This window comes from Melanerpes formicivorus, unplaced genomic scaffold, assembly GCF_026170545.1.
Source record: "Melanerpes formicivorus ecotype bairdi unplaced genomic scaffold, bMelFor1.0.p_v2 SCAF_3, whole genome shotgun sequence".
Classification (NCBI taxonomy): domain Eukaryota; kingdom Metazoa; phylum Chordata; class Aves; order Piciformes; family Picidae; genus Melanerpes; species Melanerpes formicivorus.
The window spans coordinates 7,312,995-7,375,773 of record NW_027142355.1 but is presented as its reverse complement, the minus strand read 5'-3'; the positions used below and the strand labels follow the sequence as shown (position 1 = coordinate 7,375,773).

Here is a 62,779-nt window from a genome sequence, read left to right as displayed (position 1 = left end):
CATGAAACAGTTGAAGCAGCAGCTTGAAACGACTGGGAGGAACAGACACCTTCTCAGTATCTCTACAGTAAATAGACCAGGACCAGCTCGTGCAAGACAAAGACCTGCTTAGAATACAAACAAACAAGAAAACTAATCCAAAACGTTTTACGTGTTCTTTGTGTGAATACAATTAAAATTCTTGTCCTGTTCTTGGTCTGGTAATGCTTTGATTTGTCTGACTTCACCCCTGAGCAATGTTGCTGAGATTAGATAATTCAGGCTTGATGTCAATTTGTGATTTAGCTTGGAAGGGGCAGTCTGGCCAAGTTCCATTGCTGATGGTGCCTTTTTGGTAGGGGCCATGAACTGAGACCTCTTTGTGCCTGACTACCAAATGTGGAAGAGCAGCCCTGTCCTCCTTTCTTCCGATACTTATGTTTCAGGTAGAGAAAGAAGGTATCTTCCTGCCCAGCGGAGGTGTGTTCCAGCACTGCTCTCTGCTGGCTGGTGATCTATTTGACTTCCCAGTTGAGTGAGAACAGAAAGAAAACTTCTGACATTTGGCAGCTAAAGTGAAGCTCACGTCAAGTGTTAAAGATACATGGTTGCTTTCAAAATCCACTGTCCCAGCAGATTATTTTAATTTTATTTTGGTTTGGTTTAGTTTAGTTTTTATTTCTGAAGCCACTTTTATGCCATGTTTAGCATTCCGTTGAAATGCGATATGGGCAAGGTGAAGGACAGCACCTTCTACTCAGTACTGACCCAGTCTAGCAGATAAATTACTTGTAATGGCAAATACATATATTTATAATACAGTAAGAATTAGTTCTGCTTTTGATCCCTCACCTACTTTTCCCTTATCAGGTTGTGGCAAAATGATGCTTTCTTACTGCTTGGCTTTTATGAAGGCAAAAACCAGATAATTTTGAATCAGTAGATGAAAGTACTAGCCCAAGACAATGTCACTTCTGTGCAAAAGCTGAGAACAATACTGAATGACTTCTGTAAGATACTTAAATTGACAATATTGGTCAATACTGGTTTTCCTGTGTTTTCCCTCCCTAAAAGTATTTAGGTGTGCTTTTCTACAGCTGGATGAAGTAGCAGCGTAAGCCAAATACAAGACCACCTTTCCCCATCAGTTCACACATATAGCAGATGAAGTGATAAACTTTTTGAGAAGACTAGGAAATCAGCACTGTTGTAACATGGGACACTTTGTTTAATAAAACCATTAGAAGTGTCTATGAAGGGAGTGAGATGAGAAACTTGGATCCATCTGCAGCTGACAGATCTTGCAGCAGCATGACAAAATGCATGGGCCTCTGCATGCTTCTGAGCTCACCTGGACACATGGGGATGTGCTTTCCCAAAGACAATCTGTAGTAAGGAGGCTAAAAGGATACTATGTTCGTATCTTATCCCAGGAAATATGTGCTTCACAGGACAAATCAAATGAAGAATGCTGTCAGATGTTTCTGCTTTTGGTATATGTTTATTGTAAAGTTTATAGAACAAAAAAGGGACCTTCAGACACCTTGAATGAAAGATAATAAACGCATTAAAGATGACAACATTCAACTTTTCTAATGACCATCCTGTAAAGGAAAGTTTGGCAAAATTGTTATCAGGAAGAAACATTTGTTTTGATATTTTGGTGTTTTTGTTTTTTTTAATAGCCAGCTTTCAAAGTGCTGGAAGGTTGCCATCAGATGCAAAGCATATGAGGTAGATGGGATGCATACAGAAGTCTTTCTAGTCCATCCAAGGACTAAGAGCTCAATTTATGCTCCATCTTGGACATTGAGGCTCTGGTGCTGGAGCAGGAGCTCTGCAAAAGAGCAGTGAGAAAGCTCACCATGCTTTTCTGAGAAATTCTGCATGTATGGATTCTGGTGAGTTTGATGGCAACGCTGCTCACAACAAACTGCTGATTAGCAATGGTAAACAGGCACAGTTTAATTTGTCAGGAGGTGCATCTATGTGAGCAGGGAAAGGGACTGGAACCTTGATCCCTGCTCCGGGCACTGGCAATATGCACTTATCTGAGAGAAAATCAAGAATCTTCCCACCTTTTTGTCTGTTTATAAGATGTCTTTCACATGGTCATTTTTATGCACTGATTCACATATTAATAACTTGGTTCTGTGAGACATTCTTTAAATGCCAATAAACATAAAATTTTGATGAATTGTCAAAAGCTGATTCCTAGAATGTTTGGTTGTTTTGGGTTTTTTTGTTTGTTTGTGTTTTTTAACCAGCTTTCTATATCCCCACCTTCAAAAACTACTCTGTTCTTTTCTAGTTAGATATATTCCATGGAGGAAGTAAGTCCATTTCATTTACTACAAGAAGTAAAGCTTAAATAAAAAAAAATAAATCCATTTTCCTCTGAAAATATTCTCATGCTATTGTGTCCCCACCCTTCCCTAGTGGAGCTGCTGCCAACATTTTTCAGCTTTTCTGGTTTTGTCTCTCTGACCCCTGAGCAGGGTTCTTCAGTTCAGTTTCAGTGACACCCGAGGGGCCTCGTCATGCTGCAAGGGCACTCAACCATCAGCAGAAAAAAAATAAATATGTACCACCTGAATGCTTTGTTTGTTTGTTTGAAATAAAATTTAAAGCTGGCTACGTCATTTGTTCAAGTGATTGAGTGAGACTATTTACTGCCCCATTATCCCTGCTGCTGGAGAAGGGTGGAGGAAGCAAGGCTGGGTGTATAGAATAGCAAACAGCTCTCCTAACTCTTCTCCTCAGATCCTGCCTCAAGGTCCTCTTTCACACTCATTCCTACAATAAACTGTAGGAGTTTCATTTTTAAACTATCACAGATTGTCACACTCTGAGACACTATTTTGCACAGAGGAAAAAATACTTGTGTTGAAGAGCTTCCCCAATTCAGTGCAAAAACAATATGAAAAGACACTTAATGGTATCACTGATTGATAGCTTTACTGATTTGTCACTGCATAGTTGTGCACATCACGCATTTAAATCAGCAAAATCTCATTGGTACTTTCACTTCATCTTTCCTGTCCTCTTATGGTGGGGCAGACAGTGCCCTAGATGTACCTTGGGTTGCATTGTGATTTTGGCACCAGCCATTGTATTTTTATTTAATTACAAAATGCAGTGGGCTGGGACAACCTGGTGCTTTCTAACTTTGATCAATGAGACCTGAGTTGAAGCAGTCTGGCATCTTCCTGTCCTGGGTACAAGTACAATGAGCTGGAGTATTAGGCACTCCCTAATCACACCTGCAACTCCTGATTGCCTGGGAAAAGTACTGAAAATCCTCCAGCCTAGATGATAGCCCACTTCGAACACTGCCAAGATTGCCTGTCAAGAACAATGACCACAGTGAAGAAAGGTACTGATTGAAGTCAATCATCTTCTGACCTTATAAACACTGATCCTAAACAAGGCCCCTTGGAGTTCCCTGGGATTGCAGATGGTTGTGTCTTGCCATCTCCTCCCTGAGCCAGGACACCTCTCAGTGCAGACTCTGACTATCCACTGGTAAAGATGATGAAGGATGAAGGGAAGGACTATGTGAAAATACCGATGAAAGGGGAAACTTGTAAGCTGATGAAGGGAGATGTAAGTAATTCATTACAGCTGGATTTTGGAAAGCCCTAAAGATCACCGTCTACCAAAATTTACTATAATCTGCAGAAAACTAAAGCATCATAGGTTAACATTTTATCTGTATATATCTCTCTGGGTGATTTGCTTATTTTGTTGAATCCTTATCTAAATCGCTCTAGCAATTATAACCAACTCTTGACTCATTCACCATTGCTATATAACCGTACAGCCTAATCATATGAATTTTCATAACAGTGTTAATGAATTTTAAAATGCTGCTAGCTGTTAGATAGGATCCACAATGCTATGTTTAATCACTATCACTGAAATTCCTGTACCCAAAGTCTCTTATGTGTAAACTGCTGACCAAGTCTAGTGCTAAGTTTGGACCTAGCTGCACCTAGACTCCTCTCTAAAAGTAAGTTTAGAGAGCAAGGGGGTCCTTTCTGAATCTCATTACAGCCCAACCCCAGATGGATTTTCCTTTGTATATTTCTCCCAGGCAGGAAGTAATAGACCAAACCTCAACATGAAACCTCACTAAGTTGCACTTTAAAAAGTTCGTATTAAAATCACTTTTGCTGGTATCTTTGATGATGATTCTTTAAGTGACTTAAAACAGTCACCTGTGACAACTCCTTAACATTCCATTCATTGATTTTCCGAGTAAGCCTAATAAGACAGTGGGACAGGAGTACAGTGTGTTATTTTTGCACAGAGTGTAATGTAACTAAGGTTTATTCTTGATTTGAGCCTTCGGGCTCTATTTTAAAATGAATATGAAATGGGAATATATTCTCTTAGTGCTAATCTCCAGGATATTATTTTATAAGGAGCAAAGTATGGCTCAGTAGAGACTGTCATTTATGGCAGATTTAAAGTATATTTGTCCCAGGGCTGCCACTATGATTCAGTTTTCTGTTGCACTCATTATTATTTGTGATCAAATGGGAACCTAAAATGACTAGCTAAAACCTCTGTGCTGTGGCACACATCTTAATTTGTGGTAATAATTGAAGCTGAGGGACTATGTGAGTGCAAAATGAAGCATTTGTATGCATGCAAGATTGAAGCCTAATTGAACAGTTTCACTTGTTATGTAGATAATTCATGTCTAATGGATTAAGTGTCAGATTGGTTGGAAAGATCAGTGTTTGCATAGGAAATGACAATATAGTGAGAATGTTGACCCTTTTAGGCATATGAGTTCAATATTTTATCTTATAGCAGGGCAAAGGTCAGTGGCAGCTACAGTAATGCAGTTTTCTGAGTCTCTTGGTACTAGTCCCTTAGAAACCCTTATGCTTTTTGCCTAGACTCATAAATTAATGACATCTGCTACTCTCACTTGTGGGAGCATGCTGATTTCCTAAAGACCAGCTTTACAGCATTGCAGTACATCCATAAACACTATTAGTGAAATTCACAAGTAAGAAAAACAAGCAGTTTCTTTTAAAGCAAACAGAGATGTTGCTACTAATTCCTTCCTAAGGAGACTGATCTTGCCAAAGCTGAATTCCTTCCTGCTGCTACCAAAGGACATTACTGACCCAGTTTACTGTACAATTCTCCTATAGCAAGAGCTAAATGGTTACCATGGCTCATGTGTCAGGGATTCTTGGGCCAAGTCAGCAAATCAATGATTTTGCAGATGTGGCAAAGGATACTTAAGTATTTGTGCCTGCAGTTGAATATGGCACTTTTTGAACAGTGTAATCTTTGACCAGGTCCTGAGAGCTGGGAAGGTAGTGGTCCGTTTTCTTGTGATCCAGGACCACATGTGACGGGAAGAAAGGAAGTGGATTTTGTATTGACTGTTCCCCACCTCTGTTAAAGGTTCTCTTGATGCCAGCATTTTGTTCTTGAGAGGGTTGTCCCCGTCCTGTTCCTAGGGTGAGCTCGCCAAGTCAGATTCTGCAGGGTACTGACCCTACTTCCCTTTTGCTTTCATCTTTTGCGCCACATCTAAAACATGCCAAGAGCACTAACGACAATTCTGCAACAAAGCTGTTTAATCAATGCCTCTTAGCCTAGTGGTGCACAATATATTTTTTCATACATCAGTGCTGATTACCTACTTTCCTATTATTTTCCCCTCTGTAAATTCCCAAAGTAACCCTGCTGTTTCATAACTGTGTAACAACTTTTTGTGTCCTGGGAGGATGGAATTCTGTGCTTTTCCTCTAAACCATCCTTATTTTTTCTTTCCATTGGTACATTGTAAATTAGGGATTTCTTTTGTCTTTATTTATGCTTTGTCTGTGGCATATCAATTTCCGGCTACTGACCTTCAGTGCAGATGAAGTAGAGAGCTTAAAAAATACTCAGATTTTAGATGAAGTGTAGTGTGTACTTACGCATGACAAAAAACTGAGATGTATGCATCTTCTTTTGAAAGGCCTTTTGCTTCCAGTGATGATAAAATGACTAGACTTGGGGCTCTACTTAGCACCAATTATCATGAGATAATAAATAGTAGAAGCTATTTCAATTCAGTAGGGAGAGGGACAAAAAATGAGACCAGGTAAATTCAGATTAGAAGTAAATTTGTAACAATGACAGTAATTAACCAGAGAAAGCCACAGAGAATTGTGTTCTCCCCCAGTGGCAGCCTGATCTGCCTCCTCCCTTAGCATTGCCCAGCTGTGCTCCTTGAAGCATCTCTTCTGTGCTTTGCAAGTGGTCAGGGATGATGACCATCCTAATTTAATGTTGGCTAAAACCTACAATGGTCTCCTCAAACACACATGCAATGCACAGAGGACCTACAAAATACATCCTCTATGCACTGTATCTACTGTAAAAAACAGGAGTAAGAGTAGTGCCAGGAGATAAACCCCCAGTTTTAGCAGGCTCCACTCTGAGTTTTGCAAATAAAACTGGGTCATGTACACAATGCTTTCATTAAATACAATTTTATCAAATACATTTTAATGAAATAAAATCCTTACTTTCTTGTTGACTTACTCTATAACAAGCAATCTGCCTTACAGGTTCACCAAGCCAAACAAAGCCCTCACTCCTAGGTGTTTACTTCCATTTTCCTGTTTGTGTTGGTTGATAAATGTTTTTCTCCATCTGTGTTCACACGATAAGCATTGTTAGTGCTAAGCCTTCCACCTTTCTGTCCCAGTGGGGTACAGACTTTCCAATTATCCAGCCCTGCTGTTATAAACTGATAAATTTATGGCATTGTAATCCCACATGGGATTACCACAAGGGAGTCCCTTACCTGCTCTAGAAAAATACTTTAATTAGTCGCTTTTGTGGTCTAAGAAATTGCCTTCATTTTGCAAATCAAGGAAAAAGATGTTTCTCTCCCTACTGTTTTTCTTGACATTAAAGAGATGATTTATAGGTTTTGATGGTATTTCATTAAAAATGAGCTCTTGTTACCCATTACTGTCAGCTTTGATTAGCTTAGATATGGCTATGACCGTATTCTTCCTACATAATTTATCTCCTAAAAACCCCCCCAACCTCTTTGAATGTAAAAAGTATCCAGAAGAAGATTCAGAGTTGCCAGAAGAACAAATTTTGGAAGCAATGTAAAACTTTCTTTCTACCTCAAGTAGCAACACTGTGGCAAGAGCAGACTGTCTGGTCTTTGCCTACTGCAGTTTTACACATCCTTTGAAACATTTGGTGATGGCCACTCTCATAGACAGGAAACCAGATTAAACAAATGATGGGACAAATCCCACACTAAATTAATTATTGTTAGATACAGGAGGTTCTTGTGAAATTTCTTTACTTAATACATCCTCTTGCAGCTGGAAGAGAGCTGCAGAACAGGCTAGCAAGCTCACTATTGGATTTGAGAGAAAATAAAGCACTGAGCTACCTTCTTTTTTGTTAGCTGGTAGACAAACAAAGGGAAAAAAAAACCCCATTACCAAGTGATTATTTTTATTTTGCAGTCAGATAAATAATTTATGAATCTACAGACTTCCACCTATTTCAGTCATCCTGAAGTACAGTTGTTGTGTGACCATTACAGGCCTCACCCAGCTTCGTAGGAATTCATAGTCATGAGGGCCAGACAACACTTCAGAGGACTTGCATGAAATCCATGCAGGTGTTTACCTTCAGATTAATATTCCTTGCAGGAAGCTGAACACAAATGGCTGTATTCCACTGGTCAACATTATCAACAGCAGTTCACCACAAATCAGGCTCACATTTTCTAAATGGCATGCTTATTTCTATTTCTCAGAGAAGACAAGCAATAACTGTATCAAGAATTTCTGAAAAAAGAAACAAAGTTCTTGGACTTGATTTTTTTTTTTCTAAAATCTGTTTATTAAGAAAAAGCTTTTTGCATACAAAAGATAGAGGGAAGTAAACAAATGTAGTAGAATTCATTACCTCATGTAATGGCTGTACAACTAAACATAATGACAAAAGTTTCAGAAAACCTAAATATTATAAAAAGCCACCTCCAAAATGAGACTCTGACAGAGCTAGAATGAGACACAAACATGACCAACATTAAATAACCATGAATCACAAGTATGTAGAAAGATACAGCAGTATATCACAAGAGGCCTCATGCCAAAGGATATTCCTCTTTCACTAGTATGCCTTTAACAGAGAAATCAGAAAAATGTTAATTCTTTAAGAAATTTCAGCATCTGGTGTATCCTGCAATTTATTACTCATTTTCCCAACTTTTCAAAGCTGGAAAGCTTTTACAATTTTGCTTAAAAAGAAACTCTGATGGGATGGATATTTTGTTTTTCACAAACTCTTAAATCTTGTTGCTTTGTCAATCTAATAATTGCCATTGGAAGACACATTTTCCCAAGGATTATGTGAAGGAAAATAAGGCAACGAAGAATATTGCATTCAAAGCAGTGAACTGAACTGAATACTCTTGCACAGCCACCTGTGGCAGCCTTTGCTAAAGTTTGCAGAAGACTAAGTGACCTGCCACAGTGCCTTCTGGACACCTTCCTGTAACCTGGGACAAATTCACCACACTCCACCAATGTCATGGTTAGGAGTACCATCAATGGCATGGTTAGGATTACTATTGGGAAATAAAATAATCTCACAAATGGGTGTTGGGCAGGTTATGAAAACACACATGGGGAAAATAATGAGAACAGACACTTTAATGGCAACAGAAGACAAAGATTTATTTTTAGAGACTTTCAACTGCTGTTGACTGCTTGAGAGACATCCAGTAAATTTGTAAGATCACCACAGATATGACTACATACGCATATTCTGTCTATCTCACTACCAAGCCCTCTCTTCATAAAGGCACTAACTATAAACAATATGAAAACAAACAGATAAAATGCCAGGAACAAAAAAAGTTGATTCTTTGTATGGACTTCTATGTTTATGTTTGCATACATTCATGCTTTAAGTGTACGATTTGGAAATTAAAAGTCACCTTTATTTTGGCAATACAACTGATAAAATGAAACATGCAGAATACAGCTTGATAGAACTCAGTGCATAATTTTGTCAGAATGAAGCAGTTCTTTATCATCCTTTTGAGTTGGGAATACATTCATATTACAAGGCAAAATAAAAGCCCATCCAAAACAGACAACATCGGTCTTTCGTATAATGCATCTGCTTTTCTCCTCTTCTCCAATGTCTTTGGATAGTCAATTCTATGTCTGACCACAGGTTAATTGTATGGTTATATTTTAACAGTCTTCACAGTACAGCAAGGCAAGGCAGAGCTGCCTGTATTCACTGTTCTATCTCCAGGCTATCCATTTTTAAGTCAGGGGGTTTAAAGCTAATCACTTCTTCATAGGTAAGTTCTGTAGAGAGAGTGGAAGGGAGAAAGAAGAATTAGGTGATACTCTCTCAAAAGAAAAACATTCCAGACAAAGCAGTTCTATGGAAGCACGTGACTTGCAGTTTGTATTTCCAGCCTGCTTAGAGTCCAGATCCAAAACCAGACTGCATTCCCAAGGAATCCTTTCATTAACTTCAGACTACAAATTAGATTCACAAGTACTGTTATGGTACAACATATCTGTCCCCTTTGGTTAATTACTAAAATACACAGGCCTTGAAATGGAAACATTAATTATGCTGTCAGATGACCTGCCAAAGTGACGTAATGAAAGACAAACTATAATGGAAAATGGAATCTCTGAAAGCATTCAAACAGGTTTTAATATGTACACTTTGAACTGCAGAGAATGTTCTTTATCATCTCTCAGTCAATTGCCTTCAATATAAATCACTAGCAATTCTCTGGTAATGTCTTGGGATCTAGGCTTTGGAGGTTTTTTATGTTTTATTTTTACCAGCTTAAGGTCCTCTGGAAAAAAAAAAATCTCTTAGATTTAACAGTTCTATCTTCATAAAGGGTTTAGCCAGAAACACGGATTCCTTGCGATTTTACCCAGCTTTAGGAATAGCTTTTCAGGCCGAAAGTCATATCCTGTTTTGTGCCTTGGACAGCAGTGGAATAGTAGCAGCAACCTCCTATGTATTTTCTCAAGATACATATCATACTTGGAGGACCAAATCCTGTTTACACATAAATATGTGGCTAACAGTGCATTACTTCAGGTTCTGTTTTCCAAACAGTGATTTTTAAACCGTATAAAATTTGTGCCTATCAGCTTGTTTAGTAAACAGATCTGAGACAGCTGCAACACCTGCAAATGGACCCAGCACTCCTCTAAAAAGCATGTAAAAATCTTGGGGATTAATCTTGCTCAATCTCCGGCAGTGCTGTGCTGTAGCACGGTGTATGGGTGTACAGTGACCGGCACGCCAGCTTCAGTGAAGGTCTCTTCTGTAAGGAATTTTGTATGCAGAATTCCTGGGGTGGAAGGAGTCATTAGGCGACTCATTCAGTGACTCACTTGTGGCTGTTAAGTAGCATCTGGCCACAGGCAGCCAGGCAGGATCTGGAGTGGTCCTGACTGAACTCACAGGAAGCCAGCATCAAATCAAGACACCTGAATTTATATTAGAATTAATTCCTGCTGGCTTTACACAGTATGTTTATGAAACATCTTACCTGGTTCTTGTGACACTTACTCAGCAGATAGTAGAGGTATTATGCTGAGATATGTGCAACTGGAACAACAGCTAGGGAGAGGTAAGTGCATAGCACTCGACTAAATACCATGCTCTGGGCTACTAAAATATTGAAGTATTTTCTTACTGATAAAACATGTCAGAAGGAAATCTATGAGCTTGGGTTGCAAGCTCATAGTGTGCAGTGGAGGCCAAGGAAACAAATCCATAATGTGCAGTACAAAATGTCCAAAATCTCATTTTACCTTGGTGCTTAGTCCCTGTTGGGATCAAGCACCACTGATTTTTAATTTCAGCAGAAAGAGAGGGGAAATATGCTACTGAAGCCTTGAGAAATTGGGTCAGTATTTCATCAACAATGCAAGTATATTATACAAATGCTCACCTATTATGCCATCTTACTTAAACGTGGCACATACCATATTTGAAAAGACAAAGGTTTTTTTCCCCAAGTTCCATTTCATCCAGGAAGGAGAGCTGCACATCCTATGCCAGTTTCAATATTTTTGTCTCAGGCCCTTTGCCCCACAACTGGATAAGAAAGGAACTTGACTGTAGTTCCAGCAAGGGTAGTTGATGTAGAAAAATATGATAGTGTCCTTCCTAGAGAATTCACCTCCATGTTCTCATTTCAGCTCAGAAAGTGTTAAGCTAAGATTGTTCCTGAAATAATTTCAACCAAGTTTCATCATAAACAGAAATCAGCTTCCTGACTTGGAAACTGTTAAACCTTCCTGGTAAAGACTCAGCTGAAAAACAGCACAAAACAAATCACTCACTGCTAAGTACAGCAGTGAACTGAACGTGCCTCTTAGTAAACAAGATGTATGGGTGGTGCTGTAAGCTGCCAGGTTTTGCAAAGGAGAACATGTGTAAGGACTAAGCAATACCAGTCAATCATCCTTGTCTGTACAAATGCAGCAGGTTTCTAGAAAACTCTTTTCAGAGTTCTGGGAGGTTACTTTATGGTAGAGAGACCCATGACCTCACTCCTCTCTTTCTTTATTATGCATTTGCTGTTGTAAGTCTCCTTGTCTTCCCTGCAATGGGTAGGCTAAAACATGGCACAAGAGGAAGGGCATAATTTAGAAACAGGAAGTCAGTATTTTTCATCATAGGCCTGCCCACTATGGTAATGAAGTTTTGTAAAATCTTTTTGGAGTAAAACTTACAGAATATATAAATAGAAACAGAAGAACATTTATTTTATAGAATACACATTTAATCTTAAGCCACAGAAAAGACTTACTCGATAAACAAGAATGGTTAGTTTTAGAAAACATTACTCTCAATTTAAAATATCTAGTAAGGAACTGTTAGCATAATATGTCCTCATTAGGCAATGATGAAACTGGTCTGTATTTTTCAGTGCATCTGCAAACAATGCTTAGCTACATCACTTCCGTGACACTGTAGCTTAATGTAATCACAATGCAAGCATGGAATTAACTAACAACAATGAAAAAGGTTATTGCAGTATTTCTCAAGGATGAATGTTGGGGTGTCACTCCCAAGTAAAATCATCAACTCTTCAAACAAGATCAATAGCATGGTTTATCTATTAATTCCAACTACCTGGCCATCTAATAAATGATTAACAAAATACATATCTACATGGAAAATATTAATTTCCCATTCTGAGCAGAGCTAGATCAGAATCTCAAATACTGCCATTTGCTGTAGGACAGTTACTTTAGCTGAGGATCTGACCTAGAAAACTAAAAGCAATAATGAATGTGGTTATCTGGTAGCTAGCATCAGCTTTTACTTAGGAGTAAACCTGCTATAGGGAATTTGGTTAGGAGATGACAGAGTAGGGGAAGGGAGCATAATCCAGAGAGGAAACACAACCCTTTGCACCTCTCCACTCCCACAAACACATACATGGACTTATCTTGCTTCCCTGAGCCTTAAAAATTCAAATTGCTCTGGTTAGAAACAGAGGAAAACTGTTATTTAAGTAAGGTTTTGCTCTGCTTCATACATTAACCACTGTGCGCAGTTCTGTTACCTTTCCATTCATCTATGGTTCGCTCCTTATTCTCTATTGACTCATCGTAGAGCTCAGCCTCAGGTTCATCATCTGGATCGTGATACTGTACAAAGTATGGATGTGCAAGTGCTTCTGAGGCAGTAATTCTTTTATCACTGTCTAATATAAGCATCTTCTCAAGTAGATCTACAGCTAAGGGAAAAAGAGGAACACAGCTCAAAGCCAGAAGAGACCATCTACTAATAAAAGAGAAGGCAGCTGTTTACACACAGGCTATTCTCACTCACCTTAAACACAGCTAACGTTATTGACAAACCCACAAAAGTTAGGCGGTATAAGTTTTGAGGATGTTATACTGTGAATATGCTTTTTCAGAGCTGAAGGAAGGTTCTGTTTTGCTTGTGGTATGCACAAGGTTTCATTACAGTTTATTGGATATCTGATTCACCTCTTGAGACAACCAGAGTCTTCATTCTGAAAAGATCTCTGTGCTTAATATCCCGTGTTGTGCATCAGGTGCTTACATTGGTCCTGATCAGTGCAAACTTCAGTAATTTAAAATGGTGAATGTGAGATCACACTTTTAATTAGCTGTGCCAATGAAATCATTAGATGATAGCCACAAAGCATAAAGGAGCAAGCATAAACAAGATGCTTGAAGTTGACAGCTGCAGAGCATTAGAAGAGAGATCTGCAAGATGAGATTTTATTTTACATGGAAAGTTTATCCTAACTGTTTAAAATAAGATATAAAACCAATTTTTAGTGCTTTCATATAAGCATTATCATTAACTTGCCTTTATGATATTAATATGTAGCATGATCTCATTTACCTCCTGCAAAGAAATCCCATTTTTTATAAAGAAAGCATTCACTTCTACTTGTATTTGTAAAAGTAAAGTTGTATTTTAACACAGAGAAAGAATTCAAAACATTTTAACTCATAATATTTCCCTATATACAATGTTTCAACGTGTACCCAGTGGAACTGACCAGGCACTCTAGGAAGACGTCATACCACATAAAATGGTTCACAGAAAAACATCTCTTACACAGGCAGAACCAATTGGTTAGGTGTAAAAACAATTGTGCAGGACCAGATCAAAGGTCTTTTTAGACTGGTATCTTGTGTCCCACAATGGCTAATCCATTCCTAGGAGATATTACTCAAAAGGGTTATTCAAACCACTATACTTCCTGGTATATCCTTCTGCTCACCAGCAATTCACAGCTCATGGCCTCCGTGAACCAGAAATGATGCCTTTAATCTAGATTCCATGACATTAATTTATTCCTGCTATATGTAGCTGGCTTTTTGCTTTTCATGCACATTTTCCTTTAGGAGGTTCCAGTAATCTTCACCAGAAACAAAAGACACTTGAAAGCAAAACAGCCTCAGGATGAAAGGTTAAGCATGTTATCTTCAGTGGTCTGATCATTATCATGTGGGCTCATATAGCAAAGGAAGGGTTGAGTTCCTATGTTAGTGAAAGATTTAATCTATACCAGTCTGACTTTCTTACCTAATGGATTGGCACCACGAAATACTGCTTTCAAATCCTGTTGAGGCATATGTGGAAGAGATTCAATGTATTTTCTCGCCTAGGAATAAATCAATATACATACCACATGCACAGAGGTTAAATTTTGCCCAAGAGTAACCATATCAATAACCGCATCAACTCTAAATAAACAGACTTCTATTTTGTTGGTTTGTTTCTTATACATGGGAATACTTGTTTACATAAAATAATCATGTATGACTTTGTTTTAGACAGTCACTCCTGTATATTGCACAATAAGCAAAGGAGTTTTACTCTATTTTACTCTAAGGATTATGCATCAACATTTACGTTTTCACCTACACTTACTGGTTCATTGCTGTATATCCCCAAGGAACACATGCATGTAATGTTCAACCTGAAACTGCAACCTAAATCATCTTTAAGTTATCCTCAGATAAGTGGTGCAATCTGAACTGTGCCCTTCCTTCCTCACTCTCCTCTCTCAGATAGTAGCTTCACTACCCAGAGAACAAGTCCTGATACTCCCAGGGTGATGATCTTCAGATGTTTAACATAATTTATAGATTGCCTTGTCACTGTGGCTGTGAAAGGCTCATCCAAACTCAGCTAGGAAATGCCTACCCATGTATCAGACCCACAAATTGCCATGACATTTGAAATGTCCTGGCAGTTAGATGAAGTCCCTGGTAATGGAAGAAGGGAAACATTACACCCATTTTTGAAGGTTTTAAAAGGGTAGGAGGATCCTAGGAACTACCAACTTGCCAGCCTCACCTCTGTGCCTGGGAATATTATAGAATAGATCCTCTTAGAAGCTATGCTAAGGTACATGGAAGACAGACTGAAAGAGTTGGGGCTGTTCAGTCTGGAGAAAAGAAGGCTCTGAGGTGACCTTCCAGTATCTGAAGGTGGCCTACAAGAAGGCTGGGGAGGGACTTCTTAGGATATCAGGTAGTGATAGGACTAGGGGGAATGGCATGAAGCTGGAGGTGGGGAGATTCAGACTGGATGTGAGGAAGAAGTTCTTCACCATGAGAGTGGTGAAGACCTGGAATGGGTTGTCCAGGGAGGTGGTTGAGGCCCAGTCCCTGGAGGTGTTTAAGAGCAGGCTGGATGAGGCTCTGGCCAGCCTGATCTAGTGTGGGGTGTCCCTGCCCATGGCAGGGGGGTTGCAACTAGATGATCCTTGTGGTCCCTTCCAACCCTGACTGATTCTATGACTCAAGACAGTCAACGTGGCTTTACTAAGGGCAAGTCCTGCCTGACCAACCTAGTGGCTTTCTATAATAGAGTGACTGTATCAGTGGACAAGGGAACTTGCTCTCAACTTCACAAGGCCTTTGACATGGTCCCCCGCAACATCTTTCTCTCTAAATTGGAAAGATATGGATTTGATGGGCGCACTGTTTGGTGGATTAGGAACTGTCTGGATGGTCACATCCAGAGCCAGTGGCTCAATGTCCAGATGGAGACAGGTGACAAGTGGTGTCCCTCAGGTGTCTGTACTGGGCCCACTGCTGTTCAATATCTTCATCAATGACATAGTGGGATTGAGTGCATCCTTGGCAAGTTTGCAAATGACACCAAGCTAAGTGGTGCAGTCTATACGCCAGAGGAATTGGAATGTCATGCAGATGGATCTGGACAAGCTGGAGAAGTGAGCCCAGGTGAACCTCACGTGATTCAACACGGCCAATTGCAAGGTCCTGCACCTGGGTCAGAACAATCATCATTATCAATATAGAGTGGAAGTTAATGTGATAGAGAGCAGCCCTGTGGAAAAGGACTTTGGGATACTGGTGGATGAAAAGCTGGACATGAGCCAGCAATGTGCATTTGCATTCCAGAAGGCAAGTTGCACCCTGGGCTGCATCAAAAGAAGTGTGGCCAGCAGATTGAGAGGTGATTCTGCCTCTCTACTCTGGGGCCCTCAACACAAGAAGGACATGGACCTGATAGAGAGGGTCCTGAGGAGGGCCACAAAAATGACAAGAGGGCTGGAGCCCCTCTCCTGTGAAGACAGGCTGAGAGAGCTGGTGCTGTTGAGCCTGGAGAAGGCTCTGGGGAAATCTTATAGCAGCCTTCCAGTACCTGAAGGGGGCCTACAAACAAGCTGGAGAGGGACTGTAGTGGGGCATGTAGCGGTATGACAAGGTGCAATGGTTTTAAATTAGGGAAAGGTAGATGTAGATTGGACATAGGGCAGAAATTCTTTACTGTGCATCATGGAACACTGTAACAGGTTGCCAGGCAGGTGGTGGAGGCCCCATCCCTGGAGACATTCAAGGTCAGGCAATGTGATCCAGTGGGGATGTCCCTGCTTACCGCAGGGGGTTGGACTAGATGACCTCTAGAGGTCCCTTCTAATCAAGTGCATTCTATGCACTTTTAAAACACGTTTGTGTTACAGGGATGTCTCCATGCACTCTTGGCAATCAATCCTGTTAGGAGACTATCTGCAGGAGGCTGACTAAGGAGCTTTGGTCTACTGAAAAGAGCAAAGGAAATAAAGTTCTTCATACCAATCAGCTCCATGGTTTCAAGTGCAGTATCATATTGAAAACTGGGGAACTATCTTCTGGGCTATCATATAGAGACTATAAAATACTCTGACATATCATCTGTAAAATCCTAAAACCACACTTTGGCAAACATATCCTGTTCTCTATGCTATTCTCTCTGCCATCATCTCAACTGATGCCACTATGATGAACTGACATAAAAATATCCTAAATCATTACATAGCAGTCTCCTTTCAAACTGTTCTAATTTAACAAGGCAGATCTATATATTTTTTTTGCTTCTTGTAAGATGTAAGCATGTATCAAAACTCTAGGCCTCCTTTAGAGACATTTCAGTTTTAATAAAAACAGCAAGTCTTCACATGTCTCCAACCTATTAAAATTATGTCAGCATTTTTCCATTTCTACTATGGTTCTGACAGTAAAGCTTTCTATAAGGATGACATTTTTCTTAGCTGTTGTAGCCAGTTATGCAGAGAATGATGTTTAAAGACCAAACACAGGTGTTGCTCCATCTGTTTTATGTCCCTAAAGTTCATAAAGGCAGCAAACACCTGTTAGAAGGTCAGGGTGTGCAGCTCCTATCAGTTAAGTCTTCCAGGGCATTAGCTTAGACATATGTATAAACAGCAGACAAAAAGAGCTGTTACACATTCTCGCATGGAAGCAACAAGGTAAATTTATCTTGTGACAAACATCTGTGGATTATTTGTTTCTGCATGGATATCAATTAACACCACTAATCCAAACATGACTGAATAAGGTCAAAATTACCACTAGCCGTGCCCAGAAGACCTATTGAAGTATACTTACAAACCTGTCCTTTCTGCTTATAAATTCACCACAGAAACCCAACCAATAGAACCCAGAGATTCAATTTAATCTGAAAATAATGAAATGCAATCACCATTTATACCTATATTAACAGAGACTGACAAAACAGCTTGTGTTGAAACATCCCATGAGACTGAACTTTTCGTTTCCAGTTCTTTAATCCTCTACTTACAACTCACAATAGGCTTGGCATTTCAGAAATCCTCTGACCTTGCTGTTAGAGGAATGACAAAAATAGTCTGGGACTGAAAGCTGCATTAAGAAATACCTAAACAATAAGGCCAAATTACAAGGTAAAGAAGAACTAGAATGAAGGAATAAAATAAACACTCCCTTATAAGAGGCAAGTGCCCCCAAGCAAGGTATGTATCTCCTTTGATACTGCTCCTCTAACTAAGCAGCAACGGCCCAGAGGTGACCTAGCAGCATTCCCATTCACTAACTTATTTTTTGTGTTCTTGCTATGCTCTAAAGGTACAGTTAGCCCCAGTAAAATAGTATCCGGATTCCAGTAGCTCACTGATGTGTGCTCTGAGGCACAATAAAGACAAAAGCAGATACTATCTCCAGTAAATATTTAAGGTGCTTAATCTCATAACCAAAAAGTTCACAAAATGACTAGTTGTGGGTAAATCACACGTTTGTGTACGCACCTCTGAATGTGTTACTGCAAAAAACACAGGATCTGAATGACGCATGAAGGCTGTAAAAGGACCTGCACTTAAGACAGCAGTCTGAGATTTGCTGGTTGATCCAGTCCCTGGCACAAGGATAGATGCTCCTCCTGCCCTGGCCATTCACAAGTCCTGGGTACACACAAACCCCAGGGCTGTGTGGTGGCCTGCTCTGATGAGGTTTTGTTATGCTTTGACCTTCCAGAAATATCGTATCTGGCTCTCCTACTGCTCCTGCTTGCACACCAGTGTATTCATTTGTAAGTTCAAAGAAAACCCACCAATATACACACAAGCTGAAAACAGGCATCAGTATTAGACTGAGGTTTATACAGAAAAGGCTTAAGAAAACAGTTTCAGCTCAGAAGCTATTTGTGTGCTGTTGTTTATCTCAATTTTTACACTGTGCCCATCACCTGCCTTTATCAATGCCACATCTCATTTCTCAGTGGGATATCAATGGCTATTGCTTAAAGTGAATCCTCTAAGTGTAGCTTTAGCAGAGAAAAGAAGTGGGAATTTTTTATTTACTAAATTTCTATTTTAAAGAAGTCATGAAGAGTTAAAAATCATATAATTAACTACAGATATTATCATGAAAGCGAACCTCACGCAAACATCCAGAGAGATGAACAAATACAAATTTCAGACTGGGGATCCAAGTAAGAGCACTCATGCAGAACTCTGATTTGATTTCTGATGTATCTGTTTAGATCACTTACAACAATGGAAAAATACAGAAATGACGGACATAATATTTAATAACAATATAATGCTCTGAACTGAGCATCAGTTTGAATACATTATAAGCATAGCAGTAAAATAAAAGATCATCAGGACCAATTACAAAAGTAATTTAAAAAACTGAGTACATGAGAGGAAGTATCAAAATTAATCCAGCTAAGATACCTCTAAAAGGAGAATTTTTGTAAATATTTTTTTACATTTTGAAAAGAGAGCTCATCTTGAAGTGTTTGCTCAGTTCCAATGGGAGCCCATGTGTAACACAATCAGTGACATATGACGACAATTAGAAAAAAGAAAGATAGAAAGTTGGTCAACCAAATGTGGCTGTGAGCTTACATGTTCTGATGATATCTTCTTCAGAAGTTCAGAACTGGGTGTTCCCACAACTTCCATTATTCTCTTTAGTTGATCGATATCTGCATTATTTCAGGGAAATGAACAGCACAGAGTCCTTCTGGGTTTAAACAATTAATGAGCTTTCATGCAGACAGTCAAGATGTAGTCCATGGAAGGAAACCAATTCATACCTGCTTAAGACTAGTCTTGGAGTATCAGATTCTCTGACGTACTACATGAACCTCTCAGGTGTATGTGAGAAAGGTGCATGCAAAATATTGCCTTCCTGTCCTAGTTCCCAATTTAACATATTCTTAAACTTCAATTTAATATCACATTTATGTGTTAGTGACCTGAGGGAGTTCTGAAGGACAGTTTGATATGATTCACCCCATAGGGATAAATTACTAACCTGTGGGATGGCAGGAAAAATGTCATTTAAAAAACTGTTTTACATCAGTCTCAAGATTAAAAACACTGAAAACGTTCATTTTTTTCGTTGTCATATGAGATATGTAAAATGTTTTCCATAGAGACTCAAGGCTACTTTACAGCTTTACTGAAACTGAGATAATCATGTAATTGTAGACAATAATTTCTAACAGCAAAAAATAGTAATAATAATTTTTTAAAAATAAATTATTTATTGGAAACTAGAGCTATTGATTTTAAAAAATGCCACATATCATGTAATGGAAGTGTGAGGTGCAGTCATCGTCCAGATGATAGATACCTGGACAATGCCTGTAGTTTCAACAGAGCTTAATGATGATAAGCACAGAAGAAAGGTCAGCAAGGAGGCTTGGTGTCTCAAATCTCTTAACAGTTTTTTTCAGGCAGTTCTAGTCTGTTGTTTTGCACCTGGCAATGGATATGTTTTAGCAGAAGTGTTTGCTTTTGGACAGGTTTCAGAGCAGTGAGAATTGTCAATATTGAGCACAGAAGAATGTGTCTTTGTTTTTCATATTAAAAGCTTTCCTCTTCTGACGTAGTAGTTTCCTCATTCTTCATTCTGGTTTTCAGTTTTATTATTTTACTGTTTTCCTCTGCAATGGCTCTTTTTCTCCTCCTGCCTGTACAGCAAACACCAGTGGAAATCCATTATGCTCCACAAGGACTGTGGCACAGAACTGAAGAGAGAGTTTTGTTGCTCCTGTGGCATTTCTAGATCTTCTGGCCTTTTTCATAACAGGATACAATATGCCTCATTTATTTAAAATGTAATTTGTTTGCATTTTAGGAATTTCCAGCCTAAAAGCAGTGCTACTGTTTAAAATTATATTAGCCAATCAAAAAATATTGCCCTAGCTTCAGTTTTAACATATCTTTTTTCACTGTGATACACACAAGGAAGAAATCTGCTCTGCTGTAACTAGGTTATAATTTAAATACAGATACATGGCAAACAATAAATGTAATTTATGAACAGATGCTCTGTTACTGTTTCTTCTTCCTACTGGTGGGCCTCATATTCAGCTGTTGTATACACTAAATGGAAACACTAGCAAAAATCGTTTACTGTTTGTAGAAGTGTGTTACCTCAAAAACATTTATATAGAAACAATCAAGTCATTAGAGGGGGGAAAAAAAGGCAGAATTAAAGAGTAATTTTATAGCTGCATTTTATGGTTTCTGTTAAGGATACAATCATTTCCTGGAAATAGGGCCTTCCCTTTCAATAGCTCTGCCATGATGCATCCAACCGACCAGATGTCAACTGCCAATAAAGGGAAAGAGAAATGCATATGATGAACCAAAGAGATTCTTAAACAGAGCTGCCTCTTGGTTTAAAACCATCACTATATCCAGTTGTAGCAAAATACAATTCATAGGTTACCTGTTTGATTGTAATGCATCCAGTTCAACATAATTTCTGGAGCTCTGTACCATCTTGTTGCAACATATCCGGTCATTTCATCATCAGTTTGTCGAGCTAAACCAAAGTCTAAAATCTACAGACAAAAAATAAAATGAAATAAATAACAATTTAAAAAAAAAAATCTCTTACCACTTGTTACAGCTACTGATTTTCCCCATTACTCATTTTGTAGTTTATCCACAGTCCCTCACTACTGGTGAAGTAAAACAGCAGCACTGTGGATAAGCTCATCTGCTCTCCCCACTGTAACTCCACATCAAGCCGCTTCCACTGTCATGAGCCTGGCCTTTTTTCCTCTAAGGTAAACTTCGCATTTTGCCTCAAGTTCAATTTTCTACTGACATTAATTTGCTAAAAATAAACACTGTTGCTATAAAAGATGAGACATCAACTGGGAATGTTTGTGCAAAATGCCAATGGCAAGTGCCACTGGCCATTAAAAATTTAAAGAACACAAGAGCTGATCACAAATATGCAGGATTTCTGTTGTTTCCTTCTCACGTCTAATCTAAGCATTTACCCAAATCACGAATCATTCCAGTGTCACTAGCAAAGAAACACACACCTCATGTAATAAGGTAGATTTAAAACACATACCATCTGGTTTTGGTAGCACTCCCTCACTGAAACAACAAAGGAGCTCTGTTTAGGTACACAGATTACTCATGGGCTTGTAGCAAAACGTTCTCCTCCATATGCTCTCCCTCAATAAGTTTACACTGGCAGGAAGTTATTTAATTATATTTTTCCTGCTCATTTCTTTGCTTTCTATTTTTTGATTGGTTTATGTCACACTAGTTACAGAGCTAAAATGTATCCCTAGCTGTGAAGGAGAGTGTTGTGAAAGGGTACCATCTGAGCCTCAGTGCTATCCATTAAGTCAGTCATCTACAAATGTGAATTAAGATCAGTGGCAGCCTCCTGTGACAAGATCCAGCATTATTTATTAAGCTGATGGCTAATCCTTTTCATTGGGAGTAAGAAAATTTTAGAAGTAGAATTTGAACTTCCTCAGTTATAATCCAATTTAAAGATATCAAATGCCTAAAGAAAATTAAGAAATAAAAAACAGATTAACATCTTTACTGCTAATATACTTTAAGAGCATTATTTATTTATTAAATAAGCAAAAATAAAAGCATGAGGCAAACAAGGGGTGAATAATAGCATAGAACTCAAACACTAATGCTCTTGCTTTTATAAGGGTTTCAGCAAGATTTTTCCTGAACAGTTGATCCCATCTATCAAATGTGTACACATACATCTTTTCTTTTCTTTTGCTTTTAGTTTGTTCCTAGAAATATCCACTCGATGTTATACTAGAAAATAACTGAGTATCAGAGGAAGTAAAGCTAAAAATATAGACAAAGCAGACTAGTGTAACAAATGGTAGGCAGAGAGGTGCACAGATACTACAATAATAAAAAAAAAAAAAAGAAGAAAAAATCAAAGTCTCCTTTACTTACAGTACAAAAATACAGCACATATTGTAGAGTGCATGATCAGACCCAGATGACCCACAAAATTTCACAGATGCTGAGCATACATGCATGAAGACATTAAAGGGATAATCATGAAATTTGCTGAACATCTGCAAGTGTCACTAAACCACACAGGAAACTACAATTTCTCACCACAGATCTGGATTGGTGCAAGAACCTAACTGCACTGCTCTTACTCACAATTATGATTATTTTTTTTTTGCTGATCTTGTAGTATTTGAAGTCTTTTCTTAAATCCCTCACAGCTGGAATAAAGTGATTACATCAGAGGCTCAGTCACAGGGAAAAAGATGCTTCTGGCTGTCCCGGAGAAAGATGCTTCTGGCTGTCATGGAGAAATGCCAAACTCTCATTCTTAGGCTTAAAGGCTTAGAAAGCTCAAAGATAGCTTTTCCTTCTCCAGAGTCTCAGGCTTGTTATGTAATATTATATCACACAAATACACCAAGATAACTATAATTGATACAAATGTGTATATTAAAATAGCATTTGAGAACTGTGGATTACAGGGGATCTTCCTGATTATTTTTTTCAGTTAGGGTTGTAACTGGCAATGTAACTGGTATCTTTTCCTATATAATGGGACTGGATGGGATCCATCCTAGGGTGCTGAGAGAGCTGGCAGATGAGCTGGCCAAGCTGCTCTCCATCATTTTCCTCCAGTCCTGGCTCACTGGAGAGGTCCCAGGTGACTGGAAACTGGCCAATGTGGTCCCCATCCACAAGAAGGGTCGGAGGGAGGAACCTGGAAACTACAGGCCAGTCAGCCTGACCTCAGTGCCAGGGAAAGTGATGGAGCAGATTATCCTGGCGGCAATAACTGCACACCTGAAGGATGGCCAAGGGCTCAGGTCCAGCCAACATGGATTTAGGAAGGGCAGGTCCTGCCTCTCCAACCTGATCTCCTTCTATGATCAGGTGACCCGTCTGGTGGACGTGGGGAGGCCTGTGGATGTGGTCTACCTGGACTTCAGCAAGGCCTTTGACACCGTCCCCCACAGCAAACTGCTGCCTAAGCTGTCAGCTTGAGGCTTGGACCACTACACTCTGTGCTGGGTTAGGAACTGGCTGGAGGGCCGAGCCCAGAGAGTGGCGGTGAATGGTGCCACATCCAGCTGACAGGCAGTCACCAGTGGTGTCCCCCAGGGATCAGTGCTGGGCCCTGTCCTCTTTAACATCTTCATTGATGATCTGGATGAGGGGGTAGAGTCAGTCATCAGCAAATTTGCCGATGACACCAAGTTAGGAGCAGATGTTAGTCAGTTAGAGAGTGGAAAGGCTCTGCAGAGGGACCTCGACCGACTGGACAGATGGGCAGAGTCCAATGGGATGGCATTCAACAAGTCCAAGTGCCGGGTGCTGCACTTTGGCCACAGCAATCCCATGGAGAGCTACAGGCTGGGGTCAGAGTGGCTGGAGAGGTGCCAAACAGAGAGGGACCTGGGGGTGCTGAACGATAGCCACCTGAATATGAGCCAGCAGTGTGCCCAGGTGGCCAAGAGGGCCAATGGCATCCTGGCCTGCATTAGGAATAGTGTGGCCAGCAGGAGCAGGGAAGTCATTGTGCCCCTGTACTCTGCTTTGGTTTGGCTGCACCTTGAGTACTGTGTCCGGTTCTGGGCCCCTCAGTTTAAGAAGGACATCGAAACACTTGAACATATCCAGAGAAGGGCAACAAGGCTGGGGAGAGGCCTTGAACACAAGCCCTATGAGGAGAGGCTGAGGGAGCTGGGATTGTTTAGCCTGGAGAAGAGGAGGCTCAGGGGAGACCTCATTGCCCTCTACAACTACCTGAAAGGTGGTTGTAGCCAGGAAGGGGTTGGTCTCTTCTCCCAGGCAACCAGCACCAGAACAAGGGGACACAGTCTCAAGCTGCGCCAGGGGAGGTTTAGACTCGAGGTGAGGAGAAAGTTCTTCACCGAGTGAGTTGTTCGTCACTGGAATGGGCTGCCCAGGGAGGTGGTGGAGTCACCGTCCCTGGAGGCATTCAAGAGGAGATTGGATGTGGCACTTGGTGCCATGGTCTAGTCATGAGGTCTGTGTTGATAGGTTGGACTCGATGATCCTTGAGGTCTCTTCCAACCTTAGTTATACTGTGATAATTATCTTGTAAATTCTATAGATACAAACCCAAAGTTGTTACAAGGCTTCATCTAAGCCCAGCAGATGCAGATACTTATCACAGGTTAAACTTTCCACATATTTCCACCTCAGCCAAGTACTCATGGGCCAACTTATTAGCTTATGTACCATCTGAGAGGAAGTAAGGATGAACATCTTGCAAAGATGAATTTGTATTCATACTAAATTAACATTAGACAAAAAACACATGTTTGTGGAAATGGGTTTTCTAAGCCAGGGGAACAACAATAGCAAACAGCTGAAATTAATGGAGTCAGAAATAAAAACAGTAGCTAATGTTTTCTCACAAAACTGTCATCTGGAGAGCTTTTACACCATTCCTCTTTACTACAGCGCGATACCTACCCTCAATTCACAGTCTTCATTTACAGCTAGGTTACTGGGCTTCAGGTCCTGCAGCAGAACACAGAGTTAGTCAAATACAATTTTAACCTTTTAAAGTACATTACAGTGATGCACAGAAGGATACGCTCCATTCATTTCCATTAGTACAATGAGTGAACTCACCCGGTGGATGATTCCAGCTGAGTGAATATACTGTGAAACAAAAAGGTAAGATTTGAAGTTAGAAGTGAAAGAAAGTATGTCACTTGTCTTATCTTCTCACTTCTGACTGTTTATATACAGACTTAAATCACACTACTCTTTCAGATCAAACAGAGGTATGACAAACTTCAAGACCTCCTTGTTTTGTCTTATCCAGAGCTCAATAATTCAGGAAGAATAACCATGAAGACTAGATTCTGCTGCAAAAAATAGCACTTGCAGTGATCCTTCTGTTGAAAGTTTCTTATCAGTTTGCAATTTGTCTCAGTCTTATCTGGATGCCCATGTTTATCAGCTAATGGATCAGTGAAGTCAGTGGCTTAGGGAGCAGTATGGTTGACTCCTATGAACATCTTCCCACACCATAAATGCTGGATATGGGTAAGAGATATTTGCACTCTGGGACAGGTTATTGACTGAAGCCATATCATTACCACTTGCAAAGCAGAGACCCAAAGCTATTTAGTGCCTCTGCTAATTTACATAAAACATTAAAACTTTGAGAGTGAGAAAAGCGTACTCTGTAATTGCCTATCACTTGTTAGGATTAAGAGCCAATTGTCTTACTGACCATGATCAGCCAGACCTTGAAACTCTTCTGTTCTCTAGAGGTCCTTTTTTTTAGGAGCAGAGATTATATGCAAGATGTGTTTATCAACTGGGGAAAATCCAAAGAAAATTCAAGAGCATTTGTATTGTTTCAACCTATGAATTGTTTATCAGAAGGGCAGGGCCACCCCTGAGTGCTCCTTGTAACAGCTGCAAGCAGCTGAACGAAGAGGAAACCAAAACACTGCTTGTGACAGAAGGAGCTGTGTTCCTGTGCTGCTGAGACAATGACAAATGCTCCTCTCAGTGCCAGCAAGCAGTCCTCTACAAGCCAGCTCAGGTGCCTGCCAAACTATGCAGCTCCATACTAATGCTTTGTCTGCTCTGACAGCTTCTGTGGGGCAGGAAGCCTGTACTCCATACTACTGAGCACAATTACAAGTGAGCCCAACGCTCAACTAGATAAGTGAATGTGCTTTGTAATGACTCCAGCATAGACGTAAGCAAGAGTTATATATGACCAAATGTTCAACTAGCAAGACATTAGATTCTCAATTAAAGCATTCCCCTCCCCTTCAAAACAGAGCCAAAAATGCACCTGAGTGCATTTCTGCAATTAATAATCCCTTTAGAGTACAATTCTTACTAACAATTAGCTATGACACAACATTAGCCTTATATGGAAAACCACAAGCTGGATAATTAACTCCAGAATCCATCTTCCTAATTATGTTAAGCAATTAAGAGACAGAGCAATTAAGGGCTGGGTTCTGCAATCTTTAATCACTAAAACCTGCAGTTAAATTGATAGAACCCACATACATGTATAAGAGTTACGGTTTCAGACACAGATGACTTGCTCCTGCATCAAAAGAAGCATGGCCAGCAGATCAAGAGAGGTGATTCTGCCTCTGTACTCTGCTCTTGTGAGACCCCATGGGGAGTGTGTCAGGCTCTGGGGCCCTCAACACAAGAAGGACATGGACCTGATGGAGAGGGTCCAGAGAAGGGCCACAAAAATGACCAGAGAGCTCTCCTACAAAGACAGCTGAGAGAGCTGGGGTTGTTGAGCCTGGAGATGAGAAGGCTACCAGTAGCAGCGTTTTAGTACCTGAAGGGGGCCTACAAGCGACCCAGGGAGGGACTGTTTACAAAGGTATGTAGCAATAGAACAAGTGGCAGTGGTTTTAAACCAGAGAATGGTAGATGTAGATTGAACATTAGGACTAAGTTTGTTACTGTGAGGGTCATGAAATCCTGGAACAGGTTGTCTAGGTTAGTGGTAGAAGCCTCATGCCTGGAGACATTCCAGGCCAGGCTTGATGGGGCTCTGAGCAACAATCAGGGATGTTGCCAGCTTACGGCAGGAGGGCTGGACTATATGATCTCTAGAGGTCCCCTCTCACCCAGTGCATTCTATGATTCTATGCAGAAAGTGTATTTCAGAGCAAATATTTACCACTTTGAAACACAGTTATTTTCCACGTCTAAAACATCAATTACTGTTCTCCTGGCTACTAAACCAGCTGATCTCTCTCTTTTCTTTTTGCTCATGCCTGGAAAAATCAACACTGGTCCAACAAAATACTTATCGCCTAGCAATGGGATGCATTTTCTACATCTTCCCTTTGTAGACATTTAGATATTTAATGTCAGCAAAATGGTGTTTTAATTCTTTCAGAAGAAAGTTTTGCTATAGCTTCATTGTATAAATTTTAACCAACACAATTAAAGGAAACAATCACTTTACAAGAAGAGTAAATGCTAGGTGACTGACTGCAACTTCATACAGTGCTAGGCTGAACAACCACTTCCAGACATTTCCCAAAGAACCCAACTGACTTCATTATCTCATCACCCATATGACTCTACAAGAATCAGGGCTGTAGTTTTTCAAACTGTCTCACATCTTTCAGAGGACAAATGCAAGTTATTTGCAATACTATTCTTTTACCAACTTCACATTTTTTCAGAAGTTTTTCTGCTACCTTCTTGTGACAGGTGAAGTGTCTAAACCACACACACTGTGTGCCACAGAATACATTCACTTTGAGACATTATATAACGAGTGATTCTCCAATAAGAACTTAAATAGACACTGATCTAAAGTTAATGTTTAAGGGGAGTATTACACATACAAACATCGGCAGGCTTTGGGCTTTATTTCTGGTTAGAATAACGAACTGGTAATTTCTGAAATAAGAGTGTGTGGAAGGCAGCAACCAAGACATAAAGAACTGCTGACTCTAAACTCTTGCATTCAGCCAGTACCTTAAGACCTCGAAGTAGCTGATAGATGAGAAACTGTATATGGTCATCTGTTAATTTCTGGCACTTCACAATGTTATTCAGGTCAGCACCCATCAAATTTGTCACAAGATACCTGTGAAAATAAAAGAGAGATAAGAAAACAAAAAACACGGTGGTAGTTTTAGGCTATGCCTTTAAAAACCCACCACAAACACCTAATTTAAGACTATCATAATGTCAATGCTTCAAAAAGCAGCACATGTAAAGAACAACTACAGGTTTCTTTTCCACTTTTGTGTAGAGCAGAGTTTATAATTTATGCTCTTTAAATCAGCTACGAGCTTTAACAACAGAATCACAGCTATGAGATTTAATATAATGAAAAAGAAAAATCCTCATGGTACACTGAAAGCTTTTATCTCTATTTTCTCCATGACGCACTACACCAGTTCAGTGAGGGGGAGAACTCATCATATTTTGACATGAACAGGAAGCCTCACCCAACATCAAAGTGGGAGCCTGAGGCACTAAACTTACAGTGCCTGCAAGGCCCTGGAATACCTGGTGATGAAAATCAACATTGGATTGCTTGAAATAAGAGTGTTGTGGGTAACATCCTTCCCCACCCGCACTGGAGTTTTATTTTGTCACAAAGTTTGCAGAAACACTGATTATTTTCCAAAAAACAGTACTGGGACAAAAGTATGAATCCATCACACTCAGCTGTCATTTGTGTAGTTTTGCCCTAGGGTCAAAGGACTTTGGCGTCTAATTTCCATGGAAAGAAAACCAGAACCAATAGAATTCTTTCCTACATTTCTAAACTATCCCATCTAGTTGTGAAAAATAATCTACAACTAACACATAATTGAACTGAAAAAGTTTTGGTTACTGGCATTTATGCAGTATCAAATAATTTACCAAATACAACAATCTTAATTAATTGTAATTTAAAAAAAAAATACAAAAAGGAGGCTCACAGTCTTGCCTTCTCTTCTGTGGAAAAGCTGCATAAAGATTTGTTTGACTTCTTCACACAAAGCCAACTGCAGCTGCACGTCTATTAGGAAAGTTAAGTGCCTCCTTTTTAACATCAGAGTGGTACTTACTTACTTGGTTATTAACTAGTCAGAACAATTTAAAAATTTTACTTACACTTCATTAAAATTTTCTATTGATGTTGCAGGTGTAAAGACATCTAGCAATCCTATAACCTGAAAGATGAGGGAATAGGCATTTTATTTTTAGATATCCGTACAGTAATAAATATGCAGTAAGTACTAACAGTGCTTAAAACGTGGGGGATGAAACTTACAAAATATCATGTATGGTTTTCCTGAAAACTTAACACAACTGGTACAATAGGTGGTCTGTACAGGTATAGCATCAGCAATCTCCACAGCCAGCAGAAAATTAGAATAATTGCAAAAGAGCATTTACAACAAGAATTTAGGCAATTGGAAAAAAAGGCAGGAAAAGTAAAGATGCATTGCAGACAAGGTGACACGTGGCTTATACACCTATGGATACTTGAGATTATGCACAGTTTAATGGGCTTCCTTGACTTAGTATCATAGTATCAGTCAGGGTTGGAAGGGACCACAAGGATCATCTGGTTCCAACCCCCCTGCCATGGGCAGGGACACCCCACGCTAGATCAGGCTGGCCAGAGCCTCATCCAGCCTGGTCTTAAACACCTCCAGTGACAGGGCCTCAACCACCTCCCTGGACAACCCATTCCAGGTCTTCACCACTCTCATGGTGAAGAACTTCCTCCTCATGTCCAGCCTGAATCTCCCCTCCTCCAACTTCATTCCAACTTGTGGTTGGTTTGATTTTTTTTTAGTAGGATACTTTTCAACCTACTATATTTCACTGGGGCTTCAATTCATCAAAGTACTTTTAAGCAGTGAGAACTCCCACTGTAATCAACTGGTTGCCTTATACATATAGAATAGTACTCCATTATCTGAGGCCTCATCTTTCATCCAGATACTACACTGCTGTTAATTTCAGTGAGAGTATCTGCCCTTAATTGCTCAACAGAACCCAAATTCAGCAAAAGTAGGTTTGAGGTATTTTTCTTCCTGGACTGATGTTTCAAGAGCATCCAACAGTAGTGAGCAGAACATTCCCATTACTTTAGTTGGAGAAGAGCAGGACCAGTTGCTTTGGATTTCTTCATCGTTAAGATGAAATTAGATAATTTTTCAATTAAAAGGCAGCCTTTTACTCAAAGTCTCAAAAGCTCAGCGACATTACTACACAGAAGATAGCTAGGTCTATCTAGCTAGAATGCATCACTTTCTGAAGAAGATTGTATCTAACTGAAATTATGTCTATATTGTCAACTTCTGTCATGAAAATCTGAAGGGAAAGAACTTAGTCTTCACTTACGTTCTCGTGCTTCATGTGCTTAAGCAACCTAAGCTCTCGGTAGGTCCTCCTCGCATGAATAAGTGACTGAAAAGGTCTTGAAAGCTTTTTTACTGCCACCTTCTGTCTTGTTTTGGTATCATAAGCTGAACTGTAAGAAGAAAATAAAAACTCCATGTTGAAGGCACGTTTTACATCAAGTTCACAGCTAATTCACTGGAGAAATCTGTGATCTCTTGGGTGTTCTTGCTCGTTTCTTTGCTTTCTTTCACCTTCTACTCAGGAACTGCAACCAGGGAAGCTAGTCAGCAGTAACTAAAAGTATGCAAAGACAGTTCCCTTGTTTTCCATCTAGCAAATTACTAATGGTTATAGCTTTGCTGAGCAGCTTGGAAAAGATACTCCCTTAGCAGAAGAAAGAAGAAAGCAAGCATAGGAAGAAGGAGAAGACTGGTATCACTCCAAGGAGTGGATGGAAGGGATACCACAGAGACACTTGCTCCAACAGTACACAGGTCACTGTGTTGCTCAAATACGCAAAGCAGCCCAAGGAACAAACGCTGTGAAAAGAACTGACAACAGAGATACAAGGCCATGTGACAGGCCAGAGGGATGACATGAAGGTTGCACAAATACTTCTGAAGAAATAAAAAGGAAGCCAGTGCTTAGTTGTTAATGTAACAAAGATTAGATAAAATTGCCCTGTGTGTTATTCTGGCCAGCAAAGCCACTGGAGAACACTGTCAAGTCTCACAAATACATACTCTCTACATCCTTTCCAACTTTTTTCCTAGTGGAAAAGGAAATGTTTATTAGATAAATGAAAGTGCCCAAACCACCAGTCTGTGCTTAACATCTCAGCTCTTCTGGTAATTCACAAACCTTCCCATCTGTGTATCAGTTTGTGAAATACTGTGAACATTATATAAAACTAGGAAGAATTAGGTTTTAAATCCTGTTACCATGATAAACATCCCTCTCCTCCTAATTCTAAGGTCAAATGTGGGTTTCAGTGGTTTAAAAGCCACTGATCTTTAAGACTGATTGCTTTTTACCCTCCATTTGTCTCAAGGCTGCAAAGCTTTCAGATGGTACAAAGCACTCTTTTTTTAGCTTCAGTAATTCTTATGACAGCAGCTTTTTAGATGCAGGATGGAAGCACATAAGGAGAGAGCAGGAAGGGGAAAAAGAAAGAAAACAAATGGCAACTTCAGTCCTGGGATCACTAATGGGAAATCATGAATTGAAGCTGGACAGGCAGGTTTAAATGAGTTCCTCCACAGTCAAGAAACTGTACCAAATGATAATCAGAGCTAATGCCTTCAGGCTCTTTCCTTGCCTCATTTATCATAATAATTCAAGTTATTAACAGTTAAATATTCAAAAATACAGACTTAATGTTGTTTGAGCTCACCTGTACCTCAGAATCAAGGATGACTTGCACCTGTGATCTTTGCAAATTTTGCAAACAGTAAGCCATTGCCTGCATTCCTCCCTGTCTACACTTCCTCCTCTTCTTTAAGACTCAGTCTACCTTCTTGCCACTGTATCACCATAGCTGCAGTCTGAGTTGTCCCCTGAATCCCTCATCATCTTCTGCCAGCAGGATGAGCTGCTTCCCTTTGTGTGCAACTTCTCCAAGAATGTTTGGTCTTCAGACTAGTCCCTGTATAGGATGTCTCTGGTCCCAGTAAAATATGGGCCTTCTTGCTTGGCACCTGCAAACCCTTCCTTGAAGACTTGCAATCAGCCTAACTAAAATGATTCGAGCCAGCTTCTTAAAAAAACCCCAAACTAATCAAACAATCAACCCCCAACCCATGCTATTAATTAGTTTGATTTAATGAAAAAGAGAAGGGTTAGAGGCGCCCACCTTCCCTTTCCCTGCATGACAGCCAACTCACACTCTGCAACTTAGCATCAAGGCAGGAGAGAGCTTCTCTGGCAGTCTCCTGGTGTTTACATTGCCTCACAAATAACTGCTGCCAACCTTCAGCACATTTTTTTTTCTACAGACTTCAGCTTTGGCCAAACACTTGTGTTTATACTTGGTTTATTTTCACTTACACTTAGGAGACAAATAATTCTTCCAAGCTACTGTTTGCTGAGACTCTTTGAAACTGTTTATTTTGAAGTGTCTTACCTCTGATTATGATGTTACCTCATGTAACTATACAATAAAATGGAGACAAACTTTGATACCTGCAAATGGATGTCATCTCCCAGCCCGTATCTGTTCTCTACTGCTAGCATTTGATTTGTTGTAGGCAGTGAAAATAAGTGACTTTTTAATTGCATATTGTGAGTACTCCTGTCATCATCTTTGAGCATGATGCTCATATGCCTCAATGGAATACAGAAACACTGCCTTAGGCAGACATTCTATGATAATTTTTAAAAGAAACACAATTATTACAATATTTTAAATTTACAAGAAACAACTTTGTAACAATCTTAGCAATAGCTTTTTCAGATTGGATCATTCGTGACCCAGAACTCTCTGCAGCTATGACCTGCTTTTTTTACTGTCTGTCCTTTCCATGATCAAGAATATGAAGCTATTACCCTGCTTATAGGGATGGCATCATTTTCACAGATTAGAGACACCTGCTTAGTATGATTTTCAATCAGTGCTTAAATTAGGCCTATCTTCACTGTGTTGTCAGTTCCTGTATTAAATAATTCTATTGAAGTTCCACTAGATGAAATACAAACTTCTATTTATATGCACATTAAGGTTTCAGAGAAAAGTCTGAACATAGGAGACCAAATGCAGTCCAAAAACTCAGGAAGCAGCAAGTGCAGGATTTTAACAGCTTCATGCTAACTTCACGACTTTTGATGGGGCATGGATTTTCAGTAGCTGTTGTTTACAAACATGGCCATACACAAAGTCATTTCTCTAGCATCTGCAGATAGGTTACCCACTGCAGTTGCAAAACTAGACAGACAAGCCATTCTTGTGTGTGGGCTGCTCAGATCCTTAAGGGCTTTGGGGATTAAGAGCACACTATTCTGCTACAGCTACTTAACCTTCAGGATCAAATTCACTTCAACATCTGGAAAGCTACTTGCAGGAACCTCGTCTGATAAACCATGCATGATGACGGTTTGTATCCTATTTAGAAAACTCCAGTATCCAATGCAGGAAAAACTTGTCCAAGGGGACCAATTAATCCCAGAAATACAGCCAGTTCCTGAACTTCCTAATGCATTTGGCTCAGAGAGGGCTCATGAGCTGGACATGGTACTACCCACAATGCCTGGAAAAAGTTCAGCTTGAGTGCACTGTTCATTCTAGTAAGTTCTCTTCATTTCTGGAGCCAGTTCGTGTCTCTAACTGATGCAGAATGAAGGCATGATCCAAGCCTGCTGTATGCAGTGTCAGCCTTGTGTCTGCAGCAAACTGCAGATTTTTGCTGCAGGTTACCCATGTCAGTCAATATTTTGTCCCAATCATCTCAGACAGCCATGAAGTTTTGATTGTCTACAAAGGGTGATTTTATGCTTGTGAAAGCATCATATCTGTACAAATAATTAGGTATACTTATTCTAAGTGATTCATTTGGGGTTAAGTGCAAAAACACAACCAACAAACCCCAACCCAAAACAGCAACAAAACCAAAACCCAAACCAAAACCCCCAACCAAAACCAAACCCCCACCAATCAGAGAAGATAAACTTTTCTACTTCATGTAATTCAATGTCCTATCTTGCAAGACTGTTATTACCTCTACATCAGAAGTTTGACAACTGGTTGGACACACTATATCAAAATTGAAGCAAATGCTGTATTTGAGCAGATCCTTAAATGACACTGCATCTAGGGTTCCCCTATATTGTTCTAGGATTTTATTTTTCTTCCCTTCACTGGTCATCCTCTTCCAGAACATGTGAAGATACTCCATTCCATGTAATTGTTAAGAGAAAACAAACACACACACACAAAACCAACCACCAAACAAAGAAAATACAACTCATGCTCAAAACGTTCACGTGGGCAGAACTTTACTGATTCGGGTAAGAAAGCAAAATAGAAATCAGCCAAAATTTCTGCCAGGTATTCAGTACAGCCAAAACTTCAAACTTAGATCTACAGCCATCCTTTGTATCCTAACTGTTCTTTTGTACACCCACTAACTCATTCCATTACAGGAGACATGAACCTGTCCCCTCAATTTGCATACCCTGAATTACTGAGAAAAAACAAGTAACAGCAGCAGAAGTGTGTATGCGATCAAGGATTAAGGAGGAAGGAATTGAACAAGTCTTAACACGGAGAGAACATAACCATTGAAGTAAGCAACCCTTACTGCACCTTGCACTGGCAAATAAGATAAAAAAGGGGTATGTAAAAATCCTGCCCTGGGACACCTTTTAGTGCCTAATAATTAGTTCATCAAAGCTACAGTGAATAATAAATCTTTTTACATTTCCTAGAACTATCACATGTGAAAGTAAGTCTTCATATAAAAAATATCAATCTTGGGTTTTGCTTGCAAGATCTAGCTTGTGAGATTTGTCTTTAAAGTCTTCTCCAGGATCCTTTTTAAAAAAATATATATTCTGAATAAATAGAGCTACTTTTTTTAGAGATATAGTCTTGAAAAAAGCCAAAAGAGCATCTATCCAACACCAGAAAACAGGCTATAATAGCTATTGGCAATGCAGCAAGAGAACAGAAAAAGACCATCCCTAGTAAACCCAGGAAATGGTTCATGTTTCTTCTTTATAAATGCTTTGTCACTTTATGCAAATTCAAGTGATTTCCACCCTCCAAGAGCAGAGGTACAGAGTCTTTGTTTAGTAAACCACACAAATCACAACGTACGTGAAGGAAAGCATAAAGGAAAATTAAATGGTAGCAAGACAAAAACCAGGAGGATAAATAATGGGCAGCTCTGAAACATGTTAATCTCATTAGAGAAAACTTGCTTCATGATGACAGGTTATTGTATTGCAAAATTACATCACATTGCTTGGATATTGTTCCAACACACTGTGCTGAGCACTAGCCTAAATTGTTTTAGCTTTAGTATAATCACTGTCAATTATCTCAGATTAATTTACCACTAGATCCAAAGATAAAAGCACAAAATGTCTCTTATATACGCAATGTAATTGTTCCATAACCAACATAACAATGCATACATACTTTTAACCAGACACTGGAAAACACTTCAAAATATCCATATGTTTACATGCATACATCAGTCTCTTTCAACATAACAACATGATCACAAAAAAGCTGTATCAGCCTCTGAATCCACAAACTATTATTTTCTGATCTGTCTCATGTCTCCACGAGGACTTAAATAACTTTTCAGAGGTGTAGTCACTCTTCTAGATGAAGTCATAGACAATACAGTTTGTATCAGTGGGAATGATGCACTTAAAATCATGCTTGTGAGAAAAACAGAGAAAGTTGAGGGCATAAGCTGTTAGGTTCCTCAGCACATGTAATCAACTCACAGATACTAAACTAACTATGTATCTTAGCCTACAAGCTCAGTATCAGTACGTAAACAAGGAGACCCATCATCTGTGATTAAGCCAGTACACTGCTAATGACAAATGTACTCTGTTCAACACTTCATTAAAAAAGACTGCCAAGTAGTTAACAAATTGTGGCTTGCAAAGCTACAGCTACAAATGCTCATGGCTAACCTGCACATAAAGTAAAAAATATTGGTGCTTTCAAATATATTCTATAAACCTAAACTGACAAATCTAGATTCTTGTCCTATTTCCTATTCCTCCCCCAACTTCTCCCTCCCATTTCCTGTTTTCTCTCTACAACCACCAAAACGTTAAATGGTAACAACTTGTTTCCGGGTCATATACGGGTTTTGCAATGCCCTCTCCTTTTCTGACTGTATACACAGAACTACGGCACTGGATTTTTAGTATGAACTAGCTACTAGTTTTGACGTTCTACTACATTCATACTAGTTTTGACTTTTTCACCCCATGCCCCTCCTCTCTCTCAAAAAAAACCCAAAACAAAAACAAACAAAACCCCCCACAAAACCACAAAAAAAAAAAACCCACACAAAAAAAAACCCACAACCCAAACTCATTAATTCCTCCCAAAAGAAAACCTGCACAAGTTGGTCTTCCCTGCTTCTTCAGCTTGCCTTTACTTCACCCTTCCTACAAATCATACCACCCTCCTCACACACAGATATGTTTCTCCTCTGCTCTTGAACTACTCCACAGCCTTAATGACTGCATTTTACATAGAGATCTCTGTCACAGCCCTTCTCACCCGTCTCCCAATTCAGTCACCTTCATTAATAACATTCTTAGACAACTTCATTGAAAATAGGAAACTTGACTGCCATCCAGCTTCCCTTTCTAAAGTCAGTAACCACACTCTTCCAGTGGCTGGAAAGAAAGGCAGGATGAAACTCAACAAAGGAATAATGAGCAACCTGCATTCCATCCTACTACTCCCAACAAAACCACTCTCAAACTCTTTAGTGATGTTTCCCTGGCCAGTTCTCAGAAACACTCTTCCATCTTCCTTCATGTACCTTTCACAAATTTTCTTGAATTCTTGGCTTTGTAGCTGCAAACTCTATTGTGTCTTCCTTCCTAACAGCCATTTCATCACTCTGCAATATTTTTGTTGCTTCATTTATTTTTATGTGTTCATTCTAGCAACATTGCTGTGAAGATCCTCCTCCTAACCCATAATATTAATCATGCAACTCCTTTTATGTAGTTCTCCCTCACTTTCAAGGTCTTGTATCTACGTATCTTTATGACATACACTCACTCTTAAGATGTCCTGCTGATAAAGTCTTTGCATTGGAAACAAAAGACCTAATCTGAAAGAGGAACAGTCCAAACAGTCTGGTGAAATCAACTGGTTCTACAGGTCTTTGGGATTCTGCCTTCAGCCTCTAGAGATCTACAGTTTTCAGTTTCCAGATGGATTTAACATCTACTATGTAAATTATCCTGTAATGTTACAGTGACACTATACCTCCAGCAACCTGATCTTGTAGTCAAAATCATATACTCAGTATCATTACAGCTCAGTAAAAGGTTCCTTAAAAAAGCCACACAGAAGTCACCAGGTACAATACCGGATAAAGGACTTTTTGTCTGTCAAAGACAATTTAGATCAGCATTTTAAAAACCTCACACGCTCCTGAGTTGTCTTAGTATCTCCTTAGAGGTCTTCAATGTGAAAAGGATAGCATCAGCAAAGTTATGGTCCAGTCTTGCAAACTACTTCCCTCAAAACACTTGTGACAGCCTAACCAGAAGCACAGGATAGGGGGTGTGAAAGAAAGGGGTTAAATTTTAGGATTAAAGCCTCCCACTTCAATTTTTCCACTTGTACTTCCTCAAACCAAAATAGAAGTCTAGGCAGCACCCAACCTTCCCCATTTTAACCCATAATTATCCAGGACAAAAACGTCATAGATCTTAAGCATACACTTAAGAGTCAGCAGTACAGAGAGAGCTGTGAGGTGCGTGGTGTAAATGACTTAAGGCAGGCTTCGCTTTCCTGCCTTTCCTGAGCGGAGGCCTGTGCTGCTACACTCTGACTTAGCAGGCTGCTTTTTGAAATGTGTTATGTCACCCAGGTTGGTGTTAGGCACCGCATATTTTTAAAATTCAAAGAAAATGACTGTATGCTGCAAACACTATTGATATAGTGCAGGAGTTTCTGGTTGGAAGAAGCTCTGGAGTCACTTCTGTTCATCTCAAAAGATCTTTTTTTTTTTTCCAAAGAAGGAAGAACACAGAGCTTGCAATATGCTAAATGGAAAGTAACCTACTGGAGAGATCAGACACAGCACAATGCAGATGGCTGTATATAACTCCCAGGCAAAAACAGGACTAAGTAGGTTGTAAGACAGTTTATAAAAGCTGTCATGAAAAGTGGCTTTAAAAAAAAAAATCACAAAAAATGAATCAGTAAACAAACAAAGAAAAAAATCTATCCACATTACATCATTTGTAGTATAATAAAATGTCCTTAAAAATATGTGAACAAATGCTTTCTCAAGCAGGTGGCAACAGCAGCTCCAAGAGGAAAAGGTGGACAGGTAACAAACCACTAAGGACGTACATATAATAGGGTAATATAGCAGATGATGCTGGCCAGAGGTCCAGTTTACAAGCAGTATCACTGGGACAGATGAAAGTCTCAAACACAACTAGAATTCTTATTTAAAAGGCAGAATCACAAGAGACATGAGTTTAAAATGCAGCTTGATCTTAAATATGAATTGTCTTTTCTCTAGAACTGAAACAAATAGATGAAGAGGTCAGGCAGCAGAATAGCCTGCCAACAGAGGTGGTAGAGTCACCATCCCTGGAGGTGTTCAGAAATGGCACAGACATGGCACTCCAGTACATGGTTTAATGGATGTGGTGGTGTTGATGGTTGAACTCAATGATCTTAGAAGTCCAAACAAAAAAATTCTATGATTCTAAGATTTCTTTGTGAAAGTAAGGTTGCTTGCTTCCTATCTAAATGGTGATCAGCCTAAATGCTGCACTTAAAATCAGAAACGTTTCCTAAACCTCACAGTTAGCTGGGGTAGTACCTGGTCTGTAAGGGATAAATCCAACTTTTTTTTGTTTTGCAAAAAACTTTCAATTTAACAGAGTTTTTGCTTGAGGAAAAGTTAATGTAATTGTCTAATATAAAACAAATGAAACAAAAAAAGCCTCACATCTTCATAAACAAAACCATAGAACAAAAAGAAAACTCCAAAAGAAACAGTTTTATGTGTAGGTCTGATATGTGCTAATACATAATCCCTGGAAAAAAAGAAAAATTAACTAAAACGTACTGATGAAGACTCCATTGATCCATGTTAAATGTAATTAAACTACTACACACACCACACTTTCACAGGGCTTTAATTATACTAAATTGAAAAAAACCACAATCAGATCTGATGTCAGCAAATGATGGACCATCCAATAGCTTCAAAGAGCCCAAATAATAGGAAGTCCTCCAGAGAGTGGTGCAGAACGTACTGCATGGGTGAAGTAACTGAGGGAAAAACGTCACAGCTCTCTACGGTTCACATAGATGCTGAAGTGCAACTCCACTTGGTAGCTTGGCCAAGTTCTGAGGATTGCCAAGGACTGTTCTTTACATTTCATAAAAAAAAAAAATGTAAATGAGAAAAGCAGTAAAGCTCTTCATGCCAAGGAAATTTTGGGTTCTTTTATAGATATTACACAAGTAAATAAAAACCAAGAAAAATATACTGGAAAGCCTTGTGCTTGACATAGGCACTTCTCCAGAACTGAATCTGGTTTAAGACACTTTTTATCTATCTGTCTAGTTGATGATCTGTTTACAAAAACTAATCCAAAGACAAATTCTATTAGACTTATAAAATGCCAATAAACTGGACCAAAACACAGCCTCCTGACACAAAGCCTGCCACTGATTTTTAGCTGCAAGCGAAAAAGGGCAAGCAGGAATTAGCTTAAATACAAATACTTACAATATATTTCTTATTACCAGTTATCACTTCAGTTGCACATATCTACCAGATATGACTGATCATTTACTGTAATAAAGGGTAGGACCAGTTTCACTGAGGTAGAAATAGATTTGTCACAACTTGCTCCTGTTTTAAAGCCAGTGTTTGGAGTTCAGGACCTTGGCTTCCATTCAGCAAAGCACTTAAGAATTTGTTTAATTTTGGTGGTTGCTGCAAGACTTAAATATGTTTTTAGATATTTTACTGAATATGAGTACAATTATTCACAAAAGCAATACAGCATATTACTCCAGGGAACAATTGTGCCTCATGGGTCTCTTGAGTAAAGCACATGCACACAAGGGGAAAAAAAAAAAATCAATTTCAATAGACACTAAAAATAGATGGCTTTTCTGAGAGAGATGTGAACCTTTTCTTTACATCTAAGATTCTGTTTGGGGTTTTAATTCATCAATGTTAACAAGGCTTTTAATATAGATTAAGACTTTATTGCTTTATCCTGTTAAGTATATGTTTTAGAGCAAACTTCCCATATCATCTTCCAGTCTGTTTCATATCCCTGTTCCTAGCCTTCTTCACTGATAAAATACTAGGATGTTCTTGGCCTTTGCAGACAGAGAAGTAGTAAGTACAATGAATTAACAATGCTAATAGTTTAAACAAATCACCAGCTGTGCTGCAAGTGAACTACCACGTTTTCATTTCCTTCGCAATTTCTCAAAAGCCTTGACATCTCGTTACAAAATTCAGCAAAACAGGTCTTCCCCTTAAAACTATGTCAGCATGAATGGGGAAAATAACCAGAAATGCAGGTTTGATTGGAACACAATAATAGTTACTCTCCTACTGTATATCCAGCTCCTAGTTTGTAACATAGGAGGATAAAGTAAACAAAAATCTTGCAGTCCTTGTGAAACTATTCACATCAGTCACAAGACTGTATGCTTAACTAGAACGGCAGGTGCCAACAGTCACACAAGATTTGCTCAATTTCCGTGGTGCAGATAGGAGCCTGAAAGAATAAAAAGAAAATAATTCAGAAGTACACACACAGTTGTGAGTGTTTTTGCCAATTGTTGGATGGTTTTAAAATGCATATTCCTCGCTTACATGTAATAGAGGCATTTCAGAGAGACAGAAAAGCAACAAATATGAAACTCTGTAAATGTTCTCTTGTGTCTGACTGCAAAGACAAACAAGTGAGAGACTACTGCACAAGTTTAGTCCAAGGCAAAAAGTTCCGTTCTACAGGAAACTTCTTTTTGGGCAGCCCATTTATTGAAAGGCCCATTATGGATTGCTTTTACATAATTCCACTTATGCAGTTTACAAAATAAACACTATTCTTTTCCAGAAACCCCTTAAACAGTGCTATTATTTCCAATAATGGATTCAAAGCTTTTATAAGCATAGTTAAATGTGCACTGAATAGGAAAATAATTGCCCAGTCTGCAATGGGAAATCCCGAAAGTGCAAACCTGATATAGCAGTCATCAAAAAGAAAAAAAAAAAAAAGAAAGGAAACGTTTTATGACAATTTGTGATTAACGCAAACCCTAACACGCCGAAGCGCTTGGGCGGCAATCTGCCCTAAATTGCGATTTCCCCTGAAATGGCCAGGAGAAACCCCTCTCTCCGCTGCCAGCCTGCCTTGCCTGACCCTTGCCCTGCCGACATAGCCCCCATCCCGGGGTTGCCTCCATTGTTTCCGAGGGCAGATTCACTCTCGCCGTTCGGGCCCTGAGGGCAGTCCGCCAGCCTCTCCACCAGAAAGGTGCAGCACCCCCAACCACAGCCCGGAGCCGGGGCCGGGGCCGGAGCCGGAGTCGACGGGGCCGCGGGCCGCTTGTGAGCCGTCCCAGAGCAGGCTGCAGGAAGATAACCGACAGCCGTGCCCTGCGCCCCGCCGCTGCCTCCCGGTTCTCCCTCCGGACTCGGACACACCATGACTGTGCAAGATTCTCAGCTCCGGGGCAATTTTCACTCCGGCACGAGCGGCGCCACCAGACGCACGGCCCCGCAGCGGCCGGTGGCTTTAACCAGCGCTGGGGAGCGACGACGCCGGTTGCGATGTGGCCATCAAGGTCGGCAGGCTGTAGCATCTTTACAACTCCCCCTTTAGGCTGGGGGCGGAGGAGCGGCCAGCGCGGCGGCCTGAAGGGCGCAGCGGCGGAGAGACCAGCAGGGTCCCCCCGGCGGCGGCGGCGGCGGCGGGCCCGGTTGCCCAGGTTACGACGAGGCATGCCCCGGCCCCGCGGGGCCACCGCTGAAAGGGGGAGAGCTCCAGCACCGCGGCCACACACCGGCTGCCCAGCGGACACGCCCCCGCCTCGACACGATCGGGGCCGGTCCCACCGCCGCCGCGCGGGCAGCTGCTCCCGCGGCTCAGCGCTCACGCGCTCCCCGCCGCTCGGCACGGCCACGCGGGCCTCCCGCCTCCCCGACACCGTTCGCTCCCGCGGGGCGGCTCCGGAGCTGCCCCTCCCGCTGCCGGCCGGCAGCACCTGCCGGCTCCCGGCCCCTCTCCAGCCGCCCCACACCTACCAGACCGAGCCGTAGGCGCCGGAGCCGACAGGGGTGAGGTTTTGGTAGCGCTGGGGCACCTCCCACACCGTCTTGTTCAGCTCCTGCCGGTAGAAGACGCCACGCTCGGACATTTTCCCAGAGCTGCCGCCGGCAGCGGCAGCACCAACAGCCGCCCCTTAGCCGGGGCGGGGAGCGAGGCGGGCACGGTCGGCGCCAGCGGGGAGGAGGGACCGGGAGGGGAAGGGGAGGGGAAGGCGGGAGGCTGAAGGGGTGGGAGTGTCCGGGACCAGGGGGAGCCCTGGCTGGCACGAGTGATACCCAGTGAATAGACCGAGGAGTCCCGGGACGGGCTCCGGTGTCCTCCCGCAGGGCCGCCCGGGAGGAGGGGGCGAGATGGGAGATGGGGGTGGCAAAACGCCGCTCTGACCCCGGAGCGGCCAGCATCGCGGCTCTAGAACGCGCAGGAAGGGGCCCGCAGCCCCCGGCCGGGGCCTGGCCGCCTAGCCCGAAGCTGGCATCCTTCAGGGTTTTTAAAGCTGTGATGACACCTTTCATTGCCACGATCACCTGCAGCTCCTCCTCGGCTCGCCAGACCCTCCTCGCTAGGGTTACAACCATACTGAGGTTTGAGTCGGGGCATTGCTCACGGACCGGCGGGTCCAGCCGCCGCCCTCACCCACTCGCAACAGCACCAGACAGATGTCGGGCTCTCTGGGAGTCCCATGATACCTAGAACTTTTCCCTAAAGTGTTAACTCCCACATGCACTTATGTGAAACCCTCTTTGGTTCATCAAGGAAGACTCAAGCCCCCAGTGTAACACAGAGAAAATCTTGAAAACTTTAAATCTGTAAAACTCATGCATCTATTAAAGTAAAAGCTTCTCTGATTTGTTTTATTTTCTCCAAAATGTGCTTTACACAATGACTGTGGAATTGTTGCAGCACCAGTATGTTACCAGTGCATTTTCTTACGTATTATTACCTTCTGTAACTTCTTATCCTTCCTTGAGCACCTCTAATTAACTTGTCTGTATTCTGCTTGCATAGATTTGGTGTATGGAGATTGTTCTGCACCTGCTTTTGAATCAGTGTGGAATGCAAGTCCTCTCTTTTCAGAGCCCTCATATAAGTTCACTATGTTCCTATACCACGATCTGCAGTTCACTTTGACAAATGGATGCTCGGATGATGATAGGGCATCATTGTGAGTACAGACTGTGTATGCTTGAATAGTTGTGAGTGTGATGAGCCAGAAGGCAAGACTTATGGATGCTCCAAACACTGGATGGTTCAAGTTCTATCTCCACAAACCCCATCCATGTTGCATGACAGGATTTCCATACTATGACTATCAGAATGAGTAGTGCCAGCAACTTTGGCGTTTGCTCAGTGCATTTCACATTAAAAAAAATATATGAATGATGCTACTACAGCCTTTTATCTGCAGCCATCAGCTCAAGGGGTACTAAGTACTCCTAAAGCTATAGCCTAATTCTCACGTCTACCCTTGCTCTAGTGCAACAGGCATCTCCAGTCCTTATCACATTGCTTCTTGGTCCCACTTGAATTTCTGTGCAGAGGGTATAATACTTGAAGGAAGTGCTTAGTGTGAAAAATCCAACAATACATTAATTTATCTTATTTTTTCTCAGTACCACTGTGTTCAGTTTTAAAATCAGAATGTCAGTGCAGTCACCCAACAAGATGAAAGATTGCTGTCATCCGTCATCTGCTTCCTCCTAAATTAAACAGGTCTAAATGTTTTATAGTGTGCAAATAATCCTACTGGCTGACTTATTCTACTTGGTTTCTTGAGGTATTTTGGCTTCGTGCCCTCACCCACTTACCAAATATTAGATTATTTTTTGCTAACTGCAGCCATGATTTTGAAAGTTGAGTCTATCCATATCTTTCCAAGCTTCTCAACATGCAATTTCCACAAGAATTAATTTTCTGTGGTGTTCATATTTACAGTCACTCTCAATTTCCTGTCTTCTGTGAGCTTCTGTCAGTTATTTGCATTACATTCATGGCTAAGATTGTCCTTGATTATTTTATTGAATACTACATATATGATTCTCTACTCTGTGTAGTGAATGAGATACTCGAAAACAGAGGTTGGAGGATAGCCCATTTGATTTGTCTCAGACCTAGGTTGGTTCTAATCTCTAGAAGCCACCAATAAAGCAAGCCCTGGCAGCTGGTCCTTTCACAGCAGAAGCAGCTCACCCATCTTTGCTGGCTCTGCAGAGGGACATGTGGAAGAGGAAGAGGCAGCTCCTTTGTCAGTTGCCTTTTAGTTCCTGTTTTACAGGCTGGCCAGGTCTGTGCATGTACAAGGGAAAGGAGAGTGAGTACACTCTTGAGAGGTCTGAAGGCATAAGGAAGAGATAAGGTGACAGCTTCCCATGTATAGGATTAACCACTTTGATTGTCTCACTAGATCTGTTATGGACTTGAGTTTGGAGATGCCCATTAATGTATTTCACCATGCCCACTTGAAAGTAATAACATTAAAACAAACCTGAGGATGCCATGAAAGTGCTTCCTGTGCCACTTTCTTTTGAATATGTTGTAAGGAATAATTAACATCTTTATAAAAGGACCATTTTATATTGGAATGCTATATACATTACTTTTAATAATAAAACGCTGTGATAATTAGCTGTAGTACTGGTTTTATTTCCAGTTTCTTGTGAATCTCTGAAAGTACATCTATGAATGTGTAATTAAAGGAAAGCTGTCACTGTTTATAATGACAGAAATGGTGAAGTACAGGCAGCAGGAAAGGCTTAATGAAGCCTCTTGTAAACAGCAAGTCGATCATTAGCTACTGTTAATACATCAGTTTACATGAGATTGCTTCGTGAGAGACTGGCTAGCTTTGATTACAAAATACTTGTTGCATATGCCTCCAAGGTAGGATCATTCTTATTTCTGCTATTAATGCCCTTCAATGCTGAACACCTATTTGGGAAGCCTTACATAGCAACCACATTAATTCAGATGACCTGTGCCAGCCTGAGACTATTATGTCCTGTTACAACTTAGATATTTACACTGGAGAAATGTTTTTGATGTTGTGACAATATGTGAAGTGTCTTGCTTTGGACATAACTTCAAATTTAGCTACTCATTTTGAACTTCAAGTTTGATCATGACTGGGTATGAAATCCAGAGGAATATGGACTGAGGACTTAAATCTGGCTTATATCACACTAATTACACGCCAAGAATAAGATTTTATTCTTTCTGATAAGACAGATTCTAATATGATTTGATTTCAGAGCTGGGGATTTATTTCCTTCTCTCCTCCATTCATTCTATATGGAATTAGGATGGTCTCTAGATACCTCCATGCCACTTTTGCACATTTATGAACTGAGACTAGGATTCTTTCTCTATTTTAAGGATAAATATATAAGACTGATATTACTTCAGATAGTAATAGTGCTTGTATTAGCTATGATTATTGTTTGCAGACATTGATAACCATATTTTTCAGATATTAATTTCATACTGCTGTGCTTGGAGGGTGAAATTAGGATATTATAAATATTTTCTAATATCCTGTTAAATTAATGTAATTCTGGAGAAATATCTGTCTCCTTTACCTGAAGTTGTACTGATATATATCTTGGTCTCCTGTGTCTACCAGTCCAGAGTTGCAGGTTTTTTTTCATCCAGAAACAACATATGGATATTATTCTAAGTTCATGTGATTTTCAATGCAATTGGGACTGCAAACATGCTAGCAACTGGCGTCAGAAGTCTCCAAAGTAAATTTAAGAAAATACAGTATCTTGCTCAGTCATGTCAACAAGGGCTTCTTAATGTATGTACATTCAGAACAAAGCCATCATCAGAAAAATAAAAACAGATTTAAATTTAAAATAATTTCTTATTATTAACTTTAAACAAAGGTCCAGATATAATAAGGGAAGTCTGAGATGGGCTATTAATACATAGAGCTGTATTTTGCCTTGTATTTCTCTTTCCGTCCATGTAATTATGTTGCCTGGTGTCTCACAACAACTCCATGATTCTTTATTCTTATGCATAATACAACATCATGCAAACACAGCCTAATATTGACATGTATAATCAGTAGCTGTGGAGAGCCCAGCACTGCTCCCATTCAAATCAAAGCCAAATTTCATTATGTGACTGGGAGCAAAAATACATTGTTCCAAATGCATTAATCTGGGTTATGTCCTGAATAAACATCACTTGTAAAATTTTCCTGGTTGACCCTGAAGACACTGCAAAGATAAAAGCAAATGTGGATTTAAGAGCTGATGTACGTTAAGCTCTGTATTTTTCTGATGCATGTAAGACATCACTGTCAAAGTAGGCTTTTTAATTGACTATTGTGTTGTCTCTTTTGGCTCCAAAGAAAACAACATGGATCTTTAAAATGACAGTGAGTTCCTAATCATGAATTCCTAATCACAATCCAAAAATATTTATGTATTGGAGCAATTATATTATTTAGTCAATTTGGCTAAGATTGTCAATATGAATCAATACAAAGGGAAATGTTACTTAAAGGGGCTTCTAAATAGCCATGGACATAGATGTGTACAAGCTTGTGCCTATACCTGTAGGGCTGCTCTGCCTGATTTCTGTGATCTTCAAAACATGGTAAGCACTAACAGATGCAAATATTTGAAGTTGAGGGAGAATAGTATGTGAGTTTTGATTCTGCTTTAACTTTTTAGGAAAACCTAGAGGAAACAATACTAAAACTTGTAAAAGCAGAACACAAAATCTAGTAAATTATGAGCCTGGCTTAGTATGGGATGCATGTATTCACATGCCTTCATTAGCCATCTGCTACTCATCTGCAGAATTTTGTACTTCAATCTGGTGCTGTTCATTTTCTATAAAACAGTTGCACTCAACCTTCTCTGAAAATACTGCATTCTTCTCCATTGCTGTATTTTTCAGTCATTATTTGATATATTGTGAGGATGCAGCTCAGGCCATTTGAGGAAAAAAATGGTACAAATTCAGTTGCTCTGTTATGTACGAATCCCTTCAACCTATCTGCATTTTGTGTGTGTGTGTGTTTTATTTGCTTTGGTGGGGTTTTGTTTTGGTGGGCATGACTTCAGTGCACAGTGGGCTATTCCACAAAGGAGAAAAGCATAATTACTACTTTAATAAGAATTTCCTCCTCACTGAGGTTATAATGTCATCTTCTTGACTTTGACTTCATGTCATGTCTTTGGAATCTGATGAACACACTTCTGGTTCCTCAATGGAAGTCAACAAGGCTCCAATTACTGGTTTTAATGTGAAATATTACACTGCAGATCTTGAACAGTATGGACAATAAAAGACCTGATGGAGGCATGCTCTCTGCTGAGGCTTCACAAAGGCTTGATAAACCTTGGCATACTGTTAATTTATTTGGTGCATTTGGACATGTATTGGGCACAACATACTTTGCTTGCTAAATATCTATATAAAACTTTCTGCTATTCTTATTAAGGCAGGATGTTAAGACAATAATGTGATGTATTTCAAATCATTCCAAACAGCCATTTGGATAAAAGCTGTGATCTGCGTGATCCACATTCTGCTCAAAGTTGCCATTCATAAAGGGGTAAAATTTTTCACAGTTCCATTGTGTTTCAGATTGGATCTTTCAGACTAGTTAGATCATGCATCTACTGAAATCTAATAATATTTCTATTAATGAACCTACATAGTCTTTATGAAACTGCTGTGAAACTCCTCAATTTTTCTAGTACTGAGCTGCATAAACTGTACCCACAGATTAAGCAACTTTCTTATATACGTATATATATGTATTGCTCTCTTAAAACAAATAGAGCCATAAACTCTTATACATAGAGTCATACAGACATATTTGTCTTCTAATATTTTAGTTAGAGCCTCAGTTTTCCTGTTTTGATTATTGTATTTAATTGCATACAGTTAAATTGGTGAATAATACAACGGCAGACATAAGGCGCTTTGGAGAGACAATTAATTGATGGCCCAGAACCCAAGGATTTAAGCCCTTTAAAGTCTCATTTATAAACTGAAACTTAACAAAGGGAATATTAAATCACTGTAGGATCTGAGGCCCTGGAAACTAATGGGGTTATCAGCAGTTGTAAGAAGTGAGACAGATCCTGACGTCAACAAGTATAGAGCAATACAAAAAGGTGCTGGAAGGAGCTTTCAAGGGAAAGGTGCAGCATTGATAATAAATACAAGATTGGAGGCAGCTTCCCAGATAGGTCATTATGTTACAGATACTACATTTATCACCATAAACTTAGTATTTGCCAGTGTGAAAGTAATTTTTGCTGGCCTCATCAGAAAATGTATACTAGTTTGTAAACTAGCAATGTGTATTTGTGGCTTTTCCTTGGCATTTCCATTTCCCCCAGTGTTCATTTCTAGACCTCAAGCATGTCTGTGGCAGCATTCAAATTAAATATGCTGAGCTCTTTAAGTCTCCTTCGTTAAGACAGGCTCACCTTTCCCTGTATGACTCTGATGAGAAGTGAGAGCAAAACCTGTAATAGCTCGTCCTGTGGAGTTGATTATTTTATGAAAAATACTGCGTGACAGTTCTCTGTGGCCACTGGGGAGCTATGAAGTGGTCCTTTTTTTGTACTATATAGCCTCTTGTTTAAGCCAGAATTAATCAATCCCAATTTCCTTGAGATTTTACTCAGTCTGTAGCAAAACACAGAGACTGTTCTTTTTTTTACTACTTGTTTACTGTTATCTGCTGCTTCTAATAGTAAAATAACAAATAGGCTACATTTCCTTACTGACTGAGACTCTTTGAAGTGGAGGCATAGCAGTGGGCTTTCAAAAGTAATGGTCATGCCCATTGCCTTCTTTGTGTGAACATTTAAAGGACAGGACAGTGACCTATGGCAAACCCTTTTACATCCCCAGAGTGTATTTGTGGGCTTCTCTCTCAATGTGAGCAAAATTAAGCTTGGCAAAGGCAAGAGACATTTCAGTACAATTTTTCAATCTGTGCAGTTACTGTTTCTGTCATGCTAAGGCAACCCATGCAAAATTTCTTTACTGGCAAGGGCAGCACATTTGCTCTGAACACCAGCTTGGTTTACAGCAAAATAACCTGGTAAACTCATGTTTCTAAACACTACTCCTTATCAGCTTCTGTTGTGGTAGGGCCAAACGGGCCCAGCACAAACCCAGAGAGGTCCTGGAATGCCTAGACATTCCCTCTCCCTCCAACCTCCTGCAGGACTTGGGGTAGCATGGGAAAAGGGACAAAAGGACAGGCCCCAACATGTCTGCTAAACAAGTCTCCTTTGCGGGTAAGAGCAGGTGCGCTGGCCACTGCTTCTCTCAGACCAGGCCTATGCTCCTGCCTTTTATGGCAACAGCCTGGTGGAGTCCCAGGTAACCGTTTGCTGGTTTTGGTTGCCCTATTGGCCCAATTGAATCTTGGGGAAGTAAGAAATACAGGCCGATTTCCAGTCACCTTGCCTTCCCTGCTTGGACCTGCCTTGCTTTGAATTGCCGTGCATGGACTGTCTTGCCTTGAGTTGTATAGTCCAAGATGTAGGATAGAAACCACAAGCCCTACTCACTGCAAGCCAAGAAGCCATGAGCCTTAGGATCCAAGCCTTGCTTCCCCTTGCAACTAGAATTTGTGCTGTGCGTCAAGACATGAGCCCCTCACTGAACGTGTTGTATCGCCTGCTGTCCTGCTGGAGCCAGACCAGCCATTGAAGACCGCGTGGCATTCCTGCTGGCAACCAGTCGTGCTTGGTGCACAAGAGCACCCCCAAAAGCCTCAATGGTTAATACAGCAGCAGTGCCCCCCCTATTTGGGGTAGAATCCTTTGTGTGTAATTGTGTTTGGAACACAAGCCCTATGAGGAAAGACTGAAGGAGCTGGGGTTGCTCAGCCTGGAGAAGAGGAGACTCAGGGGTGACCTTATTGCTCTCTACAACTACCTGAAGGGAGGTTGTAGACAGGCAGATGATGGTCTCTTCTCCCAGGCAGCCAGTACCAGAACAAGAGGACACAGTCTCAGGCTGCACCAGGGGAGGTTCAGGTTGGATATTAGGAAGAAGTTCAATACAGAAAGAGTGATTGCCCATTGGAATGGGCTGCCCAGGGAGGTGGTGGAGTTGCCGTCATTGGAGGTGTTCAGGAGGAGACTTGATGGGGTGCTTGGTGCCATGGGTTAGCCGTTTGGGTGGGTTGGATTGGTTGATGGGTTGGACACGATGATCTTGAAGGTCTCTTCCAACCTGATTTGGTTTATTCTAAAAATATTCTAAATTCATTGTCTCCTTGGCTTAACAGTTCTTGTCGAGCCTCCTCTGCCATGGTCGAGTGCCATTTTGCACCGGGGAATTCTTTCTTTCTGTTACTCCTCCCCATTTACTTTACATTCTTAAAATTATTATATTGTGTAAATATTGTAAATTCCCACTGCACAATTTTTTGTATTAATAAAAGGCTATTAATATTTTATTAACAATATTTGCCACATTGTTAATTATAAATTCATACATTTTAGAATACTGTCAATCTCTATTTTATGTAGGATTAGACTGAGTATACCTCAAGGAAATACTTATCACAAACTAATAAGGCAAGTATGTCTTTAATTGCAGATAGTAGTGTTGTTTATGCCATGCTACCGGTGTTTTTGAAATCATCAGAGAGATGAGTGTGAGCCTATCGTTTATCACTCCCACAGTAACTTGCTTCACCTTATCCAGTTAGTCTTCTTTATATATATAGTGGTCTGCATCTCTTTAGTAGTACTGTGAAATAGTGGGTGAGCTTTTTAGCAGCCTCTTCAAGTATAATTTTTTGTTTCATCTGTTCCAATCTGTCCCAGTTTCCTCCTGAAAGATATCAGCCAACTGCCTTGTCCATCAATTTCAACAATTTTCACTTCAGGATAGAGCTCAGTATTTTCTTTAAAAACTTGGATTGATTGCAAGCATGGGCCATTGCAATGAATTCTCTCTGCCAGTCTTTATCCCTCTACTTCGTAACACAGAGGTTTAGCAAATACTGTATTAGTTTTAGCTAACTCTTCTAGAGAGCTCCACAGAAGTCTTCCCCAATAAGGGTTTTAGACACAGCGATTTTTTGGTATCTTTTCTTCTTTTGCTGTTTTTCATAGTTTTTTGTGTTTTGAAATAAAGAAGCATCAAACCTTATTCGAAAGTGGGTTTTGTTATGTATTGTAAAATTCAAATTCTTTACTATCTCCTGAACTTAACAGATGCCTTTGCAGAGTGTCCATTTACTCCCTCTGCCTGATCTGTATCTTGCTTTTTATGTGATGTTGTTGCACCCACATAGCAGCTTTACTGGTTCTTTCTCCTCTGACTCAGCAATTATTAATGCATTTTCAAGCCCCAGATCAATGTCTGGAGTTGCCCCCATTTGTCTATCCTACACCAACACATATTTTGAAAACAAGTATTAGCAGCCTCTTTCAAGGGTTCTGTGCTAGGCCATTTTTTCCCTCCCATTTAGACAACAAGCACATTAACAATACCTCAGTGGAGTGGTGATGTTTTGCCTTTATACAAATAGAGATTGCTGGATTTTGAACCCAAGGAGATCCAGGTACCTGTGAATGCTGTTCTTTCTCCTGAGATATGTTGTGGTGCTTGGTTCTCTACGACTTTTGTCGTGTGCCACTCAGAAGAGGCCGTGCTACTCCTTGTGCAGTTTCCTGCCCCTTGCTTTGGTGTGATGAATTGCTAAATTCATGATAGAATCACAGAAGGGACTTCAAGGATCATCTAGTTCCAACCCCCCTGCTATGGGCAGGGACACCTCACACTAGATCAGGTTGCTCAGAGCCACATCCAGCCTGGCCTTAAAAACCTCCAGGGATAAGGCTTCTACCACCTCCCCAGGCAACCTGTTCCAGTGTCTCACCACCCTCATGGTGAAGAATTTCTTCCTAACATCCAATCTGAATCTACCCATTTCTATTTTTATTCCATTCCCCCTAGTCCTATCACTACCTGACACCCTAAAAAGTTCCTCACCAGCTTTCTTGTAGGCCTCCTTCAGATATTGGAAAGCCACAATAAGGTCTCCTCAGAGCCTACTCTTCTCCAGACTGAACAGCCCCAACTCTCTGAATCTGTCCTCATAGGAGAGGAACTCCAGCCTTCTGATCATCCTTGTGGCCCTTCTCTGGAAATGTTCCAGCACATCCATATCCTTCTTGTAAGAGGGGCTCCAGAATTGGACACAGTATGCAAGGTGGGGGTCTCACCAGAGTGGAGTAAAGGGGGAGAATCACCTCCCCTCAACCTGCTGGCTATGCCTCTCTTGATGAAGCCCAGGATCTGTTTGGCTTTCTGGGCTGCAAGTGCACGCTGGTGGCTCATGTTGAGCTTCTCATTCACCAGCACCACAAGTCCTTTTCTTCAGGGCTGCTCTCAAACCAGTCACTGCCCAGCCCATATTGGTGCTTGGGATTGCCCTGACCCAAATGCAGGACCTTGCATTTGGTCTTGTTGAACCTCATGAGGTTGTCATGGGCCCACCTCTCCAGCCTGTCAAGGTCCCTCTGGCTGGATCCCTTCCCTCCAGCGTGTCTGCTGCACCACACAGCTTGGTGTCAACAGCAAACCTGCTGAGGGTGCCTCAATGCCACCACCCATGTTGCCAACAAAGATGTTGAACAAGACTGGTCCCAGTACTGATCCCTGAGGGACTCCACTTGTCACTGGCCTCCACTTGGACATGGATGCATTGACAGCCACCCTTTGGGTGCAGCCATCAAGCCAGTTCTTTATCCACTGAATGGTCCATCCATGGAACCCACACTGCACCAGCTTGAAGACCAGGATGTGGTGTGGGACAGTGTTGAAGGCTTGGCTCTGGTCCAGATAAATGACATCAGTTGCTCAGCCTTCATCTATTGATGTTGTGACCTTGTCATAGAAGGCCACCAGGTTTGTCAGGCAGGATTTGCCCTTGGTGAAGCCATGCTGATTGTACCCAATCACCTCTTCACTATTCTTCTGCCTCAGCGGTGCCTCCAGGAAGATCTGCTGCATGATCTTACCAGACAGACAGGTGAGACTGACAGGCCTATAGCTCCCTGGGTCATCCTTCTTTCCCTTTTTGAAAATGGGGGTAATTTTTCCCCTTTTCCAGTCACTGGGGACTTCCCTGGACTGCCATGACTTTTAGAATATGAGAGTAGTTTAACAACCTCATCTGCCAGTTCCCTCAGCACCTGTGGGTGTATCCCATTGGGTCCCATGGACTTGAACACTTTCAGGTTCTTCAGATGGTCACAAACCTGATCTTCACTTACAATAAGCAGCTCCTTCTTCCATCCCCTGCCATTATCTTCTGATTTTTCCAGGAGTGTGGCTGGAGCTCTTGCCAGCAAAGACTGAGGTAAAGAAGTAATTGAGAACCTCAGCCTTCTCCATGTCACTAGATCCCCTGTTTCCTTTTCGAGGGGGCCCACACCTTCCCTAGTCTTCTTTTTACCATTAATATACCTATGGAAATTTTACACTGTTCCCCTTGATCTCCCTGGCTAGATTTAATTCTAACTGAGCTTTAGCTTTTCTAACCAGGTCTCTTGGTGCTTGGGCAGCTTCCTTATATGCCCCCCATTCTAGCTGTCCTTTCTTCCACTCCTTGTACAGTTTCTTGTTGTGTGACAGCGTGTCCAGAAGCTCCTTGCTCATCCTGTCAGGTCTCCTAGCATTCTCTCCTGCTTTCCTTTTTGCAAGTATACTTTGCTCCCAGATTCAGAGAACATGATCCTTGAATACTGACCAACTGTCCTGGGCTCCCCTTCCCTCTTAATCCAGCCACAATCTGGGAAAATATGGTACTTTCTATGTGATTCTGCTATGGCAGCAGAAGAGCATTGCAATCATGAGTGGCTTTGTGAACAGGTGATCCTGCAAAGTCATTCAATCTCAGCACTATTTTGTGTGCTGACTTACAGAAATTGCTAGCTATAAAGCATCTTCTTTTTTCTCAGAAAATCAATAAATTGTGTCATTATCTATTAAAGCCTCCCCCACTCCCCCTGTAGATGGAACAGTAGATTTTTTTTGCAAGCATCCAGCCTTTTGAAATGCACTTATCTTTTAGACAAGTGGTTTTCTCACATTGCAACAGCTGCAAGATGATGAGGTCTTTTTAGTTGCATTCAACTGGCTTCTTCCTTTACCTCATTTTCCAGTTCAGGATTCCAGGCTCATTTCAAATTGGCAGGACACTCACTCCATAAATAACAATGGTTTAAGTTTGGACACCATCAAGGCATTTATACTGCACAGTTTTGCATCAGTTGTGATTTTTGATAACAATATTTGATAACAACAAGAGCCTGGACTTGACCTGCAAGATTCCTTTGCAGTACTGTGATGCCTCTATTACAAATCACACAAGCAAAAGGCACCAAATGGCAAAGAGAAAGAAAAGCTAAATCACAACATACAGATAAGGAAGAGCAAAAGGAGCCTCCAGAAAGACACAATCTCCTACCTCAACCCTGCTGTTCAGTGACTCATACCTCAAACCCACACTGCACTACAAGACTTAATTACAACAGAGCTCAGATCTTCACAACTGTATAACCACCTGTGTAGACCAGAAAAGTTTTTCATTCAAAGTAAGATGGGGAGGCTGGATTCTCCTCCAGGAGTACCCCATTTTCATTTATTTTTTTTTTCATTCTGTAGTCATGCATGCATAGCTATCAGCAGTTCTGCTTCCTTAATATTCCTGGAGAGTCCTTTCCTCATTATTCACTTCAGGATGTGATAATTTTCTTTCATTATTTCCTTTCCTTCTTTCCTATGTGTCTTAGACAAAAACAAGCCCTGAAGACGTTTCTCTCAGTCCCCTGTGAGGAAGCTCAGGGGAGACCTTATTGCTCTCTACAACTACCTGAAGCAAGGTTGTGGACAGGCGGAGGTTGGTCTCTTCTCCCAGGCAACCAGCACCAGAACAAGAGGACACAGTCTCAGGCTGAGCCAGGGGAGGTTTAGGCTGGAGGTTAGGAAGAAATTCTACACAGAGAGAGAGATTGCCCACTGGAATGGGCTGCCTGGGGAGGTGGTGGAGTCACCATCATTGGAGGTGTTTAGGAGGAGGCTTGATAGGGTGCTTGGTTGCATGGTTTAGTTGATTAGGTGGGTTGGATAATAGGCTGGATGCAATGATCTTGAAGGTCTCTTCCAACCTGGCTTATTCTATTCTATATAGAAGAGAAAAAAAAAAAAAGAAGCTGAGGGCAGCTGCATTGGCCAGCAGTAGCCCCCACTGCTGTGTTGATCATGCATTCTCTCTCATTTGCTTACCTATGATGAGATTTGACCTCTTGGATACTGCATGCTCTTCCTTCCCTTACACCTACTTTTCACCTTTCTTCTGATAGATTCAGGCTACACGGCTGGAGGAAATCTGCCTAACTGGGAATTTCCTCTCTGTAGTACAAGCTGCAGATAGTGTGAATGTATGATTAACCCTGGAAGTGCCATTGTTTTGAGGAACAAAATTACTGAGCTTGGGCTCAGTGACCTGCTTTCCATTCATGAGTTCTCCAGTAAGTATAACTCAACCTTAACTAATAATAGCTACACAATGTTTTCTAATGAGCAAACAAAAAGAACAACAACAAAAGCGTAACCAAGGTTACTTTTCACTGAGGTACAACCTGATAAAAGTCTATCTTGGTCATAAATACCAGTTTCATTAGCTCTTTTGATTAAGGTGATGACCTTCAGCCTAAGGAATGACAGATGTTTTGAGAGGAAATGGCAACATATGAGGGTGCTTACACTGTAAATGTTGCAGCTTTCACTCTTTAATGAAATAACTATAATCATAAAGAGGAAAGCAGACAAATGTTTCACACATATGGCAAGCTTCATCGATCAAAAACAATTCCCCCAACACAATGAACGCACTCTTTCCAGCTCTAGGCCTTTGCCACAAAGCTAACAGCTCCACTGTTCTGGAAAACAATCACATGCCCCATGCCTCTTCCTGCAGGTGCAGCTTTTCTGATCAGTCTAACCATAAACACTGTACTTTTGCACTCCTCTGTACAGGAGTAAGTTGCAGTCCTGAAATCAGGAAATGATGTGATCAGAAATCATTATGGTGAATTCCCTGAAGTAATGCAAAGGCACACAGCGAATAGTTTTCTATGATTTTGAAGCCTTTACACAGGGGCTGCTAGATTCTCTGAAACTTGTAATTGAAGTCAAATGATAGTTTATTGCTTTTTCATCCCCTCTGAGAAATCTGTTTTTCTGCAATAGATTTTTATTATAAATCAATCTTGGACAAAACCAGAGGAAGCTAGAGCACTGCTGCTTCTCTTTTTGGCAGGTAACTTGGTAAAGTAGAGGACAGGTGGCTTGAGGAAGTAAAATACTCCATACCACTGTAAGTACTTGGTGATCTGTTAAGATAGCAGCTGTCTCACTCTCAGCCATAAGGAGAAAGGCAACATAGGAACATGTCCAGGTGAGCCTTGAAAGTTTCCAGAGATGGAGACTCCACTACTGCTCTGGGAAGCCTGTTCCAGTGCTCTGCCACCGTCTGTTGTGTTTTGAGCCTTAACCGGAATTTAAGAGCTCAGATGGTGGCAAGACTGAGAACTCCTCCCCTGCTCTCTCTTCCTCTTTACCAATAGGAAAAAAGAAGGAAAGGGGAAAGAATAGGGAAAATAAGGGAAGAAAAAGGGAAAGAAAGGGAGATAGGGGAAGAAAAAAAAAAAAAAGGGAGGAGGTAAATTTACCAAGAAATAATCTGGAGTTGGTTTGGAAGTAGAGAAGTAAATATTTATTTAAACAATCTAACAGTTAACAGGAAGGGTTCACAAGAGTAAGGAACAAGGATGAATAGGAAAATATACAAAGCCGAATTTGCATAGTCTTCTTATTTCTCTCAACGTGTGTGGATTGCAGTCCTTTGAAGGAACATGGATGCAGCAGGGAGAAGACTAGGCCTGACCACATAGCAGAACCAGGAAGCCCACAGCAGCTCTTGGTCCTTCCACACAAGCAAGGCAGGAGCAAAAGAGGGAGAAGGGTTGTCATGCCCTCCCCTTTATAGTTTTGCTGGACAGGAAAGGGAAGTGAACAGAGTAACTCAGTTTCTTGGAGGGGGGTGTGGGGGGTGTGGGAGGTGGGTGGAACAGGACACCCCCCTCTGAGTGGGGGCAAGGAAGGAAGGAACCAAGTCCACCTGGATCAGGTTTCCTTAATCCCCGGGAGGAGCAGGGCTCTCACAACCCTACCCCTCTCAGGACAGGTGTAACCCTCCACACCATCAAAGCAATGAAGTTCCTTCTCATGTTTAGATAGAGCTGCCTATGTTCAGGTTTATGCCCATTACCTCTTGTCCTGCCACTGGGGACCACTGAGAAGAGTCTGGCCCCATCTTCCTGACACCAACCCCTTAGATACTTGTAAGTATTAATAACATTCCCCCTCAGCCTCCTCTTTTCCAAGCTAAGCAGACCCATCTCTCTCAGCCTTCTCTCATATGATAGCTGTTCCAGTCCCATAATCATCTTAATGGCTCTGTGCTGGACTCTCTCCAGTAGTTCTTTCTCCTTCTGGAGCTGCTGTGCCCAGAACTGGACACACTAATCTAGGTAAGGCCTCACCAATGCAGAGTAGAGGGGAAGAGAACCTTCCTTGACCTACTGGCCACGCTCCTCTTAATGCATCCCAGGATGCCATTTGCTTTCTTGGCCACAAGGGCACAGTGTTGCTCATGGTCATCCTGTTGTCTACCAAGTCCTTTTTTTGCATGTCCTTTTCCTCAGAGCTGCTTTCCAACAGGTCGGCACCCGACCTGTTCTGATGCATTGTCAGAGCTTCGATTCTGCATAAGCAGAGGGAAGTACAGAATCCAGCCACTCATTTCCTTAGTGCCTGAAGCATGTTTTCCAGAGAAGGAGCTCAATGGATATGTTTCATGAAAGCCTGATTAATAGGTCATAGTCAGCTAAAGCATGAGATGTACAAGTTGCGAGGCTTGAAGAGATCAAGGCAATTAGCTCTCTTTACTTATCTGCTAAAGCAGAACTGTAGGCAAGGGACCTTCACTAGTAAAACTCTGATAGCAGTGGAATTAGAGACTAGATTTGGCTGGAAGAGACCACCAAGATCATCCAGTCCAACCATGAAGCCAGCACTGCCAGGACACAACTCACATTTCCTTGATCTAGCTATGAAAAACTTGGTATCTGTACAGCTGTATACAGAGAGATGTTAGGTTATGTTTGATGATCTTCAGGTCTTTTCTAAGCAGGAAATGCTGTGATTCTGAGAGGGTTGAAAACCAGGATAATTCAGCATTGTTTGCAAACAAGACCAAGCTTTTTCCTGTGTGGTTTTATGAGGAAAACCACCTGTGTATTCTTACATCTCTGGTGAAAACACCAGGAAATTTCAGGCTAGAGTTAAATTGCTGGAACACTTTCACTTTTGAACTGATTCAGTCTCCTGAGATACCGAATATATTAAAGGAAAAAAGCATTCAGGCTCCCACATCAAGGGGAGCAGCAGGTGTTCTTTTTTTGTCAAAGCTCCAGAGCAGGACCCTCTGCCTGGTGGTGCTACATTGACTTTATGCATACCCTAGGCAATACTCTATTCTTCCCTGTTAGCCTCATTTTTTCACCTTTCAGTGCCACATGTAAAGTCTCACAGCAACTGATCTTTGGGGATCATTGCACTAGGGTAACAAGGGTTACATCCAAATGAGACACTACCTACCCACTTCCAGGACAACATTTTACAGTGGGTCAGAATATCAACAAATCTGATAAACACTTGTATGCCCAGAGAGCAGACAAAAATGCAAATCTTTGGGAAGCACCCATGAAACATTGTAAAAGACTGTAGGATGCCACAGATCCCCATGCAAATTCATGAGTAGCAAACCTCTGTGTGCTATAATATACAAATGTAAGGTGTATGCTTGCCAAACAGACTCAGTGGTCATAAACTAGAGGTAGAAGATGAGAGGTATAATGCACAACTAGAAACCAGAGGAGACAAGCCATATAAATTATGGGTGGAAAGAAGGAAGAAGTTGTCAGGGTTTGGTTTTTTTTCCTCTACCAGTAAACAAAATGTGAAAATGCATGAAAATTATGCTTCCTCCAGCTAGCAGAGAGTGAGAGAGACACTTACCTTCCAAAACTCAGAGAGAGCATTTATTAAACCTCAAGGGAAACAAAGAATGTTAAAAAGGCAGTATTAAGCAACAACCTATGATTACATCAGAAGGATTGGAAGGATTAAGTCCCAGATGGGCTGGCTGGCTTGGAAGAACCACGTATCCCACATCTTTGACAGCTCTTTCAGGAACCTGTTCCCTTTAAGGCTTTGATCACAGTGTGTGCATATATATGAGAGCACAGTGCCACCATCATTTGTCCTTATAGTAGTCAGAACAGTGAAGCCACAATGGGCCTGGTGGAATTCTGGGCATGTCCCTGTCTTGAAGTCATTCTTTCACAGCAGCATCTGTCAGTGACTTGTAGTGGCTCATAGGGTAGAGGGAATGCCCCTTTTTTATGTGCTAGTTTTGGTAAGGATAGAGTTAATTTTCTTCCTAGCAGCTGGCATGGTGCTGTGGTTTGGATTTAGGATGAGAATAAGTTGAGAAGGCACTGATGGTTTTGTTGTTGCTAAGCAGTGAGCAAGGACTCTTCAGCTTCTCACACTGCCCTATCAATGAGTAGGCTGAGAGGCACAAGAGGCTGAGAGGAAATGAAGCCATGACAGCTGACCCAAACTGGCCAGAGGGATATTCCGCACCACATGGCATCATGCTCAGTATTTAAACTAGGGAGAAAGTTAGCTAGGGACTGCCACTCCTTAAATGACTGGGCATTTATTGGCAAGTAATTGTACATCACTTGCTCTGTATATTCTAATTCTGTTATTATGTCAAGGGTTAGGGATGGGTCAGCCTCTAGACAAATGACAGACCCCCTCTCCCTTCCCATAAGGGAACGGGAATAAAGGAGAGAGACTCGTGGATTGGAAAAGAAAAATAAACCAGCTTTAATTCAAATAACAACAAAAAAAATTAAATATATACAAACATACACAGTCTCAGTACCAAATCCAAACCACCTGATGGCAATTGTGTCACCATCACCACTGGTGCTATGGGAAGCCATGGAGGAAGTCCCAGACTGGACTCAATGGCAGATGTGAGCTGGATTCTGGAATGAATGGATCACAATTGAAGGCACAATGGACAGAGCCCTTGCACACTGGCCATTGAAGAAGAGAACTTTATACTGAGTATGACATTTGAAATAGAACATCTTGACAGTTAGTTTAGGGTCACCTCTTCTGTCCCCTCCTCCCTGCAAGTGCATCCTTTGACTTACTGCACCTCTAACATGATGCATAAGATTTAGCAGTGACCTTGGTCTCCATAGAAGCAAGTACAAGCAAGAGCATTTCTGCATACCACTCCTTAATATTAACTATAGATATCAAGTATTATCACTTCTGTAAGCAGAAACTGCCTGTGAAAATGTGCTCAGAAAGTGCAGTTACTTATGACAGCTCATAAGTAAAATTACTGAACAGAATTGGTTCTGTTCTAGCTCAAACCAGGATATATTATTATTTTCTCTTTTCTATGCTACTAAACCACCCTTATCTGAACCCACAAATTGTAATTTTTCTTTCTGATTTTTTCCCTCATGGAGAGGAGTAAGGAAATGGCTGGTGGGGTTTAGCTGCCTGCCAGATTAAACCACAAAAATTAGAAGCACTTTTTCATCTGTTTTTCAGTTTCAGCAGAAGGTAGCAAGGTACAGATGATGTTCACATGTCTTGAAAAACAATGGAGATTTCCTCTCCTCTGAGATGCAGCCTTCAGAAACTTAGAGTGGCTGCAACTTCTTGGCATCATTTTTTTTTTTCCCAGTAAAACTAGAAAGAGACCACCACCATTTTTTCACCCATCCCAGAGCCAGGAGTAAGACCCTCAACCAGCCAACATAGCACACAGAGGAGCTCAGCCCCAGTAAGAAGGCCCAGCCAGTACCCACAAATTATATTGGAGTAGTCATCAATAATTGCCCTACCTAACCAGGGGGCCACCAGGCCCCCTGGCCTTTGTTGTCACCACCACCATCACCCAGTGTGCACCATGAAGACTCACCAGTGATGAGAGGAGGATCCCTGAGCCCAGATGGGCTCAGCTTGGGGCTTCTGCCTTTCCTGGAGGGGGGATTAAAAAGGGGAGTGGGCAGGGAGGGAAAGTGGCCACACCTGTGGTGGGAGGAGACTCCAACAGAGCCCCAGAGAGGAAATGGCCTGGAGTTGTTCTAGGGGAGGTTTGGGTTGGAGATTAGGAAAGAGTTCTTTGCTGCTGGAGTGGTCAGGCATTGGGGAAAGCTCTCTGGGGAGGTGGTGGAGTCCTCATCTCTGGAGGTGTTCAACAAAGGTGCGGCCATGGCAATTGAGGACATGGTTTAATGGCCATGGAGGTGTTGGGTTGATGGTTGGACTGGATGATCTTGGAGGTCTTTTCCAACCAAAATGATTCTATGATTCTATGAATTAGGCACTAGGAGTACCAGCCAGTTTTGAAATTTATGGTATTAGACTTCTGCATCTTACTGGTGTCTACAAATTAAGGTGGATAGAAAATCTGACCCCAATCTGACTCTTCATATTTGTTTTTCTCATCTTCTCTTAAAACAATATTAGTTTTTATATTTTCCCAAAGTTTTTTATGAAGGTAAAAGCCATAAAAAGTGCTAAGTACTCAGCCTACACAATAATGAGGGTCTTTATGAATATCTGAAAGATTGCATGTCCAGTGGAGGAAGATGTGACTGCAGGATATGCAAGCACTCAAATTTTAGTCTGGGCATCTATGGATGCAATGGATTACTAAGAACGTAAGGATGTTAACTATAGGTGTGAGAGTATTGATACATGAGAAAAAAAACACCAGAAAACAGACCCAAAGAGGCATTATTTTCTTCCAGTTCAAGAATGGATTCCCCAACTAATGTGAGCAGGTGAGTATGAGAAATGATCTCTGTTCCTGTATCAGCTCATGCTTAGGAACATTCTCTCTAACTTTATGCTATGTAAAAGGTACAAACTTCAGCCCATGCCATGTATGTCCTCCTGATGTGTTCTGCACAGTGATGCAGCCTGTCTTTGATTCCTCACAGTTTGGGAAGGTGCAACTTCTTGCTGTCATGGAAGACAAGAATAAGAGGCTTGTAGGGAGGAATCAAA

The 62,779-nt window shown here is 41.0% G+C and overlaps 1 protein-coding gene across 2 annotated transcripts; it reads right to left on the bottom strand.

Annotated features, from left to right (window-relative positions):
- Window positions 1-7,667: 7,667 nt before the first annotated feature.
- Window positions 7,668-42,666, bottom strand: MAPK11 (mitogen-activated protein kinase 11). 2 transcript variants are annotated; one of them, XM_068165749.1, is made up of 12 exons: window positions 42,508-42,666; window positions 30,497-30,626; window positions 29,255-29,313; window positions 28,121-28,232; window positions 25,262-25,291; window positions 25,100-25,147; window positions 21,069-21,183; window positions 20,877-20,948; window positions 19,232-19,311; window positions 14,116-14,194; window positions 12,611-12,784; window positions 7,668-9,359 (listed from the first exon to the last, which is right to left on the bottom strand). In XM_068165749.1, exons 1-12 carry the CDS (start codon window positions 42,618-42,620, stop codon window positions 9,286-9,288), a joined length of 1,086 nt encoding a protein of 361 aa, XP_068021850.1. In that variant the 5' UTR covers window positions 42,621-42,666; the 3' UTR covers window positions 7,668-9,285. The 2 variants fall into 2 exon arrangements, with proteins under 2 accessions (XP_068021850.1, XP_068021855.1); XM_068165754.1 differs by lacking the exon at window positions 12,611-12,784.
- Window positions 42,667-62,779: the final 20,113 nt, after the last annotated feature.

Bases quoted from the DNA above. Each gene is read 5' to 3' on its own strand.
- MAPK11 (XM_068165749.1), bottom strand. From the start codon at position 42,620: ATGTCCGAGCGTGGCGTCTTCTACCGGCAGGAGCTGAACAAGACGGTG. The intron at 21,184-25,099 runs GTAGGTATCGCG...TTTTGTCTGTAG, and splicing joins ATGAAGACTGTGAATTGAGG to ATTTTAGACTTTGGTTTAGC. The intron at 9,360-12,610 runs GTAACAGAACTG...CTCTCTCTACAG, and splicing joins AACCATAGATGAATGGAAAG to AACTTACCTATGAAGAAGTG.